Below are 72,089 nucleotides of genomic sequence, written 5' to 3' on the forward strand. Positions count from 1 at the left end.
GTTATTTTCGTGTGTTTCCGGTACTTCCTGTCCGAACCGGAAGTGAACTTGTGTTTGGTCAATTTTCAACTTTTTTGTTTTTTAATATTTTTTCAAGATATTATTATATATAACAGAGGTTATTCTACGAATACTAAATATATAATTTGTTTTGAAATCAGATTCCACATTTTGCAGATTTTCGGTACCCTCATTTTCCCTATTTACCTAGTGTGTAAACAATGGGCAAAGAAAGATAACTCTGACTTGTAAGTGAAAATAGAACTTTCGAGATAAAGGCGGAAATAGTATCGATGACGTAAGAGACATATACACTCTCCATATCAAAATATTTAGACGTTCCATATTCACTCTTCTAAATATAAGAGTACGTTGGTTACCACTTCCAATGCATGTATAGTTTAAGTTGCCAGTGTAGTGTAAGTCTGTATTGACAGTTAATTTATTTACACATGAATATATCTAAAAAAAAAAAAATTAATATATATGCTAGGTACCTAATTCAAGTAAATATATTATAAGCACTGAGTATACATTTATAGTGATGGACAGGAATGCAGTTTTATCTATCTCGTATAGTAAGTTCAGAATACGATAGTTATAAGCCTTCTATAATGCAGACGATTTATTATTCTCTATGATTTGAATGCGAAATTATCCCGATTTCCGAGTTTTATTTTCGATATTAAAAAAAATATTACATACACTCAAAAAGGAATTGAGCGATAGAAAATTGTAATACAGTACTGTTTTAAAGCCTTTATAAATAAATTGATATCTGCCACTTAAAAGAAAGAAAATCAATCTATAGATTAGATTTTGTTATTACATGTAAATTTGATAAAAAGTTAAATTATTTATGACACATGATCTATATTCTATATACCCAAGGAATTATAAAAGATGTGAAAAGACGATTCTTGGGCATGGATTCTTGTGAAATACTCAAAGAGTTAAAAAAAAAAATATGTGAAAACGCGATTCTGTGTGAAATAATGGTACGCTATATGTTTCTTTTGAAAAAAAAAAAACATGAAAAAAAATTGCACAGGTCTGTTGATATGTGGGATAAGTATACCTGAATGAACACAATTTTATGCAATGATATATAATTATGTACATGCAACTGACGTCCGTACTTTTCCTTATAATTCATAAAACATAAAACTATCTAATTCCTTTGAAGACTCCCCCCCCCCCCCTCCCGTCTTGATTAATATTTGGAGACATTCGTGCAGCTAGGCATTTGAATTATATATTCGTTTTAGATTTAAATCTGGAACATATGAATATAATTACCATTTACATTTATACAGAATTTCATATTCTATAATGGTAGATTTGTCATTATGAAATGTTCAATTTACGTCTGAGAGAGAGAGAGAGGGGGGGGGGAGAGAGATTCCCTCTTAATCCCGATCCTCCTATCCATTTACATAGAGCAAAAATTAGTTCTATATCGGTCACACCCATTCTTAATTAAATGTTTTCTGATTTCATAGTCAGTCACGGTCACATCCTGTATATTTTTCAGCTTAAAAAGTATCACACGAAGTGCACCTGTGTTGACCTGTCAATCAAAATCACTTGACGCTGTATGCACTGCAATTATGTAGCCTGAGTTCGAAATGATCTTGAAGTATGATCTTATGTAAATCTGATGCAACAAACTTGTGAAAAAATAGAATAAAATAAAAAATAAAATATCTCGGTATTATGAACTTCGATTGTGGGACGTGGAGACCGGTCCTTTGGATGAGATCGTATAAATCGAGGTCCCTTTTTGCAGAAGGTGCTGGCATAAAAAAGATTCCCCTCTGCTCAATTGCGATAAGTGCCAAAGTATAGGACAAAAACTTGCAGTCTCCACCGGCGAGTGGTGGCGTCTCCATGTGAGTGAAAAATTCTGGAGAGGGACGTTAAACAACATAAGTATAATCAATCAATCGATTGCTGAAGAATTACTGTAATTGAATAATCTGTCTTATAGGTCTGCTGTCAAATCTTGATATTATAACTTTACAAAACTCAGATACTTTAGGTTAATGTGATACTAACTTAATTCATTATATTTTTTTATAACACCATACACAATTATGCCAAAACATACACACAGTGAAGTTTATGATAGTACGGTGTTCGTCTGTTTGTTTGTCTTAGAAATGATTGCAAACAATTTTTTTTTAATTGCTAATGATATATTACGTATATCTCTTATAGGTGCCAAATGCATTATACAAGATTGATAATGAAAATCAAAGTACCTTAAGTACTGAAAGGACTTTTTTTCCAGTTATTTTTTTCTTTCACAGTAAATATGATATGTATGTTTTTTACACAGAAAAAAGCAAATTCTTACAGATTTAGAAGAACGGAAGACTTTTTTGTTGCCATGGCAACAAGAGTCTAGTTATTATTATTATTCTTTTTTTCTACTTTCTTCTCCGGTACTTTTTTGTCCGGGAGTGTTCTCATAGAACCACTCATCCGATTGACATGAAACCTTTTTAGGGTTAATAGGCATGTTGTGTAGGTGTGTGGAACGAAGGTCATTTTGCGCGCACATGCATGCACGTGCGCGCGCGTGCAATGAGTGAAATGACTGATATACTTGATGAAGCCGTAACTTTTATATTTCTTGATCAATTGCTTTGAAACTCAAAATATAAAGATATATTAGTAGTCTAGACAAGACAACATGGTCAAATTAGCGTGAACTCACGCGCATGCATGTGCGCTCTTCTCTGATTGGCTGATACAAAAATCTCAATAATTTCCTTGTTTTTTGACAAAATACTTTGAAATTTAGAATATAAGTATATATTATAAGGTGCTACAACATGTTATATAGGAAATTTCTTGAAAACACGCGCATGCAGGTGTGCTGCAAACTGATTGGTTGAAACTTTAAATGTCTTTAACTCCCTTGGTTTTTAACAAAACAGGATGAAATTTAAGACATGGATAGGCACATAGAGCTCCTACATTATGATACTATCAAAATTGAATGCAAGGCCATGCATGCGCGTATGCTGAATTTTGATTGGCTAATACTTAAAGGGTTACATCTCTCTTATTTTTCAATGAAATTCTTTAATATTTAAAACAAATGTATGTATTGTGAGACACTATAAGATAATTAATGTAAAAAATGTAGCTATTAGATTGGCTCATACCCATATGGCTATATCGGAGTAGTTTTCCAATGAAATACCCTTAAAAATAAAGTGTCCATCTATATTACAAAAGTATTGTCTAATTTATTGAAGCTTGTAGGGAATGGGGCATCACAAGGGATTGGGGAGCCGTTTGGGGAACATCTGTAACGGTTCCCGTTACAATTAGCACTAGTTATATTGTGCATTTAATATCTATCTTTTCGTCTTTTTCTTGAGGTAAAAACAAGTCAACAATCTTATCTGTAATCTCTGAAAAAATAAAGAAAGATGGAAAGTTAAATAGTTTATTCAACTGACCATGATTCAGGTCACAACATACACATATACCTTCGATTATAAGAAATATGCTTGAAGTGCATATATCTCAATTTATTTTTTATGTCTCCTTTTTCATTAAATTCATAGCAGCACTAATTGGTACCAAAATTGATCAATTACTAGTACTTTGAAAAGTAATTTACGAAATTTCATTTACTTTGGGATCTCATAAAAACAATTCTAAACTCGTCTTTTTTTAATCATATTGATTAAATTATTTTTTCTGATTTCTTAGTAAACATGATTATATTTGATTACTTTATCAGGAAGAATGTCACTGTTTATTTGAACATTATTTTATCTATATTTTTGTGCTGTTTTAAATGGACCTGGGCGAAGGTTCTAAATGCTAAGTAAGCCTTTCCCTCATATAACATTAAGTAAACGATTTGATATTCATGGGGGTATTGATTAAAAAGAAATAATACTGAGGGTTACTATAATCAGTGAATAAATTATTTCTATGAGTGACATACATGTATATGTATAATCCATAAATATAGTAAGAACATGCACATTACATGTATTAAAAAAATAATAAAATAATACAGTTGACATGCATCATTACATCACAATTTAGTGAACTGCTTTATGTTTTCAGTAAGTAAGATGATGTAAAGATATTTGTATTTTTCTGAAAGATATTGAATTGCATAATTTGATTTACAACCATTTATAACCATGAAAATATATACAAACACAATAAACACTCAAAGTTAAAAAAATACACGAGTTTATAAAGAAAATGAGAAAAGAAAAGAGTAAATTCAGTTATAGAGAATTTAGGAAGGATAGACAGTTTCGAATTTTTTTTTAAGTTATAAATTAAAGTTGACAACATTTTTACATTGAAACCTGATCAAATATAGATAAAACTGTTCATTACTTGAATTGTGATTCAAACAAACATTGCACACTTTAAAGGACTAGTGTAATTATATCAATGTCATCTCATCAAATGTTTTGATATCCCTACTAGAATTGAAGAGTCGGTGAAAGCAAAAATCAAAATATACAACTCAATAACTTTCAGAAGAATACAAATAAATTTACATCATCTTATTTCAAAACACATAAAGCAGTTCAGTAAATTGGGATGTAATGATGCATGTCAAATGTATTATTTTTAAATACGTGAAATATGGTGATTACGAACAGTATTCAAGCTCATAAGTCCATTCAAACTATACAAATTAGGAGCAGAACATACATGGACCTCCAAAAACATCAGAGGTGGGATCAGATGTCATGGAGGAGTAAGCATCCCGCCATGTGTTCCTTGTCATGATCGGGTAAACGGAAAATTCGTAGATATATCAGTGTGTAAATAATAACTTAACAATAAGAATGAAAAACGTCAGTCAGCATTTGACCTAATGATAGATTGTATTTGCTGATAAGGCCATTGTATCGACCATAGAACTTGAGAAATGATAACTTCAAACGAGACTGTTGAAATCCTTGTTTCATCAACTTTTTGGTTAATAGTCTGCCTCCTTTTAAAAATCCATCGTACGTAGAGCATGCTCCTGCGCATCGAATCAACTGGGAGACATAAACCCCATATGCAGGTGATAAGGGTATACTGCTACATATATTAGGGAAGTAATCTATAACTATATTTATGCATTATACGTGTATGTCACTCATAGAAATATTTTATTCACTAACTATAGTAACCCTCAGTATTATTTCGTTTTAATCAATACCCCCATGAATATTAAATCGCTTGCTTTATGTTACATGAGGGGAAAGGCGTACTTTGCATTTAGAACCTTTACCCAGGTCCATTTAAAAAAAATATCGATAGAAATGTTCAAATCAATCTATTTTCATAAATAGATCAAAAATCCATTCAAGAGGCCCGTTTTACAAAAGAACTTACAACTAAGACCAAAAATTAATTCTGCTTATAACTTTCTAATTTACATTAGGGTTTTAATCTTTTAAAAAGGAATGTAGAAAGATAATTTCATGACAGCAATTTTAAACAGAATCATTAATTTTGCAAAATTTTACGTTTTAGTCGTAAGTTCTTTTGTAAAACGGGCCCCAAGAGCAGAGCAAACATCGTAGGTGGGATCAGTCATGAAGGAGTAAGCAACCCCTGTCAATCGGTCACACCGCTGCTGTGTGCTCACTGACTATAGTAACCCTCAGTATTATTTAGTTTTAATCAATACCCCATGAGTGTCAAATCATATGGGGGGAAAAGCGTACTAAGCATTGCGATTCTTTGCCCAGGTTCTTTTTTTTTTTTTTTTAGAAAAAATGTAGATAAAAAAAATGTTCAAACTATATTTTTTCTCACATACTTCCTGATAAAGTAATTAAATGTAATCATGATTACTAAGAAAACAGAAAAAAATGATTTAATTAATAAGATTCAAAGAAGACGTATTTGAATTTGTATTCATGAGACACCAAAGTAAATAAAATTGAGTAAATTACTTTTCAAAGTACTAGTAACTAACCAATTTTGGTACCAAGATTCAATAAAAGACATTTAGAAATAAACAACGTTATTCAGTGAACACATGGCATTATGAATAGTAATTGCTGTGCTGGCATATTCCACGGTGTGCGCTAGTGCATCATGGAAATTATGCCAGTAGAGCAATTTCTGTTTATAAAGCCATGTTCACTGAATAATCGTTGTTTATAACTTACATGCGCATTTTGTGATGTTGTCAACAATATGAGAGGAAATCCTGGCCTGCATAAGAGCACAGCTGTTGTCTCCAGTGAAGAAAAACATGACAAAATCAGTAGACCTGATTAATCAAATTATCTCCAAATCATCATGTATAATATATATGGTGTTTGCGTCTTTACCACAAGATACAAACGTCTTCAAATTCATGTAAATTTTTGTTTTGATGCAGTTGTGACGTAATAGTTCAAGTATTGAAAGTCCCTGAGAAAAATTATTAATAAAACTATTATGAAAAAATAAAATGCTTTTATATTGATTTTAAATTAAGAATGTTTTTCTTATGTTTCTTAAATTCTTAAAATTCATTTTAAGAGTTGAAATCGTTCTTGAAATAGATACACTATTATAGAAATTTCGCTTTGTCTGAACGTTAAACACCCTAGCGTGAAGAATTATCATTCTTTTTAATTATGTGTGTAAAAATGAACAGATAAATTCAAGATATAGCAGCTCTGTTTAACTTGCTCGCTCCTCCATGGGACCTGATCCCACCTCTAAATTTTGAGGTCCGTGTTTGCTCTGCTCCAAATTTGTATAGTTTCATTGGACTTTAAATGTATGTCAATGAACAATATAATTATTGTCAAGAATGTTCAACTAATTTCATATTTAGTCATTATATATGACCTATGAACACTGTGTTACTTAAGCAGAGTATAAGATAGGTATATTTCAACTAAAGTGGGAATACTTATAGAGCAGGAAATCAATGTACATACTTCAATACTTTTCATTCACTCCAAGGCTTTTCTTTTGATACAATCACTACCAGCTCTCTTCACGAGTGAAAATAGTAGTTTATTCTTATTAGTTGTTTTACAATATAGTACATGGGCAATTGTATACATTAGTGGCGAGCATTACCATGGAATGATATTAAATATACCTAAAGAGGCATTTATTTAGATGTATTAATACTAGTGCATCTGGGTCTACTGAATTCCAAAAGAGCAATTAAATTTAAGTAACGAGTAAAAAAAGAGAAAATAATCTGGGAACATTAAAATATATTGTTTTAAATTGTGCACAGTTAGTTGTAAAAAAAAAAAAAGCAGTCAGACAAAAGGAAGATAGTATGTATATTCAAATATTTTTATTCTACTGATACATTAGTTAGCTGTATTGTTCTATATTTTCGTTTTACAGTCTTCCCCGCCGTACCCTGCCTCACATTTACACTGTCTTCCGGTCTGGTGTTCCTTGCACTGGCATGCGCAGTTGGACTGATCAACCGTTGCACCATTGAAGCAGTATGTGTTACAGCGACTGGTGCAGTCATTTCCTATTGAAGAAATCAGCTGTGATAATTAGCAGAATTCAAAATGGATCTTTTCAATATTATTTTATCATTTTTCCTTATGTTTCATGTCCGGTATATTCATTCTCTGTAGCAGTAGATGCATATTTGATATACGTAACTTTTCCCTAGAAACTTAAAACAATTCATATTAATGAGTCTCCAAAAGCCTCTCTGGCCAAAATGTTTGCTAAAAAAATTCGCAGAGACAATATCCGTATTTTCTGTGTTATAAATTGGCACTACAAGTACTAGAAATGAATTTTCTTTAGCCATGGAATTTTGTCGAAAATAATGCTGAATATTTCACCATATAAATCAAGAAAACATTGCTATAACCGTATGGGCTCACCATAAAATCCACTGGGACAGTCACAGGAGCATATCTTAGTGTTAAATGTTCCACCATTAGCGCACTGTCCTTGACAGGTCTTAGCTTCAAAGGAAAAACATAAAACATACATAGCAATAACCGACCTTTATCATAATATACCTTCATTTAAAGCATTGTAGGATATTTTTCGATTGGTCAACTTGATTTTACAAATGTAATCATATCGACCTACATTGAGATAAAATTTGTGTTTTATATAAAAAAATATATGCCATGTCTGCTTTGCACAGTAGAATTGTTTATTCTACTGTTTTTTAAAAGGATATATGTTTCTACTTACCAGATTTGGGTACAGAGTAAGTATAGTTAATGCCAGTATTTTTCTTCTCACCATATCTGTAGTGCTGAAAATATGATTAAATGTCGTATTTTTGTAATGTGTACTGTAAACCACCGTTAAATTGTGTGCGAGAAATATCTGCGAGTATATTTTTTACCACAAACAAATTTTATAAAGAATATTTCCATAGTCATAAATATTATAGTTGTGTATGGATTTCACAATGAATGTATTGTAAATAATGTCTGGTTTACTTTATGTACATCCCCTTTGCACTGATGAAAACTATTGAGGTTTTACCTTAATGATTACAGGTTCGGTGATGGGTCCTTTGGCATACAACTCTTGACGCCAGAAAACATAATTCCAATATGTACCGGCGAAATTTGTTGGGTTCTTTGTCGTATCCCATATCCATTGTATAAAGCTGGACAGAATTACAAGTCCATCTTTGTTGTAGATTTCTGAGATAAAAGCAGATGAATTCATTTTATGCAATCATGATAATTGTTTTGCAAGATAAGTAACAAATTGCTTGACAATACATGCCCTCAGATGAAGATTCTGAGAATACAGTGCAATAAGTGTCTGTTGGAAACAAATGATTACTAATTGCGTATCTTGTAACTTGACTTATAGGTTAGATCTAAATTCACCTTCATTAAAAAACATCCCTAGAACTATGTGAGTAAAACGAAATAAAAAACTTTAGCATAAACTAAGATGACTAAGTCAAATGTGAATTAATACCAAGAGAGTCTGTAAAAAGTGTTCTGTGGATGTTCTGGTGTATTTTGGAGATTCTGTCTCTATTTATTTAATTATATCAGTTTGCCATGTTACGAAGAATGTAAATACTTGCCTACATAGTTTTCTCTCATTACTGTTTGCCAATCAAACCAGAATCGTATGTTAGTCGCTCCAACGGGTATCTCCGTAATTATCTTCCTTGTACCTGAAAACAATAAGATGATTAATTTACGCAGTAAAGAAGATCACTTTCATTCAAACTGAATGTGAAGAAGTAAAGAGAAGACCACATGTAAAGTCAGTATTTCGTAAATTGTATGGTCGTGATAATGACCTTGTTAGCAAATATAACTGATCACTGGATCGTATTTTTGGCTGACTTGTTCCATACCAAATATTAGGCCTTTATTTTTGTACTATATTTGACTACAAAATGTTTCGACTACTTGATCAATACATAGGGCTTACGGCGGGTGTGACCAGTCAACAGGGAATGATTGCGCCTCCTAGGCACCTGATCCAACCTCTTGAGTTACTAGGATTCTGGGTTTATGCCCTATTCACAGATTTGTATTTTTGTGGTTTTTATGAGATCTATCACTGTTATATCTTCACCCTTTTTCATTCCAACCTGTTAAATTCTTTTTATTCCTTTATTCTTCTTTAAGCTCGCCTCTGTTATGTAGGACTATAATAACAGGGACAAAACAAATAATCATGTTTTAATTATTTTAGTCTATCAGTTATCGTACGTGCCTTGTGCTGTTGTCTCCGTATACACTCCTTTCACTACGTCACAAGTAGAACCATCTCCCTCACAAACACCACAGACGTCATATTTAGCGTTGAGCTCTCCGTTACAACCGAAAAACTAAGACAAAGTACTGTTTATATATAATACCCTTAACACGTGATCAATTTAACATAAGAATGTGAAATTTCGATATAAGCAAGATTATGCTTTATTACTGTTCGGTATAATCGTATATCACTGTATACCCTGCAATAGCCGTCAAGACATCTGTAGCTGTAATCTGACCACTTTTGGTCCGATTCTTCAGTGGGTCCTTCACACGGAGTACCCTGGGGGATTAAGCCAAACCTTGTATAAGCAGGCGTCTTGTACTCCTGCACCGCATCACATGATACCTCACATTTCAAATGTCCTAAAGTGGTGAGATTTTTTGTTAAGAATCGTTAACATGTCAGTAATTTTTTTTCGTGAATTCCTGGATTTAATTCAGTAAAGACGGAAAAAAATATTTACAGGGTACAGCTATAAGGCTGCAGTTTTTCGATCGTTTTATACGTTTGAACAAAGAAAAATTAAAAACGCCCTCACTTTCTCTCTCTTACCATGCCAGTCTAATTTCCTTCCAAACGACGTGTATTCTGTAGAGTCTAATACTTTATTCTTCAATAACCTACTGCAAGTTTCAGACGCCCGCTGATTAATAAGAGTTGCCATGTCTGAACTGTCGTTGGGGCAGGGCTGCATTTAATATATACATCTTGTAAAAGCTACTTCTATTTTATTTTATTAATTCAAGTACAATATTAGCACGTTCTTTACTTTAATTATTAGATCCAATGAAGAGAACACTAAAATTTATCAGTGACTGTAAGCGTGTTCTATTTGGTTTACCTACCTCGGGATTACAAGTCCTGGCTTCATAACCATTGTCATCTCCGCCATCACAACCTGGGTGGTTCAAAGGGCTTTATCGATGTAAAAAAAAGGTGTTGAAAATTATATAATATACATGATTAAAAACAACATTGCATCATGCTTTCAGGAATATTCTCAGTTATAATTATCCACTAGCGTAATTAAAGCTGTTTACATTATCTTAAAATTTCAATATCTTTATTTTTCAGGCTGCAAATATATACATTTTGGTTGCCAAAAAGTTTATTAAACAAATAACCCATAAAGTTGATATATTTCTTTGAACGTAATTATTTTTGACACATTAAATGTATATCTTTCCCAGACAAGAATCTTGCTATGGAGTGAAATGACAGTTGTTTTGAGAAAAATAAGACGGACAAATATCAGTAGCTTAAGTTACTTATATCTTATCAACTTTGAGACTAGACCTTGAATAAAAGTTACTTTACATTAATTACCCTGCACAGGAAAAGAATGTTTCAAATGGAATAGTCATTTCTAAATTGAAAATCAGAGACTCTCAGTACATAATGTAGCTAGGGAAATACTATATCCATATACAGGTGATAATGGTATACTTCTACATAAATAAGGGAAGTTGGCGATAGAAAAGTTACAGTCATCACGTTTATCATAAAGATTAGTTAAGTTGCTATCAATGTCTTTTCTAGAAAAACATCCAAATATGAAACAAATGTGTCTGACTCTTTAGTGTCTTTTATTTCCAGTTCAGGCAGATGTATCGAATTAACAATTATCAATTTATCCATAAAAACCAATATTTTGTCCTTAATCTACGAAAATTTGACCCCACGAAAATATCTGATTTTATAGTTACTGTAATTAGAAAACTAGATATTTAAGCTCAATATTTAAAACCTTGGATTGTTGCAGAATCTCCTCCTGTAGGTTAGTCCTGTGCCACAGGTCCTGGAGCAAGGCTGCCAATCTGCCCACGGTCCCCATCCCCCGGGCCTGACCACGCCTGGTTTCATATTGACCTCTTCAAATGTCTGACATTTTCGATTCATGCAAATCTGGAAAAAATCGATAAGGTATATGGACTTTCAGTGAGTATAAAGAATTTTATAAAAGCATTATTTCTGGGAAGTCCTATAGGACTTACCTTTCCTTCACCGCAATAAATCCCAGGAGGAGCGCTCAGGTATTGGGTAAACATTTGTCCAAAGAAATCGCCTTCGTTATAGTTTACACAGCTGTATATAATCTCGCATGGCTACCAACAATTAAGACATACATATTACAATTTATTATAATTTCATTATTCTATATTCCATAAAAACGTGTTCTTACCGGGAGATATGAGAAATTTCGGAAGTGAAAGTTAGGACCAAAATGAAGCTCGCATATTTCGTCTACACTGTACTTCTGACCTATATTTACCAAAAACAAGCTCACATTAATTGTCAGTGTATCAAATTATATCAGTATTAATGTTTAAGATACAAATCTTTTACAAGTATCTGTACATATGAATATTTTCATCATTGTGCACAAGCAAAAAATTATTGTAAAACTCGAAAAAAAAAATATCTCTTTTTAAGAGAGTATGACTATAAATTACTTTGTAGTTATTATTTTGTAGTTCCCATTCTCTCTGCCCGCCACCAATTCGATTTATCACAATTACTTATTAATAAACAGACATATTAGTAACAAAGCAACAGATAAAGTCATATGTTATTTGTTTTCCTTCCAAGTCGGCCCCATAAACCAAGGTTCAGTGTCGCAATAGGTGCTGGCACGAAAAATATCCCTCACTGTCAATGGTCCTGAGTGCCGAGTATAGATCTAAATTTGCAGACCCCACCGACAAGTGGAGGCGTCTACATATGAGTGGAAAAAAATCACAAGCGTCCCGCTTGTTAAACAACAAACTTCCCAATGGAAGAACATTATTTCTATGACGAGCCAAAGTAGCCAATAACAAATAGAAAATAAAGTTTGAAGTAACATGCTTTGTGTGATTTACATATGTATATAAAGCTTAGTGTGATTTACCTATGAGAACTGGCTCAGCTGGACCGTAGCTGGTGCTACTTGAAACATCTTCTCGAAACAGACACTGCGCATACTTACTCCTGAAATTAGCATATAAATATAGATATATTGTCTAACGTTACTATAATTTCAGACTTGTCTGTAGAACTTTATTTAAACGGAAAGAAAATACTTCAGAACCAAATATTACATATGTGGAAAAAAAAATGCGACCCATTTCCCAAAGTAAAAAGGTTTGACAGTAAATTCAGTTGAAGTAATTTCTGGTTGTATTAAGGTCATTATAACTATGGTTATAATACAGTTAGGATTATATCTAGAAGAAAATCATTATGACCAAGCAAGAATATCGAACCATAGAAGAGCATTTTGTTTATTGTTGAAAGAAGATGGGGAAGAAATGCCCATTGTCTGACAAATAAAAAGTGAAAAATTTCATCTCAATAAAAGCAAAATTTTCTTTTGATATTTCATTTAACACTGACATGAACATAAACTATATGTAAAATCTTCACATAACGAAACAATCTCACGAAGATTGAATTAGATATTCGTCTATGATGTAGCATACATATACCAAAGAGGGCAAAAATGAGTATGCTCTTGTGTATTGAATCAACTGGGAGGCATAAACTCCATGTGCAGGTGATAATGATATATTATTACTAAAATAAAGGAAGTTGACGGTAGAAAACCACTAGGTTACCATTAACGTCTATAGACGTTTTTGCTAGAAGAATTTTCCACAGAAAAGTTTTGTTTGTCATAATTTCACACCTTTCAATGATGAGAACTTTACTGTGAAAAACCAAACTCAAATAATTTTATTCTCATTTTAAAGACGTACTGTAGAAATTTATCAAAATCTCTGATACTGCAAGAACTAAAGCCTGTTCCTTGTCCTCCCATCACGCCTCTGTCACTTCCGGTACAACCCACTTCTTCGTCGTGCCACATTCCTAAACTAAAACAAAATCAAGAAAAGATTTTATTAACGACAATAGGTAATCATCAGATACGGGTGCTCATGTAATTAAAAAAAAAAGAAATTTTCTATTGGATAAGGTCGATCCAAAAACCGGTTAGAGACCACTCTTTTTGTTTGCTTCTCGTTTTAAAAAGATGGTATTTGTCACTTTATGATTATCTTTTTAATATTGTATTGTATTGGATGTATGGATAACTGGTAAAGTAAAAATTAAAGAAACCTACATGGATATTAAAAGATGATATATAATTAATCATCACTATACATAGTAAATTATACATTTAGTAACTGTTTACACTAATTTTAAATTGAAATAATAAATATGAAACTTCGTTGAATTTTGAAAGTCTGGTAATGGACATTTGCTTTGTATGTAACAATTTCGATTTTGTGAAAGAAAACCATAATTGTAAATAATTATGAATTTCAAATATGTGTTTTTAAAACTAAAACTTTATCTGAATTATGTACATGAATGCTCTGAACGTAGAATACAAAATGTATAATAGCCATAATTTATTTGTTACATAATGTATGGTTGTGTATTTATTCGTTAGAATACATTTTCTCAGTGCACCATATAAATACACGTACATTTAATTAATTGTATCAAAAACATTGAAGATTCTGCAGAAGTTGAAATTAATTCCGATATATCAAATGTTAAAATAATAGTTGAAAGTGTCAATAACACATACACAATTAATCCCTCACAAAAATTTACTCTCTCTCTCTCTCGCCAGATGTGAAATTTACTAACCAGGTATCATCCTGACCCTGTCACCACAAAACTACGTAACTAATAATATTTATATATATGAAAATTGTCCAAACTTAAAAATCCTATTTGGGGGTAGAACTTTTGTTTACAACCAAATTTCTCTTTAATACTTTATCCAATAACCATGATTTAACGATGCTACACAAAAAGTGCAAAACGTGGGGGAGGGGGACAACGAGCCTTCCACTGTACATTTTCAATAGTAAAAAAGTTATGTTTGAAAAAAGTGAGGGACAAAGCCCATTGGCACTACATGGTTATACATTCTTACATGTGTCCTAGTTCGTGGACGGTAGATGAATGCGATACTACTTCCTGTTTGTCAACAGCACATCGCCTATAGGGATTGCAAGTGCCGGACTGCCAGGCACCGCCCCCAGCTTGTGTTGGTCTGCGCCTGAAAGATTTTTAAGGAAAAAAGGCCTAAGTGAGATAACTCAATTATTGTAAGAGTAAAGCAGTTAATATTAAAACTAGTGTTGTCCAATCGGACGATTTTAGTAACCGGTTACTCGCTTACTTTTCCGATCGAGTAACCGGTTACTCGGATGTTTTCTTTAGACCTCTTAACGTCCTTGTTCGCGATGTGTAAACTCATTAGTAACTGCAATTTACGCTATATGTAACGTCATCATAATTATTTCAATTTCTATATTTATCTGTAAAATTTCATTTGTAAAAACAGAAATGCATTGCATGTGGATTTTATTTATAATTACAAACACACAAAATTTTCATAATAAATTTGTTCTCAAACACCCGTAATAGTTGGCTGTTTTGCGGGATGTCCTTTATATATCGCTGGTTTCAGAGTTAAATTTCAGTCTGCGGTGGGTTAGCATATTTGTTGTCCCACCTACATATGTCAATTCCATATTACATAAAGAACACCTTACGGATTCAAAATTAGCCATTTTTTAAAAAAAAAAAAAAATACATATTTCCATGCTTTTGATACATGTGGCGGTATCGTCTTTAATGTTATACTGCGAACTAGCTCACGCAGGTTTATTTGAGACAATTAAAATTAACTCAAGTCTTCAAAAACGTGTACATGTATACATCAAAGTAAACTGTGAAAAACTAATCAAAACAAATGGATCATATTGGTAAAACGCTATGTCTCAGTTTAAATAGATTTAACGGTAAAAAAAAAATGTGGGGCATTTATGAACAAAATTACGGTTTTTTTTTTTTTTTTTTTACTGATTTACTATATAAAATTTCCAATTATCCGTGTAGCAGTTCTGCTAACTCATACTCGCATCGTTGGATGATTAACCGGTTAACCGAGTACTCGTTGACAACACTAATTAAAACCTATAAAATTTAAAACAAATCGCCACGAAAAATCTATAGATACTCACCCACTATGAAGATATAGGATGTCGTATTTAATTGGATTGTCATAGACTCCTTCACAAAATGTATGCAGTGCAACGTGAACATAGAACGAGTTGTTGTAAGAAGGCTGTAAATATTTTAAGTATATAAATTACTTCCAAAATTAAATTTCATCAAAATTCATATAAATAATATACAAGTAACTGCGTCAGGACAGTTTACTCTTTTGAAAGTAAAAAGCCATTAAATTATACAATTCCAACTCAAATTACACATTCATTATAACTTGAGTAATAACTAGATTCATTCCTTGTAATTTAATATAAGATCATTAAGTAAAAAAGACAATATTCATTAGAAAATGATATTCAATTATAAAAGACTTTTTAACTGTGGTGTCAAGCGGATTGCTTGACACAGTCTTGAGGTAGGCAACCCGGGTTGTACGATATGAATTACTTTTTGCAACCAATCAAACAGGGCCTTTCCAGAATTAAATTATATCCAAAGTTCTAACCAATGAAAAAAAATTAAATGATTACCGGGTCTGTCTCCCAAAAACTCAGATATTTAATTTGTAGTTTTACGTTGTAACCGAGTTCAGGCCGAGAAAATTCAAACTGCACCTGAATTAAACAAAACACAGTAACAGCTTCATGTGTTTACAGAATGATGAAAAAGAAATGTTATATGTCTCATTTACTACAGCAATGATGCATTTATACCCCATTGTATTTCAAGATCATAAGTTCAATTCTCCTAGCGGTTTCTTTCTGGTGTAGTAGTTCCGTAAAGTCTTTGTCTGTGTACACAGCTAATTCAACAACTACATCCTTCGTGGCTGTTTGTCTTTTAGGTTTGTTCTTTAGCTTTATTATTTGGTCATCCAGTGCAGAAAGACTAAAGTCTATGAGAAAAATAGGTCATGAAAATTTTTGCAGATTTTTTTTTTTTTTTTTTTTTTTTTTTTTGCCTTTAAATGTTATTTAAAAATTAAAGTTGATGTTTGCAAATTGGCAATTGATGATCCGTTTATATAGATGCGTTATTATATAGACCAGTAAGAACTAGAAGACAAATCTCACCTTTATCCTTTAAACTTGCCTCGCCCGTTTTGTTCTGTGGTCTCATTTTACCAATCATAAGAACGGTATCTTCGTCTGAGAAATTGAGTCCTTTATTGTGAACTTTGGGTAGTTCTCTCAACTGGAAATCTCCAGATCGTGTGGTTAGTGATCCTTTCTAAATATCGAAAATGTTTTATAATTTTTTTTTACGTATAAAGTAAAATTGAATTCCTAATATTTGCATTAGTCCTTACATGTCGGCGTTGTAAATCACGTACAAAAGTATTTGCACCGATTATATTAAATGGTAGAACTTTTGTGGATAACAACAGGGGAAACTGAGAGATGGACAGAGAAGAATATGGCATAATATGAAAAAACATAATACTTATACACTATTGCATTTCAAAATTTCATAAAAATAATCAGTTGTACAGTCTTTAGGTAATTATAACTCTATATGAGTTCTATCTTAAATTTATTGTAGGGTCTTAAAACGTTGATTTAATGAAAACTAAATACTGATTTAAAAGTGTTTTTTTCTTTCAAAAAACGAATATTCTTTTTGTATTCTACTAATTACAAAGAGTATTTTTATTTTGTATAAATGGAAAATACGTAAACGAAAGATTAGGCTTTATTATCTTAAAGTGAAATGTGGAGATAACGAACAGTATTCAAGCTCTAAGTCCATTCAAACAATACAAATCGGGAGCAGAGCCAAAAAGGACCTCTAAAACATCAGAGGTGGGATCAGGTGCCATGGAGGAGTAAGCATGCCCTGTCGACCGGTCACACCCACCATGATCGGGCAAACGGAAATTCAGTGCGTAAATAACGGGTTTACAATTGGAAGGAAAAATATCAGTCAGTATTCGACTTATTGATAGATCGTATTTGCCTAGTCAAACAAAAGTCATTGTATCGACCATAGAGCTTGCAAAATGATGACCCTTAAAGCTCTTAAAGAAAAAAAAATTATGAGTAAATCTGTATCTTATAATTTACCAAGCCTTCACAATGTGACAAGGAAACGGTGCCGTTGTGTGAAGTCACATGACCGACCAAGAAGCAATCCGGAATAATTCCCTTCCACTCTTGGTCGCCGTCATCATTCCTGGTTACAATTCTAGCCTCCGGGTGCAACACGGATTCAGGTTTCGATACTTGTAACTGATAATCCTCCCCAAAAGCTGACAAGCTTAGTTCTGTTGGTGACAACCCTCTGGTACTCCTGACATTAGATCTATTAATCAATTAATATACAATTATTTCAAATTTCCTGCAGATCAAAGTGATTACTTTTCCATACAGAAAACGTCATAGAAACACAATCGTATATTGTGAAGTCATTTATTCCCTATCATTACAATATAGAATTCAAATGAATGTAGATTTAAACAAATCGATTTTGTGAAGTGGAGGAGCAACAGAAGTAGCTAATAAAAGTAAATACGGCTTATTCAGAAAATACGTCTACCTAGACTTTTGTAATGACTCTTATTATTTATCTCAGACTTTAAATTAGGTTGTTGAAATCCCTGTAACATCAACTTATTATTGAGAAGAATGTCTCGCTTTAAAATTGATCCTACTCAGAGCAAGCTCTTGTGTAGCGAATAAGTTAGGAGACATAAACACCATAAGCAGGTGATGGTGAAATATTACTACATAAGGAAAAGTTATTAATGAAAAAGCCAAGGTCATCTCGCTTGTCATGCAATTTAGCTGTAATAAATAGTGCTTCAACGAAATGAGATTTAAACGTTCAATGTATGTATTGTTATATAATATCAGATGCCAAATTGTAATGCAATACATTACTTTATTTAAAGGAAATCAATTTCAGAAGCCATTTAGTCCTTTTTGAAAAAAAAAGCAAAAGAAGATGACCTCGAAGGACGACTTAACGGAGCAACAAGTAGCAATTTAATTTTCGTTTTGCATATTGGAAACCTCTAAAACAAATTCATTCTGGAATTGCAGATGGAACCAGAATATACATGTTTACAAATATATATCAAAAGTTAGCTGTGTATTTGTATATAAATAACAAAGAAGTGTTTTAATTTACGAGGTAGAGACTTCGACTTAGACAATGGACGGTCTGCGCGGAAACAGATATTATATAGTAATAGTTCAAAAACTGGTCAAAAGAGTTAGTAAGGACAAAAGTGAAATGGGTTTCATAGGTATGGATCATGTGCAAGCACAGATACGCGGTAAAGAATTTGAAGAAAAAAAAACCTCTGACTTACTAACATGCTACAGGGGTCCAACGGCAACGTGTTGACTCAGGACCCTTGACGTTGTGAGGATGGTTACTCCTCGACTCAGTAATAAATAAATTTAATATATGTTTGCTAACCTTTTCTTGTCCTTGTTAACTTCCTTTAGACTTGAAATGTCAATGACTTCCATTCCCTCTAGAATGACCAATAACACGCAATCAGGCAGCAAGAAAGAATTAAGTAAAATAGATAAATTAATGCATGCGTGAAGCAGGTATCAGTTAATTCTGGCTGTAAACTTTAAGGACAGAATTGCGACCATGCTTACCAATGTCTCTTTCGAACACTGACTTTAGGGCTGATTCAGGTATCTCTTTATTTCCATATATCTGAAAATGTATCTTTCTATGTTGTATTTGTAAGCATATCATTTACGTTATCTTCCTAATCAAAGATAGGAAACACCTACTTCAGAAGGTTTTTATTGTACATTTTCTTTCAGGGGAAATTGATTAGTAAACTTTACAATAAGAGAAGAAGAAAAATAAAAAAGAAAGTGATTGCTATCTAAAGACTTAATATTCATTCAGTTTATTCGTAAGTCATATGTACTACAAAATTTAAAAATAATGCATGGAACGATATAATCATATATTTTTGGTTGTAAATGATGTATAAAATCTCTAAAATATTATTAAGTTACAGATTTTTATGTTCATATTTCTTCTCTTTGCCATCTAATTCTATATCATCTAAAATTACCTGAAATTTTTATTTTGACATTTATATATTTCATTTATTTTTCACTCGCACTTAGATGTCGGGTCACTCCCGATTTACTACGTAAATATTATTGGGTACAATGATAAAGAAATTGCTAATGGAAAGAAGTTTCGAAAATTTAATTCGTATATAAAAAAAGCCCCAAATCTGTTGTTATTTAAGTCATTCATTTTTTCAAGGAACTTTTCGTTTTCTTTTCTTCTTATTATTATGCCTTTAGTTCCTGTTTGTAATTTGTTTTAAAATTGATAAGATTTAGAGAGAGAGAGAGAGAGAGAGAGAGAGAGAGAGAGAGAGATTGAAGCCAGAAAGGCCTTACCTCAGCACCATAACAGTATGTTGCAAAGACGAGGATTGCGCATGCTCCCAAGGAAAATGGCATTTTTCTGTAGATGTAGCACTACCAACTTCCGTCGGATAGTACTAATGCTGCTTTATGCCAAACGATTGGCATATATATATTGTTCTATGCGCCTTCAACCCCTCCCAGTTATGAATATTTAAATTACACTTAATACAAATTTTTGCGTATGCTTAAGTCGATATTTCGGTCTATGGGCTAAATTGCTCTTGTGGCAATGTGAAAAAATATGTGATTGTAGGGTGATTTTGCTATATTTTTTTTTAAATATTTCTGCAAAATAATACAAAATAATGTTTTAAAATATTGGTTTCTTCGCAAAAACTTTTTTATACAGTATTCAAAGGCAAGGAATCGCTACTCCTAAAATAAAGCATACATATATCAAAAGTGGCAACATTTGAATATATGTCTTTGATTACTTATTTCTCTAAGTCAGTCTCATTGACATACTACTGTATCTTTATTCCGGAACATGTCACGGTTTTCTAGACTTAATGCATTATGAACATATCCTTTCTACAGATCATTTTTTTCTATCTTAGCTTATATGGTTGTAATTCCATTATATATACTTACTAGTATATCAAGTAAATCATTAAGGTTCTTAACACTGGAATTCTCTTTATTGGAAAATAACTTGTGTAATTTAAAACATTATAACAGTGTACTTCGGGTTATATTATAAATACAAATTTCTCTAATTTTTTTTAATAATTAGAGTTATGACTTTAGAATGTATCGAGTATAGTATGTTACAAGTAATTTTATAAATTACCAGGTTTAACTTTTTTCAATACAATGAAATGTGAAAATAACAAACAGTAATTATGCTAAAAAGTACAATAAAACTAAACAAATTGTGAGCAGAGCAAACACGGACCACTGAAAACATCAGAGCTGGGATCAAGTGCCATGGAGGAGTAAGCATTCCCAGTCGACTGGTCACACCCACTGTGTGCCCCTTGTCATATTGACAGAGAAATCCATAGAGAAAAGATTACATTTGCAAACATGATCATTGTATCGATCATAGAATTTCCAAAATGTTAACTTTAAACGAGATATCTTGTATCATCCGTGTATCATCAACTTGATTGTCAGTAGCCTTAGAAATTGTTCGTACGTAGAACATGCGCTTGAATATGATTCGCCTGGGAGACATAAACCCCATATGCAGATTATAATTGTATATTTCTACATATTAAGTAAGGGAAGTTCACGATCATAATTTGAAGTCATTACGTTTATTATAAAGTTTAATTGTGAGTTCGCCATCAGTATCTTTCTCTAGAAAAATATTCAAATATAAAACAGATAATATGTCAGACTCGAGTCCTGTTGTGTTTTTATTTTATTTCGAGTTCAATAGGACACTAGAACATGTATATTGAATCAACGTATGATTAATCATCAGTATAAAAATGATCTTGCGCGTTTTAAAAATAAGTCAACATTCTCAGCAAATTCTGTCGTCGACTACAGTTTATGTTGGGAATCTAGCTACATATACATGTACTTCAAGTCGACTGCCGAAAATCGGCATATATTGTAGTTTACAAAAATAAACTGCAAGCGTTGCGCATAGGGGAGGGTACTAGAGAATAGGTGTGACATCGTTTCGTTGCCGTTGCCGGTGATATGCAGGGCGACAATATACTATAAATCACTTTTTATTTGCTAGAACTTTATTTTAGCTTAATACTAGTAGCTAGTTTCTTTATCTTGTATATTTGTAATTAAGGATTGTCCAAACTATATCCAATTTGAAAATTAGCGATTTTTGTATCAAATAATTATTTCACAAACATAAGGCGTCGCAATGTTTTAGTGATCTATGTAGAGTATGATGTACCACTATCTACTTTAAATTGTCTTTCAGAAGATTGATACAGAGTAGAACAAGTCAACAATGGAGACTATGTTAAATTTCTATCACAATCAGTAGTTACCATTCATGGAAAAATGAGTGAATTCCTAAATCAAATGGGAGAGGACAGTTTTAAAACATCTAATTACTGCTTCTTCTATTGCTTCAAGAAATTTTAACACTGTTAATTATTTTCAAGAATCGGTATAGAAAGCAGATTCTGTCCACATGCAATGACACTTGCTTTTCAAAAGATCGATCGTGCTGTACGATTTTTCTTTTTTTTTTTTTCTTTTTTTTTTTTTTTTTGGTTTAAACCCTCCCTACCGAAATAGGAGTTTTTGTGTTTGTACAATTTTCCACTTTTTTTTTTTTTTTTTTTTTTTTTTTTTTTTTTTTTGCTTGTCGAAGTTTTTTTCAGCTAATTTGTCATTATTTTCACTCGTTACCTGTTTTCACAATTGTCAATAATTGTTCTAAATTTTGTATTTACTCCCATCCGGTTAATTCAAAATTAAGAACATGACAATACTACGTTCCTGCAAGTGATAATTCTCATTCTAACTCTGGTGTATTTTAGTTCTTCTCCCCTTTTTCTGTAAAATTCTTAATATTGAAAAAAATTATTCTGGAAAAGTATAAAATTGCCGTTAAGTATTTGAAAAGCATACAGGAAACAAGAATTTACGTGTAGTTCATCAAGTCAGGCACGTACATGTAGTGTCGGGGGGGGGGGGGGGTGGGGTCTGTCCCTCCCCCATTGGAACTTAACCCTCCCTCCCGAAATAGGAGTTTTTGTGTTTGTACAATTTTCCACTTTTTTTTTTTTTTTTTTTTTTTTTTTTTTTGCTTGTCGAAGTTTTTTTCAGCTAATTTGTCATTATTTTCACTCGTTACCTGTTTTCACAATTGTCAATAATTGTTCTAAATTTTGTATTTACTCCCATCCGGTTAATTCAAAATTAAGAACATGACAATACTACGTTCCTGCAAGTGATAATTCTCATTCTAACTCTGGTGTATTTTAGTTCTTCTCCCCTTTTTCTGTAAAATTCTTAATATTGAAAAAAATTATTCTGGAAAAGTATAAAATTGCCGTTAAGTATTTGAAAAGCATACAGGAAACAAGAATTTACGTGTAGTTCATCAAGTCAGGCACGTACATGTAGTGTCGGGGGGGGGTGGGGTCTGTCCCTCCCCCATTGGAACTTAACCCTCCCTCCCGAAATAGGAGTTTTTGTGTTTGTACAATTTTCCACTTTTTTTTTTTTTTTTTTTTTTTTGCTTGTCGAAGTTTTTTTCAGCTAATTTGTCATTATTTTCACTCGTTACCTGTTTTCACAATTGTCAATAATTGTTCTAAATTTTGTATTTACTCCCATCCGGTTAATTCAAAATTAAGAACATGACAATACTACGTTCCTGCAAGTGATAATTCTCATTCTAACTCTGGTGTATTTTATTGAATATAATTACACAAAGCGACCATAACTATAACTGTGTTTGTGGTTAGACTTCATATGTTTTCATTTGTCTTACAGACCGGGGCTCGCTTTAATCCGACTGACATACCGGGTAAAAAGATTTCATACCCCGGTATATTTCAGTTGGATACAAGGGATCTGAAAGTCTGTGATTTTGAATATAAGCATAATTTGCAATATATTTCCCCGTTAAGCAAAATCCACCGGCTGTGTCCATCCTCACGACGTCAGGGGTCACGTGTCCACTCAACGGCCACGAGTGGACTCAGAACCCCTGACGTGATCGAGGATGCAGCTGTGTCTAGAAGAAGATTGATTCAATTCCTATTCATATTAATCATTCAACTGTATATAAAGTAGATGATAAACATTATTTGAATTATAAAATAACGAACACTATATAAATTTCAATGATCGCTGTATAAATTATAAAGAAAATAACAAATCATGAGAAAAAATGTAAATACCAATGGAACACCTTGCACGGTCGGTAATTATAAATCAGATAGAAGTAATTTTCATAATAGATATATTTAATTAAATTTACTGATAATTATTTTTTTTTTTTAAAATCAGCTACGTAAGGGGTTCAAATGCCATTGTGCTAATATGCTGTATTTAAGAAATTAAAAACAAATATATATCAAAATTTTGTATTGTACCTTAATGTAATTATTTTCTAGATAATGATAACTAATTAGGACTATGTAGAAATAAAAAGTTTGTATTTATATAGAAAGAATATATTATTGCAAGTCTTGTTTCTTGTGAAATAGTATGGGATATTCATAATTTTTTCTTTACTTCAGTTTTAAATACATGTACAGAGAAGCCAGAAAAAACATTTTTATATGTATATATATATTTTTGTCAGATTTCGATAAATTGCACCGTTGAATCTCACTCTATATGCATTCTATTACTACAACAGAAAAAATATTTCTATTAATTTGGTGTATACAGTGTAGCTTCCTTAATCCGGACATCAATAATCCAGACGCTTCACCTTTCGGACGAAATTTGTGGGGAACAATTTTTATTAAATGTATCAAGTATGTTTCAGTAATTAGGGTACTTTAATAATCCGGATGAACGAGGCTCGACGGTAAACATAAGTAACGATTCTTATAAAATCTGTGCATTATAACTCATTAAAAATCCTTACAAAGATACATAAATATATATATATATTTCTTTAAATTCATTACAAATATTCTATTCTATATGTATAGGCCGAGTCCGTAATAGGCCGAGATCGAAATAGGCCGAGTAAGTTATAGTCCGACTCTGTTATAGTCCGACATCTCTAGTACCCCTTTTATACAACCATTCCACACGATAAATTAAAGTCCAGGCAGCCTGACATCATAGACAGCTGCTTTTTCAATAAAAATAGAAGTCGTAAATATACTTACCATTGGTCATTTGCAAAATTATTTTGTTAAAAAACATTCTGATTGTACACACAACTACTCTGAAGATGCCTGAGTTACTGATTGACAATATCTATGTAGTTTTTGGAGATCAGGTCTTCCATCAATACGTTGGAATTTCCGTGGGTACCGATTGCGACCCCTTATTAGCAGACCTATTTTTGGATTCATATAAAGCAGAATTTATTCAAAAACTTCTACATGAGAAGAAGAAAACACCTGCTGTGGCCTTCAACTAGAGATTTAGATATATCGACGACGTATTATCAATTAACAATTGTTACTTCCATTCATATGTCGACTCGATGTATCCCAGTGAGCTTGAAATAAAAGATACCAAAGAGTCTGACACATCTGTTTTATATTTGGATATTTTACTAGAAAAAGACTTTAATGGTAACCAAACAACAAAGCTTTATGATAAACGTGATGACTTCATTTTTTCAATTGTCAACTTCCCTTACTTATGCAGCAATACACCCTTATCACCTGCATATGGGGTTTATGCCTCTCAGTTGATTCGATACGGAAGAGCATGCTCTACGTATGAACAATTTTTTAAAACGAGGCAAGCTGTTGACAAACAAGTTGATGAAACAAGGATATCACAGTCTCTTCCTTAGCCATCATTTCGCAAGTTTTATGGTCGATACAATGACCTTGTCAGCAAATACAACCTATCATTGAGTCAAATGCTGACTGACGTTTTTCACATTAATTGTTAGGCCATTACTTACACACTGAATTGTGTACAGATTTTTTCCCGATCATGACAAGGAGCACACGGCGGATGTGATCGGTCGGCAGGGGATGCTCACTCCTCCATGGGACCTAATACCACCTCTGATGTTTTTGGAGGTCCGTATTTGCTCTGCTCCCGATTTGTATTGTTTAAATGGACTTTGGCCTTGAATAATGTTCGTTATCTCCATATTTCATTAAAATCATGGATCCTTGCAGACTGTTGTTAACCTTTACATTATTTCGTTACAACCGTGACCGATATACAAATGAAAAAGTGTGTCTATATTAGACCTTTATGGAAAGGTGAACATGCACACCTAAATCTTCCCATGTTTCTTTAAAATATAATGTATGTACATGTATTTGGAAAATATGTATACGGACACCGGCCGGACACCTTACCAGTGCATAAAGGCTTTTCTGGTCTTTGACCAGTAGAACTAAAAATTTAATCTTTTTTGGAATCCACAGTTTAAAGTAAGGATCCATTCTCGTGATTTCTACTACTCTGACTGTTGTTTATAGTAAAGTAATCATAAAAGTTCGCAACTGTTGCTTGCAGTTTTTAATATGTTGGTTAATACCAACAATAGTTTTAGAAATGACGAAATTGTGATTAAGCGTTAAATTATCATAATGTTAATAAATATTATAATAAAGTGTCAAATAATGTTTTTTTCGTAATTAATGCAAGTTTCCAAATCGAGATACATTATCCAAATTATATGGTACGTAAATGTAGAACAAAACGTTTGTTAAAAGATAAGCATTGCATATATCTGTGAGAGAGAGAGAGAGAGAGAGAGAGATCAGTATATATAATACACTGTATATAAAAAAAATTGTATGAAGCATTATTTATCCCAAAACGGAATTTTTCTCCAATCCATTAAGTCACAAAATTTTTAATGTGTCTTCATGCGGTTACCTTCAGAATCTATCTTTCTGTAGGCTCGATTTTAAACCATAAATAATTAAATGAAGTTGGCCTTGATCTTTGACATTAAAAAAATGTTAGAAGCATGCTTCTCCCTCTGTAGGATGATCTATCTTAAAGTTTATAATATCTCAACTTTTACACATACGTAAGGCATTAAGAGATGATCGAAGCGACAAAGTCTGTGTGGATGTACCATGAATGCTTCATAATTTGGACGTGACATTTACCTTCCCAGAGTATAAAGATGAGATGTTTTTAATACTGCCAACGAAGTTATTCATAGGCCCTAAGACATGAAATTTGGGAAATGATTGGCAGACCTATTCTTTCCGGAAGGCAAAAAATTTGTTAAATCATGAATACTGTGCAAAAGGGCTACATTCTTTAGCAATTGTAAACGTCCAAATGTGAATACGCTGATTGTGAACCAAGCTTCTGTGCCAAAGTGGACGGCGGAGAGGGAGGGCTTTCATTCATTGTTCTTTGCAAAATTCATGATCCATGGATCCAGGCTTCCCAGTAAGGTTTAGAAATATATACATGTATCTTTAACAGTTCTATCATACATACATTATTAAAAAAGAATTCTACGATATTCATATTTACTGGCAATAATAAATAATTTAATAAAAGCATCAAGTAGCAGTAAATAACATAAGAGTGGATATTTTTAAGTGACTTTGGAGTCGGAATCTGAGTCACTGTCTTGATAGCTGTTGACTAGATTAAGACCAGACATGTCGGCTGACGTTGATGGCATCTGTTTGTTGACACTATCCTTGGACTGTTCACACTCTAGATCTTGATTTTCCATAACACTATCACTACTGACTTCCTCTGAAATGGGGGCTAGTCTAATCTGTACGTCACTGTTACCTGCCTCCTCTGTCTCCTGCGATGATCGTGAATGCTCTCTTTTGGACTTGTTTAAGTTATTTTTCTTTCGAATTCCTAGCAATCTCTGACTCTCGGTCAAAGTTCTATAAGTCACAGCTTCACAACTATTAAAGCCTAGGTGTTTGTTGTTGTTGACTGTTGCCAGTTTATGTTTTATAGTTTCTTTTCCATCCTTTGGTTGGTTAGATTTTTGGAAAATTGTCTGTGACTCAATCTCCTTCCTCAACTGTTTCTGCTTCTCATCATAGGCTGAAAAGAGTCAATAATTTGTTTTACAGACAATTGGGAATATTTTGTGTATAATATAGAAAATTTCCCTGATGAGACATACTCTTCTCAAAAAATAAATTATGAAATTCACATCTGCTAAAAATGCAATTTACATTAGAATGCATAATTTTTTAAAAAATCTTTGAAACCATACAGTACTAATTAAAACCCCTTAATTTATTCCCTTTAAATTCACATGAATTTTAATTGTTCAATACAATGATTAATTTCTTATCTTAATTCAACTATGTGGATGTAAAACCTTCTTAAATTTAATTAATTTCACAGACAGACAAACTTATACACATTTAGTTGTTCAAATCACTGTGTATGGTGATAAACAAGCATACTTTCTGTGGATTTGTATTTAAGGAGGGAGGCAATCTTAACATCCTCCTTTGACTCCGGAAGAAGAGTGATATCTAATGAGGACCTCTCCAGCAAATCTTTGTCCTCCATTGCTGTTTTCTTCAGAGCTTTCTTTTCTTCCTGTAACAGTAGTGAAGCAATGTGACTCAAAGTATGCCATGATAAAATTTGTACAAGGTACCAGTGTGTAAGTTAACATCTGAAACTGTATACAGCACATCACAATCACTGCAGTTTCAATTTTTGCAATTTTCAATGCAAAATTAAACTGGGAATTGGATATCAATTCTTAATACTTTAAAACATACAATTTTTTTTTCAATTAATAGAATGAAGGCTGCAAATTTAAAATGGAGCAAATATATGTATGGTATTTAATTTCAGAAACACAAAGCTAATTAATGATAGAATTTAAATCTCTGTACAGTACACAGAAATTTGAAAATTAATACATGTATATCATGAATTACAACATACCCGGAACTGACTTCTGGCCATCTTGTTTAGAATGTAATCATCTCGATATTCACTTCTCCTGTCCTCTAACTGACCGACGGTCATCTGAACATTGGCTGCTTTCTTCACGTCATCACTTGTGTGCTCCAGCTTAAACATGGGATCATTGGCCATCTTCTTTATAATAGCTTTATCTAAAACAATATCTCTAAATCCTTATATATACCACCCAAGTACTTCTGTACATGTTATCATTTTTATTACATGTACCATATTTTTTTCCTCTGTTCCCTTCTCAACCATTAATATCTTATGTACTTTCTTTGCATACATACATGAGTCTCGATCTTGAGAGAGAGAGAGAGAGAGAGAGAGAGAGAGAGCTCAAGTACAGATAAGCTTAGACAACTTCCAGTTCCATATAGTAAATACACATGTATATCATTTACTGTATACTGAATATGGTTATTTTTTTCTTTTTTATAAACTATAAACCAATAACATTTACATGTATCAAGAGGTTTTGCTTATAGGGAAAATATTGTTTTTAAAATTCTTTGAATACAAGATACAAGATACAAGATTTATTAGTCCAATTTGGGCCCCCGGAGGAGCAAAAAAGATTTACAAACATGAAACAAAGAAGGAGGAAGATCCAAATGATAGAACAAACATGATCTTAAATACATGAATATAAAATGATCATAGTGAGCATAATTCCTTGACATATATTACCTGTAAGAAATTTTTGTTAAGGAAAAGAAACCTATCATGTTCATGCAGTCCCACATATTTGTCCAATAATTTTTTTTATTATTTAGAAGTTTGAAAAAAGTTCAAAAGTATCTAACTGATAAAAAAAAAAAACAGATGACAGACAAACTTTGATTGGGAAAGCTATGCCAGGAAAATACTAAATTTGACCACCAACATTCATCAGACCTCAGCCTTATACCTTCTGTAGCAATCTGTTCGTTATCCTTGGGGTCCCATCTCTGTTCTTTCCTCCTGGCCCCACTCACAATCACATAGTCATGGTGCTGAAACAAAAGCACTGCTGCTGTACAAAAATAGGAAAGGGGGAGGGGTTCTAAAGAAGATCAATTAAAGGTTGAAAGTTATCTTGTTCCCATCAATATTTACAAGCACAAAACTGTATGTTTTATAAAAAGTATTAAAAGTCTATGAATGTTTATATGTTTATAAATATCATGTAAGAGAATACTTGCTTGAATTTATTCTATTCATTTATTTTTAACTCAAATTTCTATCTAAGAATGTCAACAACAAAACGACAATAATCAAAACATCCGAATATCTAACAGATAAAAATTCGAAGGACACATTAAAAATAAACCAGTCAAACATACCTGGGGATCTGTTTGGATTTCAAAATAATTATCACACAAATGACACTTCATTCTGAACTGCCATATTGGTGTGGAGTAATAGTTTCCCACTTTCTTCTTCTCTGCATTGTATCGGACTCCCATTCCAATATGACTGTTGCAGCCTCCACACCAGATATTGTAAGGCATTTCAAACCTATATCCAGAGAGAAAAAAATCTAATACTGCATGGCATTTCAAACCTATCCAGAGAGAAAAAAAATCTAATATTGTATGGCATTTCAAACCTATCCAAAGAGAAAAAAATCTAATATTGTATGGCATTTCAAACCTATCCAGAGAGGAAAAAAATCTAATACTGTACGGCATTTCAAATCTATGGTCCATAATTTAGCATATTTTTTTTTACTATAAGCAGATAAGCATGTGACAGAAGTTAAACTCACGTATGTTGATAAGTACATCTAAGATATCATGCACTATAAGAGCATGTAGATAAACAAAAATTTCATAAACATTTAACATTAAAAGACCTTCAATGACTGTCACAAGAACAAACAAGTGAAACCTGCTATCATGACCACTTGGCATTAAAGGCTGTTTAAAATTCTATTCATTACAAATTTGTTTCTGTAAATCATTTTTAGCCCATGCACAGGTAAAGTATTTGTCCTTGTTTGTAATGAGGTTACCAAATTGCATTTTGATTCACCATGTTCACTTTATTTCCACTATTCTCATAAAATCTGATGATTTTTGATTTTGTAAATTTTAACAAATTTGCAATTACTTTATTGGCTGAGAAGAAGTTATATACATGTATGTCTGTATGTCAAGTTTTTATTTTATTTTTTTTTTTATATATCTCTCTCAACGCACAGTTAAAACCATATCACTTAATAATATGCCCCCACTGTTTTGTCACTGCCATAGTATAGCAAGAAATCAAGATATGTCAAATAAAAATACTTGAATTATTACATGTTAGTAGTCATGAAGGAGACTGCAATTACAAATCAACACATCAAACCCTCATTTAACTTCACATTGAATCTACATTTTTTTTTTTCATTTGTGGTATAAAACAATAATTTTATGCAGCATAACAATTTCCCGGATGATCAAACTGTACCCACCTAATAACCAGTATGCCCTGTGCAATCTTCTTGGCTCGGTCTCGTAGTGGGTGCTGGCCGACATACTTGTTGACGGAGCCTTTACTTGGGTCCCAGTCTGGGGGATAATATTTGTTCTGTGACTTTCTCTCAGCCTGTGATAAAATGGCATGAATACTTCTGAATATCAATCTCAACATGCTCAAAAGCCAAGGATGAGCTGAGGTAAATTTGATGGCTTTAATATTTGTATGTTTAAAGAAGCCCCAGTTACATATTTCACCCATCTTTTCATGCCCAAACTCATATTTAAGTCATTATATATCAAGAAATGACGATTAGATCTGTAATGGTTTAATGGACTGTGGATATCGGCCTCGGTTAGCTCAGTTGGTAGAGCACCTGACTAGTGATGCAGGGATCCTGGGTTTGATTCCTGGTCCAGCCATACATCTTATGCTTTCCTGTTACAGATTTGGTGCCGTGACCAGGATTCAAAGTGAAACCTGGGTTGTTGTGGCCACAACGTGAAGTACTAACCTGTTAGGCCAGAGTTTTTTTATTTTCTGTTTAACAGGAATTTTTAAGAAAAAGTCGGGTCGAAGGGGCAAAATAAAATAAAAATAAAAAGTTCAAAATTTGTCGAGTCGAGATCATAAAAAAAAATAAAACCCAAAAATAGTATGAATTTTTTTTTAATATAAAATGTTGAAAAATGAAAGAAAACACCATAAAATTTTGTTTATCATTTATTTGGATTTCAAATATGGAAAAATAGATACAACTAACTATATGCATGTCATTGTGTCATCCTACTGTGGTTAATTACACTTGTAAATTCTAGTATGAAAGCAAAACAATAAAATCTTATAGTTTGAATTATTATACAGCAAAGTAATATTGGATACATGGATAACAGAAAAATCCACACTGCTTAAAAATTTATAGATGTATTCTGGTGGTCATCTCCTACTGTATAACATTTATAAAAGTAATAATAAGAAATTTTTAAACTACATATATTATGATTAAACAAAAGTCTTGAGAAAGAGATGGGGTTGATAGCTAACTTGACAATGTGTTCCTAATATAGGGCTAACACATTCTTGAGGTTCGGAATGGAATTTGTCAGCAGAAATTATTTGATGAACAACAGCAAAGTCATCTTGGAAGTCTCCTGAACTCTTCACAAATGGTTGGGTCTCCACCAAGAAATCAAACTGCACAAAAATTGCATTGTTCCTTTAAGATACTTTATTAATAAAATCAAATACAAGTAGTAAATCTTAGAAAGTAGAAGATAAAAAACAGTATTTACATGAGATTCTTTTCTAAATGAAGATACAGAACATTTTTAAGAGAGTTTTAGATAATAACACATTTCTTATATAATAAATATAATAATTTTGTTCTTTGTTCAATTTGCATTTAAAATATTCAATTGGACAATTTGTCGACTTAATTCGTTCTATCTCTACCTTTCCACAGGATAATGTGTGCAACTCCAATTAGCTGTCACTTGTCAGTGTTAGTTATATTCTTTTCCAACTCTCGTAATTTTGTTGGAATCCTGGTCTCATTTAATTCAACCAAGCAGACATGGACTTATATCTAAAATATTTTAATCGTCATTTTAAGTCCCTGATATAGTTAAACACCATTCATCGTAAAATTATACTTTACCGCGAATTTTACCTCAATTTGTTATGTGATCGAATTACATATACAATATAAACATCTTTATAAGAAGAAAGAAAACATATTAAAAAATGTTAACCATCAAACATAATCGAACAACTGTAACAGAAAATTTATTAAGACGTCTCAAAACTTACCCCAAATTCTTTGGACACAAGTTCCACAGTTCAGTGTGCATCTGGTGTTTTTAGGTTGTTGTTGCCTTCACTCCGATTTCAGGATCTTTTTTGTCTTAATCATCAATGGATTTAATATTACTATCCCGTCATTTTTATCTATAAATGTCTCGAAATGACATATGTTTGTTGATAGAACCCGTGAAATTGCGATGAACTAGTTCTTTAAACTGGTTACGATATCGTAATCAGCAAGACGCTCGTAATAGAGTTTGATTAACACAAGCTATGTCAAACGTTTACATGATTTATTAAAAATATGGTGTACAACAAACCCGATTTTATTTCAAACCATTAAAAAATGACACAGTCGGCGGGCATTTTAAAAATAAAAGTGAGATTGACCTCTTTTATTTTTTTTCCGTATTTTGAAAAAATTGGGTCGGCGCTTCCCGTTAAACAGAAAATAAAAAAACTCTGGCCTTACAGATCTATATCAACTTGTAGTTTTGAAGTGTATCTGTAACATTATTTAAAGAGTGTTTCCTCCTTCTAAAACTACACTTAACTGTTCACTTGAGTCCATGCTCAATTGATGATCAGACATTTTTAACAGCTCATTTAACATTTACAGCCAGGCAGCTGTAAACAGGTCTGGCACAATCTCTTGATTTAGCTATATAGCTTGATTTAGCTATATAGCTTTATTAAGCTATTCAGAATAGCTTGATTTAGCTATTTTATCACACTTTTTTTCTTAAATGTGTTATTTTCTCAGCCTGCACAAAAAGTCGCACCTTGGTGCAGTGATAATATTCAACCTTCAAGTTGGACTCTTGCGAAAATAATGCATGTAAAAATCACTCATCAAATTGTATCTCCTTAAGAGACTTTGTAATCAAAATTTTAAAAGTTTTGGGGCTATATGAAGCAATTGATACAGTTACTTCTTCAATGAAATTATATTAAAAGGAGGCCAATTATAGTTTACACGATAATTGATTGGTAATAATTCAGTACAATGAGAAGCAATCATACTTATCCATGCCTCAATGCACACAAGGTAGTGTACGGTTACTCAACCAATGGAAATTCATCTTTTGCTTAAAAGTATTCAAATGCTGCAATGTTACCAGTCAGGGGTGAGACTGAAATCCGTCATTTTTGAAAAATGATGGATAATCGTCATATTTACTAAGTACGTATTTTCGTCATTTTTGTCAATATGACTTACTATCGTCATATTTTCTTTTTCAACTTAATTCTTCTATCCTGGTTACATAAAAGCGAAATTTGAATTCACCGCTGAAAGAAGAGTGTTTACGCAAGTTTCATTTCATCCAGGTCACTAATTACTGCCGACCACGTGCGTTAGAACATCAACATGGAAGGTGAAAGTTATTATTTAGCGGTAAAATGTCGAATTTTGGTAGAACTAATTTGCCATTTTTACATGGCTTTTAGCTCTATAAAAACATATAGTACACCGTCTGGAAGAATACGTACTTGTAGAGAAAAGTCTCGACAAAAAGTTAAAGCCATAAAAAAGTAGTGCGCCCCGTAAAACAAGCGAGATATTTCAGTGCGCCCAGACCCTCCATTTTGAAAAAAGACGGAACATCGTCATTTTCGTCTTCTTTCCTATTTAATGCAAATAAATTGACAAATAACTCTTCCACTCTTATTTTTGCTTGGGAAATTTATACTGTCAACATAACCAGTATTGTAGTCAACTGTATTAGAGAAATGAAGTTCATTTACGATGTTTTTTGTCCCTTTTTCGGTTGGTGGATCTAACATTTTTCAAAGAGAGGTAACTCGGTATTCTAGAAACACTCTAAATTTTTATGACTGTTTTTCGTCATTTCCTTAAAAATGACGAGTTTAAGTCATAATAAAAATTTTATTTTATGGCTTAAAATCGTCATTTTAAAAATGACGGATTTCAGTCTCACCCCTGACTGGTTACTGTTAGAACTATCCTTGATTTCAGTTGTTGTTTTGATAACCCATAGCACATAATTATATGAATAGTCAAATAGTTATACTTGCGACTTTTTGTCTATCTCTTACAAAAAACATTTTCCCGGAAAACTGCACATAAATAGCTTTATCAAGGTATTTTGAATAGCTTAATAAAGCTATATAGCTACTTCGAGCTATATAGCTAAATCAAGAGATTGTGCTGGACCTGGTAAATGTGATTGAGAGCTAAAAGTAGTCTAAAAATGATGTATTTGTGACTTTCAAACAAGAATTATGCGAATCTTCTATATCAGTGACATAGAGGAAAAAAAACCAAACAACTGTCACATTACCACATACCATATCATGTGCTTCAGCTCTCAGAGTATGTCAACTCTGTGGATTCTGCCAGTCGATGTGCCAGTCCTTCTTAATGATCGGTGTAAAAATAGTCTTATATTGACATAAGCTACGAATTCAAATATTTTACTCAACCCAGAATGATGAAAAATACAATTAACTTGCACTTAAGTTATAGCTCAAAATTTATGTATTTCAATAAAATTTTACAGAGTTTTAAAGAAAACGTTTTTTTTTTTTTACGGCACACAGAAGGTTAAGCGTTTTATTGATCGAGACTTCAGTGTAGATGGGATCGGGTTTTACCCATACCATTTACACCTGAGAAAATGGCGGCGTTGCAAAACGCTAAGGTTTTGTTGTTGTTATTTTTACCTGTGATAGGTAATTACATTCAGATTTATATTTATGTTGTGTTTTAGACTAAATCAAAAATATTTAATTATTTATGCGTTTTAAAAAGTGTCAATTTACCACTGTTCGTTTAATTCTTGAAATGCGTAACATCAGAGTGAGTCACCCGGAAATGAATTTTCGAAAAGGTGTTATTTTTTCAAAATTATCTTTAAGTAGATAAGTTTTTAAGGATGGCTTTTCTTTAACTTAAATTTGCAGATTTCGATCTGTTTGGTAATAAAGTAAGCTACATACATACATCAAAACATGAATTTCTAATCAATTAGCTAAGCTAGGTGATGTATATATCTGTAGAACAGGTTGGGACCAATTGCTCAAATAGGTTACAAAATCCTGTTTATGATAGCATTTACAGTGCAATAAATGTCAGAAGAACATTTTGGTTAGCTTTATATAATATGTTTTACGGTGTGACCTTTTGGGGTGAGGGGAGCTGTATACTATCAAAAACCTTTACATTGCTTACACTTTTAACTCTGTTCCGCCTCTTCAAACCTCAAATGAACAAGACAATCTAGACTCACTGTGACATCATATGACATCAAAGAAGTTTTGAATCCTGTCAGGCTGCATGCATGTGTGGAATATTAAAATGTTCTTAATTAATATTAGGGATACAGAAAGTTTGTTAAGAAAATTCTCTTGGTTTTTAGTATGTATTTTCATGCAGATTTACAATTCTGAAAGCTAACTAATTTTCAATAAAGTTCTTGCTTTTTAATTTTTTTCATGCAGATTTATAAAACTCAACGTTAAGGAATTTTCTTCAATTTTTGCAGGGTACATATAAGTCCATTTTGGATATGGTAATGCCAAGAAGGCTATGTCCCATTTTGGCAATTGGTATTAACCTGTAGGAAATAAATTATCTCTCATGTAGCAAATAATGATAATTTGAAAAGGAATTTATTTCTTAACACAGTTTGGGGAAGATGCAACATTCCAGACTACTTTCATGGAGACTGGTACAGTAGAGAATCTGGAACAGACATTAGAACATTAGTTAATGCTGACAAATGGGACAGTAATCAGGATGATACAGAGCTGAATTGTGAGGATATGTTCATCCACCCTAATCCAGGCCTTCAGCAGGATGGCAACAATGTTACAATGTTAATGGTCAAAAGGTAAATCCAGGGACGGAAATTATTTGGACTGCATTACCAGGGCAAAATTAAAGTGTTGAAATAATTTATTTTTGCACACTATGTTTAATACGTACTTAACATTGAAATTATTTATTTTTACACACTATGTTACATACTTAACATTGAAACGATTTATTTTTGCACTGTGTTAAATAATTCAGATGTCATGGTAATTCAATTTAGCCAGTTTAGGTTTATTTTTCTCCTAAAAGCTTCAGACCTATTATTTATTGCAGTATTTATTTTGTCTCAGTAATCTGGTAAATATAAGTGAATATGACCACTGGTGCTAGGAGCACACAGTATTTATATAGTCAGCCAAGGGTATGTGTGTAGGAAATGAAAAAAATGGAACTAGTGTATTGCCTTATGTAACCAGATAGGTCAATAGAAAAAGTGTCTGTTTTTAAAATCATGAAAATGTGTCATCAGACCATAACTATTTCAAACACATCTAAAATTCTTCATATATATTTATAACATGTAGATGAATAAACATGCAAAAAAAAAAAAATAATAAACCCACCACCTTATTATTAAGACATATATGTTTAAATATCTGCAGAAAAGACCTGACTGAAGTGAAAAGCATTACTTAACCCATGTTAAATGAGACTTCATTTCTTCAAAGATTTCTTTGTGACAGTTTCTGAACTTTTGTAACAGAGGTTTTCAGATTGATGAGGCAAAGTGTGTGTTTTTCTGTGATGAATGAATATGAATTCCTTGTCCTGTCATTTATTTCTACAGTCATAAATTGAAACATGAGATTTAACCTTGCTCAGAATGTATATAGAAAAAAATGTAAAATTGTGCATGAACCACAAATTACTATTTTTTTTCTTTCCTGTAGTGGTGGAAGTCTCACAAACAAATGTTACATGTGTGTAGACGTTTTATGGAGAACAATCAACATTCTACAATATAGGCAAGGTAAATGGACCAAAGTACTAATATTCATTTTGAAAGTGTAATATAAACATGGTAGTGAAAGATAACATGACTAGTATTAAAATTCAAATGACTTATGAAAGAATCATATGGGGGAAAAATGAAATCAACCTGTATCATCCAAATATAAAAATCCCATAAATTTAAATCACTGATTCATTATTAAAATTTATGGTATTTCTTGTAAAGAGTTGAAGACCATGGTATACGACCCCCTTTTTTTACTGCATTTTTAACTTTTTTTCAAAGAAAGGAAACTAAGAACATAACGTTTTAATGAAAAAGAGATGAACATATTATAGAATGGATGAATAATAAATACATGAAGCCTAAAGGGACAGAAAATGATGAATTCAGAATGGATAACTTATTGTCTTGAAATTGTGAGTGAAATCAAAGCCATCTATATATTACCTGTAATTGACTTGTTAGATATAATAAGCTCACTTTTTTTGTTCTGTTTTCCAGAGGACTGTATAACAACCCAGTCAGGAAGTCAGATTTCCCTCAATGCCTCCTGTAAATCTATGAATCCTTGGTATGGTCTCCCCAGCACTGATGTTACCTTCACTATGTTCAGTAAGTCAAATAACATTACTTTATAAGGTTCATCAAATGAATCATATAAAATTTTGCTTTTAATTAATGCTAATGAGTTTTCAAAGAAATCTGTTTTATAAGTTAAGGTGCACAAATTTCAGCATACCTTGAGTTGAGGGGGCAAAATTTGAGAAAATGGCCTTTTAGCTTGTGATTGATAATTTTATAAAGAAATAAAGTTATTTTGATCAGAAAAGTTAATTTTATCATATTATGAGTCAGTCAAATATTTATCCATGAATTCTTTCAGGACAAGCTCCTCAGAAGATAAACTGTGTGACAACGTTTGAGGGCGTGTACCAGTTCTCTTACGAGGTGGATCAGGGAGGTGGAGGTATCTGTAACCATCCAGACAGTCAAATCAAAGCTTGTCAAGAACCCGGATCTCAATACGTAGACAATGAGGTCTTCCTTATGACCTATCGCAAATGTCATGATGTATCAACATCAAAAAACGAACGTAAGTAATGTTTGATCTTTTGGATTTCACCTCTTAGTGTAGAGCAGTTGGATCAAGGGACATAATTCTTTTGAATTCATATTGTGCATTTTAGTAAAATTAAGCATAACTGGATGTTCTTACAGTAGAATAAGTTTTGAATGACTTGGTATTGATGTCATGTTGTAGAGGTGAGGTACCAGTGTATGGGTTCGTGGTTCGCTGTGCGTAGTGGAATCGGCTACACATTCGCTGCCATTGCTGACACTGTAGAGCAGGATACCAGAGAAAAATTCAAGTGCTTGGTAAAATTTTTTTTATTTCTGGACAGAATAAAAATAAATTTTTCATTTTTAAGATTTATTGCATGCATGGACTTGCTATGTTCATTTTACAGTAGATGGAAATACTTTTGAGATTTATTTAATCAATGGAAATTTTGTTCATAGATGACCTTGAAAAACCAGAAGGATGCCAAAAATCAGATTCGATGGGTGATGTCTCGTTTTCCTGACTGCACAAGCTTGAGTGGGATTTACAAAGGACCACTTAAATTAGTTTTAACAAGAAGTGAGTAAATTTAATAAACTGAAATCACTTACCTGCAAGTTTACAAATAAGAGAATTAGATCTTTTCTTTAATGTCCAATTTTTTTTCCCCCAACATCCCAGGGATAGACATTAACTTTCAAATTCACTTGCCCTTCGGGCAAGTGATCTCAAACTTTGACTTATCCAAATGCAAAACTTGGTTGCCCAAAATTAGGAATTTTAAAGAAGAAAATTATTTATTACTGTAAATGTTATGATGAGAAAATTTGTAAACAAATGCAATACTGTCAATTTGACAATTTAAGTTACCTGAAATAAAATTGATGCTGCGTTTGTACTTGAATTAATACAAATTCAGTGTATTTACCTGAAAGAAAACAGGATAACGAACCCGATTTTTAAATGAGACGTATATGTCACTGATATAATCGAGAAAGGCTTCCAAGGAATTCTGAATGCAAAAACAATGTCAGTCGGGTACCTGGTGGAAATCAAGTGTTCAATTTATTGTTTTATTTATAATTAATGTAAACTAAATAAAATATATATTTCTTTGAAGAAAAATTCACTTGCCGGATCAGACACACAAGTTGACAATTTCACTTGCTCCAACTTAGAATTTACTTGTCCCGGGCAATCAGACAACCATTAATGTCGATCCCTGCATCCTTTTCAGTATTCTAGTATAAAATTGTGATCACCCTTGACTAATTTAAAATAAAAACTTGAATTTTAATGCATATACATGCATGAAAAGTTCTATATTAGAAATTTTTTTTTGACAGTTGCTCCACCCACCCAGTACATGATCCCTCGCTGTAACTTGCCGAGAGACATTGCTGGAACCTGGTTCACACAGGGACCTGAATTCAAATCTGACGTAAATGTCAACGAAACTCACATCCATTTCCACACTGGACTAAACGAGTTTGAGTTTCAGGATGCCTTCTATTCATGCCAGCAAACCTTAGGAACACGATATTTGATGACCAAGGTGTTGGTGGGGAAATGGTGAGTTTGAGACAAAATTCACTCTCTGGTGTTAAATAACTTATCAATGCATTGGTGCAATTCATAAAGAATATCTGTTAGATTTGGGATTTATTTATGCTTGACATTAACCAATCCTACAGAGTCATTATAAAACATTGTTTGAATTTTCTACACACAAATCTTTAAAATATTTAAACATCTTCACCTTTAAAATGAACAAAAACAGAGATCTTTATTAATTTTAGAGTTTTCCATGCTCTCATTTGTAGCATTGTAATGAAAGCTTTTTTGTCATTTTTCAGTGAAGTAGATTTTGTGTGTATGGACATTGTACCCCGACATCACAGCATCGTCAGATACAGAATAGGTAAGCTTGACTTTTGTTGGAGAATTTTTTTTTTTCAAAGTTCCAAAGCTAATTAATAATAATAATTTTAATTTTGAAAAACTTTTGTCAAGTTTGTGGTCACTCATAATTTGAAGAAGAAAAGAATAGAGTATCCAAATATATTAAAATGAAATTATTTGAGACAGTATAAAGAATATCAGTAAGGCTTCAGGGGTGGGGGAAATCTCACTGAATGTACAAATATGTGCCAAGTCTTTCAAATTGCTCTCTGAGATTGTATCAGAATTACTGATGATAATTATTTTCTGAATGTTAGGGAAGCCTGCACGACGTTTGTCCGAGACTGAACTGCAGGACTCTAACTATCTGGAGATGGTGTTCAGGGATGCCTGCAGCTGGATGTCCTTCACTTTCAATCGTGAAATCATAGACTGGAAATATGAAGTGCTTATTCGTAAGTTTATGAAATTAATTTGCATGATTGACAAATTGAAAAATGTTAAGGTCAGAATAAGCATAGTTCTTCACAGTGAGAGATCAGAAGAGTAGTGCTTTTGGAAATCTAGGGTTAAGCTGATTCTAATGTAACTAAAGTTTTAGATATCCTTTTCATTGAAAAAAAACACCCTAAAACCATAATTCTATGCTCTAAAGTCATATGTAATTTTTGCCACTAATAATTTAATAATATAAAGAAATGTACAGAGTGAATAGGATCTCCATATGGAATATTAAGATACAAAAGAATGAACTCTGAATGAAATTCTCCAATACTTTACAGAGAACCCTCCCACTCCTTACCCCTGCCCTGTCGGAGGTCGCTACAATTTTATCCAGAATGCCGACAAAGAGAATGAAAAATACCAGACAAGGATTCGTGGAGTTACGCAGAAACCTCGTGTACAGGTGGACTGCCGTATTGTTGTGTCAGAGATAAAGTCCTGCAGTAACGACTTGACCAAAATTTTTGTTGATGCTGAATACTGCGAGACAGTGGACTACAGAGGACGGCCTATTGGAGAGTATGGTGAGTGGTTGGGTTAATTAAGACTAAAATTAGTGCACTTTGTAAATTGGAAAATGCACTAATGTGAATATATGTTGGAATTTGAAAACAGGGATATTTTCAGTATGGATAGGAATTGTTCAGCAGATGGTATACAGTACAAAAATTAGTAACCTAATAAAATTTTAATAATAAATGAACTTAATGGCATACATGTATATCACTCCTGAAAAGTTTGAAAGGAAATCCAAAAAATATTCATTTAAAAAATCAACAAGAGGAGAATAAAGAATCTATAAGAGCACACTCTTCCACTAATGTCATTATCTAAATACCCCTTTCCCCCCCAAAAATTAGTCAATGCTACAAAATCTAGTCCATATTTTTGGCCTAAATTTAGTGGAATTGATGTACGATCTTCATTATGACAAACGAACTAGTGATATTAACACATAATCTTTATGCATCTCATGGGAACTGGAAATATTATTTCAAATTGAAAACACAGCAATGATATACATAATGTGTTCCTGTATTCTATGTAGATGTGTCGGATCACGAGTTGACCTGTGTAGGATTCTGGATGGAGGATTACAAGTCATACTTGGTCACGTGGGATGAAGAAGACGCCATTTCTAACTTCAGATGCTGGGTAAATCGCACACTTTATCATTTACAGTATTTTACAGTCTGAAACTTTCTATCCAGGTTATTTAATTTTTTAAGTGACTTACTCTCAGTATTTATTCGCTTTGTTTACTTCTTAATTACAGGTGTATGAGCGTGCCAGCTGGACCACACTTCACATGTCACGAGCTCAGAATGCCCGATGTAATAAGAAGCAAGAAGCCACTGACTATCAGATGGCCGGTACAGGATTAATGCTGGAAATGATCGAAAATGAAAGACTCTGTAAGTTACAACTTATTTGAGTTCTCACTTTTATTTTCATATTATTGTGAATATGTGAACATTCTCATTCATTTAAGGGGGCTGACTGGGGTTTTCATTGCGCAATACTTCGCGCAGCATAGTAAAATAAAGCATATTTACTCTTTTAAAGCAACTATTTTTACTTAATTTATAAAAATTAATAAATTTAGTCAATCTAAGGTTAAAAAATCTAATTACGTTTTTAAATAACTGATTTTTTAAACGATTTTTCAAATGATGGGTAGATAGACATCGTAATAGCGTGTTTTTGACGCTATGAATAACCGAAGTTCTATAAGTGGGGTCATTAATTATATCATAAAATAAAAAGTATAAAATAGATGCTCTTGAAATTTTAAACATAGGAAATTGAGAATCTCGCAATCATTTTTATTATTTCTTACGTAAATCTGTGGTATCTATCATGTTTTGTTGTACTCCATAAAAACAGGAAAATATCATTATTTTTGACATTTTGAGATGCCCCCTCTGGAAACCAGACGGTAGAATTTTGTGTTTCTTGCATAAAATGTACAGTATAGTATTCCCCATCAAATAGTTTAATTTGAGCAAAAAGTCTATAGTAGCATTTGTATAATTTGCTCCGAAGTGCGAAAAATGGTATTTTCCTATATAATCCTTTAGTAAATGTACCTGTATTTTGAGATGGTCCCTAAAAAATAACCAGACGGTAGATGTTCACTAAACTTGGCATATATACTGAAGTAAGTGTAAGGTACATATGGTATGAAATTAAAGAGTTTCTCTATAGTAGTTTTCACACAGTAAAACCCCAGTCGGCTCCCTTAATGAGTGAAAAAAAGAAAATATTACAATATTAAGAAATTGGTATTTTTTAAAAAATTTTCGTTTCAATTAAGAGTTTAAATTTTCTATCCTTCTTTATGTTTGTATTTCAATTCCCCACCAATAAAAAGCATCAAATTTATCAAGGCATCAGATGCAAATTGAATGGGGAAAAAAATTTTACTTTGAGGACACATGTATGTATATATCACTTAGGGCAGTTATGTTAGTTTAAAATGTGCTTAATAAATAAAATTAATTCATTATAATGCATATCGGTAACGATCCTCTAATAAAACTAATGTTCAAATAACTGTATCTTACTTCCATTCTCAATGACCGTGTAGTGTAGGACAGTGCCGTAAGAATTCCATCGGCATCGAAAACAAGTTTTTTGACTTGCCTAGATGGCCGAGTGGTCTAGCACGCTGTTCCTGTACTGCTAGGAGACAGATTCTGTAGGTCAAGAGTTCAACCCCAGGTTGGGGCGGAAGCGGGTATCCATGTAAAAGTGAATTTCTTTGTGCTTTATATATATATATATATATATATATATATATATATATATATATATATATATATTTGGGAATATTGTAAGAATACAAAGAAACCATATATCCTCTTTAGTTGAATTACAGTATTTTAAAACATTGATGATTGATTCTTCTTTTTATTTTTCAGTTGATAATTGTCCTCAACGTTTTGACTCAGGTGTAAATCCATACAAATTACCAAACACCATCTGGGTACTGAACTCAGCCACCAGTGTGAAACCACTCCCCTGGATCCTCTCCTTTACTCTCTCATTGATTTGTGTACTGCTATCTAGATAGTACTCTTTGATATTGTGTACTTTGCATGACTGTGTGTGATTTCTGAACTTCTATGATGTTTTAATCAAGTGTATGTATGATATATTGTGTATATGAATGAATGAGTGGTTAAGAATGGTTACAAGAAGTGAATTTAATGTGTATATTCTAGCAATTTATGCATAACGTTATATTGGTACATTTATGTCATATACCCATATGTTTATACAACATTTTATGTATTTTTTGTCATACAACTTAGAAAGCATTTTCGATTTTGAGCAGACTCTTTATACAAATTTCAAACAGTGCATTGCATTCCAGTGTCATATCAGTCTCTTTTTGATTTCTGAGAGAATAGAGTCATTAAACTGCTGTAGTATTATAATCCATGAGTAAAATTTTATGAAAATAAGGAAACACCATTATCATTCATTGTTCAACTGGACTTTGGCTAAATTTTGTTAATACCACTTTATTGCACACAATTTATCATGTTTATGTTTATTATGGATTTTCACAATAATTTTTAAAGCAGACATTCCAATATATCAATTGATATACTTGTGCTACACTTTTTTTTTTTAAAATTGTATTTCTACAAATCTAGATCATCATGAATACATTGAAACATCAGTTATTTACATGTCATTATCAGAATATTTTACATGTTTGTGAACATATTTGTGTAACTGTAGTGATAATTATTAACATATCATTAATTAAAGCACTGTATTTTATGTGCCATTCCATGATGGGGTTGTGTTTCATTGTACTATATTTAGCATAGTGATATCTTTTATATTTTATTCTGTATATATGTAAATAATTTCTATTGGAACATCTGTATACTTCATGCATTCCAGACTAAATTTACTTTGTTATCAAAGAATCAGATGGCAAGATATTTTATACAATTTACAAATAAAAAAAATAAATGGTTTAATTGTTTTCTTTATGGATCAGTTTTAAATAGATATATGAGGGCTGTCCATGAAGTTCGTGGTCAATGACGTTTTTGTCAGACTGAATGGTCCTAGATATACTTATTGTCTACCAAAATATTTGTTATGAAAATCTAAGAATAATTTGGTTTTGGTAATTTGAACGTAATATTTTTGTAAAAATCGCAGTCTTTAAAGGTTGCAGGAAGTGCCCAGTGTGGAAATGTCATAAAATTTGAAATAAATGTTTTTGATTGAAATAATTATTTTCTTCATAAAACAAGTCAACTTAATAAAAATTAAATGGTCTTAAATAAAGCGGTTGTCGTCATTTTCTTTTTCTAATAACTTTTAGTATAATCGTTTATTGCATTGGACAGAGAAAATATAAAGAAAGAAAAGCGACTTCGGCCATCCTAACGCAACAGCATCCAATCGTAATATGGTTGAAATGACGACAGAGACAAAGTGATTATTCAAACAACTGGAAATTATTGGAATATATGTAGTTCATTGATTCAAAATTGATAAACGAGTTTTGAACGGTAAGTACTGTTTGAGAGACGCTACAAGAAGTGGAAAACTACTGATATTTGATGAAAATAGGCTGTTGGACGTTGTCCAAGCCTGAAAATCCTTTTTTTGTTGGGGGGGGGGGGGGGGGTAGGAGACTACACTTAAGTCAATTTTCTTCGGAAAGACACGAGGAGTTGATTCAAGTAATTCCAAAACTGCTTTAAAATCGCTGATGATCAATCGAATGGATCAACAAAATTTTACATACTCTTATCTATTTTGACTTATGCCTTAAATTTCTTTCAGTAATATATATTAGTACTTTTTGAATATTAAGACAAACACGAAGTTATGATTTGTGTTACCGACGTCGTTATATGACATTTCTTTTCAGCACTCATTTTCTTTTTATGAATTGCAATATCTGAAATTTTTTCTCTCTATCGTTCCCATGTATCTGATTGGCTCAAACTAGATCACATGATCAAGTATATTAAACATCTTGTAAACGGGATGTTTCAATTTTAAGCGTCTAAAAAAAGCTTATAAACCCGGTGTTTCTACTTCTGTGAAGTGATAATGTTACAAAAGTTCTTATAAACTGGATGTTTCTAAAAACGGATAATTCAGCTGCTATATATTTGTAATTGTGACGTCATAATACGTATGGCATGACAATGCCTTATAATTATGAGAAACTACATCCATGACATCGTCGGATTCCCACGGGTGATCTCGTCTTTTACTCATTGCTGAGTAAAAGACGAGATCACTCATGGGTATCCGACGATGGAGAAACTACATACATGTATGTATTGAGTATTAGAAACATGTGACCCGTTTTACAAAAGAACTAACGACTAAGACCAAACACTTAGGTTGATTGCAAAATCTTGCAAAATTAATAATTCTGTTAAAAATTTGCTTGCATAAAATATTTTTTAACATTTCTTTTTCAAAAGATTAAAACCATTTTCAAATTAATGTAAAAAAGAAAGTTATTTGTAGAATTACATTTTGTTTTCCTAGTATGTTCTTTTGTAAAATAGGCCCATGGATTTTTAATTATCTCATCAAAAGCTAGGCTATATTTGTGTATTATTTTCCGTCTTTGTTTTCAGTGTTGTCCTTTACCCACTGGCACTTGTCTCTGCAATATTTTTTTAACCAATAGTATAATTATACTATCGGTTAAAAAATTATTACAGAAACAAGACAATAAAGTGCCTGTGCCTCAGCCGTATATAAAAGTACACATTTTATAAATACAGAATAACAAAGAGGTCTTTCGAATTTTCTGTTTCCGAGAGCTACAGTACTAGTTCTAAAGGCAAGCTATAAAATATTCTAGAGCATTATAAAATTAGAAAACCTGCACCGATGTTCGGTGGAGAGGACCCTGCAATTCTTTATGAAAATTCTCTGGAAGATTATTGAAGCTATATATGGCGTATTCATAATTTTCACCGATTTTGAACTTGAATAACCTCGTGTTTCCATAGTTAAATTGATTTTAAACTGTGTTATTTAAATGCGGAGTCGGTAAATTAACTGATTAATCGGTTATTGTTTTAAATTCCTAATATCTTTGAAACGTGAATGATTTAAATTGTGTAATTTACAGGAAAGTCCTATCTTTATATAAAGTAATAAAATAAATAGAAAGATCTTTTTAATTTTAGTTAGTCTGAACTTTTAAAAAATACGCCATATATATGACTTTAATGTCATTTAACATTGTTCTATAGCCTAGAAATAAATAAACCCTTTGTTAATAGTATAAGTTATTTAAATTTGCATGTTTAGTGTATTTTGCATGTTTGTATTCCTGCAAGTATTTGGAAATACTGCATTGCTCTCTCTCTCTCTCTCTCTCTCTCCTTGTATCCGGAAAATGATTGACTTGTAGTTTATTCATGTTATTGATTATCTATGTATGGTCCCCGTCCTTTGAACGCTTTTGGTAATGATAATCGTCAATGGATAAATCAGGTAGTCTGCATGACATCGCCCATGAATTCCGATAAACACTACTTCTTGGGCGTGGACAGGTGAAAAATCAAAATGTATATTCTTCGCTGATTTCTGACGGGTGTTTACTTGGATAATTTAAAAGAAATGGCGCTCGAAGAGCGTCAGAAACTGTTCGTCATAATAACACTGATTCTGACAGTAGTGGGTCTTGGATTAATGGTGGGGTCTTTTGCCACAGACAACTGGATCAAAGCCACGGGAAATAAAAACACTACATCAAACTACAACGCTTCCAATGTGCCGAGTATGAGTGGTACTTTTGGTCTATTTCGTGGTAGTCGAACTATTAACTATGGAAATGGACCGAGGAAACATAACATAACGGGTATCTCATTCTGATTTACTTTATTTTATTTGTTCTTTTAAAATATTGATTTTTAAGAAGATGTAAACAGGAGCCGGGGAAGGGGGGGGGGTATTTAAACTGTCAGTTGATCATTTATTATGCCCCCGCTATTGAAGATTCGAGGGTATGTAGTTTTTGCCATGTCCGTCCGTCTGTCTGTTTGTCTGCAAAAACTTTAACTTTGACCATAACTTTTGATTGGTTGGCGCTCTGACTTTCATATTTCATTTGTGTATTCAAGATCTTTCTTTTGGTACCAACATATTTTACGTATTGACCTTGACCTTCGAGTTTGATCCCTTTTGCAAAAATTTACAAAACTTGAACTTTTAATTGGACTTGCCTGAGTTTTAGCAGAGACTATTATGAGAATCTGATTTGCATGTGTGTGTTTGGGGGGGGGGGGGGGGGGTTGAGGGCTTGCACTGTTTGAATATTAAATTATGGAAATCTTTTGAGGAGAAAGGATAGGGTTTTTAGTTTTACTTTAAATTCAAGGTCATTCAGGTTTCCAAACAGGGCCAGGGAGGTGTACCACCTCCCCTAATTATTTATAAATGGATACCATATTGCAGGGTTTTGGTGCATCCTAAAAGTCTTTTTTTTTCAAATATTCAGTCAAGAAAATCTAGTAGTATTACTTGAAACAGATGTAAGAGTTTGTTTTGTTTAAAAAATTATATTTTTAAAAAAGGAGGAGGGGGTGATAGCACTTAAGACACATCCCTTTCTAATAAATATGTCCTTTTGAGTGGTGTCTAGACATTCTATAGTAAGCTTACAAAGAGTTTAATATAATACATTTCCTCAGATGAACATGTAAGACATTTTTAATGAATACAATCTACATATACTATACATGGTAATTTAATATCCTGTAAGCTGGTAAGTTGTGAATGGCATACAGGACTAATGTCTCATCGACAGTTTTTTGTGAGAACAACCCGAAATGTAGGGCAGTATTTGGTATGTCTGTTGAAAGAGTATTCTAGTACATGTATACAATTGTCCATCAGTATAAAATATGTATTGCATTATATGGAATTTGTCTTTTTAAACCCACAAGCACTCAGCAGTTAAGTATTTACTACAATTTGATGCATAACCATTGGAAACTTTTACAAGTGTAGAAATGATGAAGAAAGCATAATGGTTTAAGTGCTGGCTGGTACACATTGTATCAGTACCACCCTTGTACGGATATGAGGAAGTAATTCAAACCCCACTAATACAGGATTATAACTTTGTATAGGGCTTTGAATCATTTAATCGTGGTGTTTGTTTCTTATCGTTGAAGTTTACAATGACCGGAGTAATGGACATTCCTGCGACTCCAGGAACAGGAAGTGTGCGCACCTGTCAAGACTTGTTTTATCATTTAATCACCTGTAGTGACTACATGCAGTACTATATATACCAGATTAAACCATGTACCCATATCACCTGGTCTACTTTCTGCAATGTTATATTTTATGTTCTGTTCAAACAAGATTTCAAAGATTATACTGATTTACTTGTGTGACGGATGTTTCATTAAATCAAAGATTTGAATACTTTCAGTGTTACACAATATATTTTCCATGAATTATGTGGACAATTTTCTAAAAAATTAATAGCCTTTGAAATTTTAAATTCAAAGACTCATGCATACAGGTCATTTGAAAGTTTGTTCAATTTTTTCATAATAAAGTTTTATGGTACAATATATAGTTTTATGGTCCACTTCTGGGACTTCTGACATGTGCAGTAAATTAAAAGTCAAGTTTTCTACTTAAATATGTTAAATTACTGTAGGTTGTCCAGTCATGAGATAGGTCCTCTTTACCTACATGTATAGCTTAATCATATCAATTAAGGTCCATAAGGCAATGAAAAAAATCCTTATCACTGAAAGTATTAGTTTTTTTTATTGTAAATGATCTTGTATATAGACACAAAATAATTTCTGAGAGACAGATTTGAATAGTAACTAATACTTTCTTTTCATTTTGTCTGGCCTGGTCACCATAAATAAGTATATGTAAGTACATGTATTAATATTTCTAATCACTGAAAAAAAAAAAACTTTAAGTGTCTCTGTCTCATAAGAATATTGGTGCTGTACAGTTGGCTGTAGTCAACATCTCTGCCTACTCCTACAAGCAAGAGCCTTGATTAACGTCCCTACACTCCTTCAACGGCACTAAGTCAAAAGTATATCTCGCCATGAACCTCTAGCAAGCTGGAGTATATCTCTGCCCATCTTTATTAGTTAACACATTTCACATAATAACTTAATTGTCATGAGTACCTATTAAATTCAATCTGCAGACTCCTTATTTACTGTTTATTGAATGTTTGCTTGATATTTTTCTGCTCAATATCAAACCATATTAACATGATAAACTACCTCAACGTACATACATGTATATACTATTAATGTAATCTCTAGCTTGGTATATCTGGCTCTTACTTCACCGACAGTCTTGTTGGGAAAGAGTATGCTGTGACCTTGATTTAAGTTTTTACTTAGAAGGTCAAGGTCAAAATAAAACTGTAAAATCATTGTCAGGGAACATTTTGTCTTGCATTTTTCTATCTCTTTAGCCTAATCTTGCTACATACAGTCCATTACCTGTAAGTGTTTTTGATATAGGAATTATAGTGCCCTTCTTAGAATAAGATTTTTGGGCTTTATTTAAAAATGGAAATTATCTATTTTCATTACAGTTGTCTGTGATAGTGAGTACTGCATTCTTTACAATGCAAAAGAAGGAGAAAAAGGATCACGAGAAAAGCTTAAAGAGATGGTCAATCTCTACACACGTAATCAAACAGGTACACATAATATCTTATATAATGCTGTAAAACAATGTGATGCTTTGTAAGTAATCAGAAAATTTCAATCAATCATTCTTTATTTTACTAATAATTATGTATCAGGTGTAATTAAATTTTTTCCCTGCTTTAATGGTATTGCAGCAGGAGATACGGAGATGTACCAGTATGGGTTATTTCCCTTCAGCCTGTGGGTTGTGGTCTTAGTCATGTCAGCTCTTGGAATGATCTGGGGTTTGGTGTACATTGGATTTGCTACATTCAACATTTGCGGGAAACCCATTGAGACCATCACTGGGCCATTTGGTCTATTTATATGGAAAGGACTAGCATGTTAGTAATTTTCCTCCATTTTTATTTTCATGAATCAAAGTGATTGAATCCCCCCCCCCCCCCCCCCCCCCCCCCCCGGTAACTTCTGTAAAAGTACAAATTTTTTCATAATCTATACATGTAACCCACCCCCACAGTATTAAATTTGTCTTAGAAAAGTTTGGGAATGAATAAAAATTGTTTTTTTTGAATTGTGAATGTTCTATTTTGTAGTGTTGTTTTCCCTGCTGGCTGTTGTGGTGTACTTGGTCCTATACTTCCAGCACTACAAAAAGAGTGTGTTACCAAGGGACGACCAACAACAGGGCTTCGTCAGTCACGCTGACCTAGATTTCTCCTTCTACATGCTGATGGTGTCTGTCATTCTCTTCTTTCTAAACTTGATATTTTTGTGCTTATCTGGACTCAAATTCTCATGTGGATTCACCAGAGAGGCAGAGAAAGTGATGGACAATGGCATTATTCTGTATTGATTTTGACAGTGTTCTGCATATCGCTAATGATTGTATAGATCGATGTATTATTCGCAAATCAAATTCCAAGCATTTTTCTAAAGTAATTATAATTTATTAATCTGAAAAATTCAGCAATGGCAACTGACAGGTCTGGAGAACCCCCACAGTGTGTGTTTGTGGTGGGTGGGGTTGGGAGGATATCCCTCTATATGTTCAGTACAAGATATACTATAGAAAACAGAGGTAAATGTAATTTATGGTTGTGCCCCACTTTTTTTGCTTGTCAAAGGAATTTCTGTTGGGTTGTGACCCCTCTTCTCCCTCCCCCAACTGAAATTGCTTCCTGTAGGCCTAGATGACACATGCCCTTTTATTCATTGCATATTTACTTGTAACAACTGATTGATTTTTGTACTGTCTGTGTCGGTAAATGTATTTACAGGTTCTTGCCAGGCTGCAATTTTGCAGTGTACCCCATTTGAAATTCTATCATGGAAATACTGTTACAGATTGTTAAACTCATGTCATTTTCATAGTGCATGTATCCATATAAGAAAAAAAGTTAAGTAACGATGCCCCCTGTTTAATGGGATACATTCAAGGTGCTTTATTGTGTCATACTCTTGCCCTGTTTTTGAAATTGTCATGTGTATGATGCTTAATGATCATTTGCAAAATATAATGAGCTACCTGAGCAATATGAAGCAGAAAAGAATGAAAAAAAAAAATTCATAATTTTGTAATTACATATTGTTGATCATTATAGTAGGTCTAAAAATTTTTGATATGGTTAATGAAGGTTGTTGAATTCTTTTTCGTGAGTTACATGTATAATGTATTATCCTAGATGGAAAGGAAATTTCAAGAAATTGCAAGGCTTAACATGATAAAATTGTGAAGAAAAAAAAAATTACCATTAAAGAACTTTGCAGGTACATTGTAGAGAACAAACATTGTGATTACAGTGTATTTTTTTATACTCCTTTTCCCAATTACATTGATTGCAATATTGTTTCAATGCATCAAATGTAGAAATATTAATTTTAAACTTGAAACGATGAGTTAGTATTGACCTTTGGTACATATCACGTTTTCAGACTGTATTCAGTATATTGTATTGCCAGAACATAGCTTTAATTAATCTCTACAACTTTTTATTGTAGATTAGTCACAGGCAGGTGCTGTAGGTGCTTATTGATTTTGTTCTTTGTAGAAAAATCAATGTTTAATTAAGTTTTTTGCTTTGTTGTCCTCTGATTTATGAAATAATTATGTTATTTTCATGAATTTTGCCCATTTTTTGTATTCATGATTTTTATTTTTGATTGATGATGAATTTTTAATGACATATTTAAGGACTGTTAGAATTTAGTTGTTTGGAAAATAGTTCTTATGATTTATCATTTTTATCCATTTTTAACTAGTCAACTAATTAGTACCAAAAATGATTTACATTTTTATTATATATAGAATATTAGTTATTATTATTAATGCTGTTAAATCAGAGGAATGATTGAAATCCATGGGGGAGGGCCATTGAAATGTTTCAAGACATATTTACATGTATTTTATATAATATCCATTGCTTGGAGTAAGTTGGGTTATTGATTATATTAATTAAAATCAATTCATCATAACATTGTCTCAAAACTTTTTTTCGTTCATAAAAAATAAAATTGTTGTGTTAATTCAAAATCAAACACTTAATATTTTTGATTAACCGTTTATGATTGTTATTTTTACAGTAAAAGATACAATATCTATATAACTTTGAGAGTTTGTTTTTTAATGCTGTCAGCTACATCACAAATCTTTACAATGAACCACTTTTTAGGTTACCTGAGTCATAAATGCTTTCCACGCCATTTCATCGCCGTGAGTTGTGCATTATTTATAAATTCTTAACCTTCAATTTCAGCTTTTCTGAACTAATTTCAACCAATATTGGTATATATATGACATTTAGGAATGATGGAGACAAAAAAAACAAAAAAAAAACAACAACAACAAAAACAGTAAATTTCATTGTCTCCGCACCTCCGAGTTTAGGCTTAGGGCTGTTCGATTTCAGAATGATGGTTTATTCAGACATGGATAACTCTAGATGGATGTAAATGTACAGTCTGTGGGCAGTTTATTTCACCAAAACCGCTTGAGAGAGACAAAATGAGTTAGGGGACGATCATTTGATTCTGAAGGGATGGGGGGTAGAGGCTGGCTGATTTTGGAAATAAATAACCTGTCCTTGAAAAAATATGTCCTTCACCGACACGAAAATAAATACCGGGAATCTGACTCGAAAAAATTTGCCAGCCCCCCCCCTCCCCCCGAATTAAATGGCATTCCCCTTACAATTCTGGAGGTAGTGAAATTACCGCTTATACATGTTGAAGTAGGCAAATTCTCCCATGGGAGAGATTTGCAATAACATTTTATCAACCCATTCTCTTTCAAACACTAGTATATATTTCATGTCATTGCCAATGCTCCAACGGGACAGTATTTTGGCGTACTTTCAACCATTCGCAATTAATAAATACATTCTAATTGGTCATCTATTAGTTCGTTACATCTTGTTCTCCTTTACACTGTTTTAAGGGCAATATTTGAAACTACTGGCATTTAATTTAAAAGGATTTTGTCGCAATTTCGAACTTGAGGCAAAAGATGCCAAAATTAAACAAAATAGCCCGGATCTTTTGAACCTTGGCGCGGACATTTAAGTTTTACTGCCGATTAATATTCTTTGACGTACAATTTATAAATCCATTCTTTAAAATCGGTCACATGATCAACATAAGATTCACGCAAAGAAAACAAATAAATCAACTTTGAAAGTTGGAAAAATAGGCAGTTTTTGAAACACCATACTACCTGCAACCGCTTTTATTTTTTATTGAAAACTTTTTATACAAATTGCGGAAGATATTGGAAGGATAGATTTTCGAGATCTGGTAGGTTCTGCTATTCAGGCGAGGGGTGCTATTTACATGTAATTGCATATGAAAATACAAAGAATTCTTCAAATGAAATATTTCCCGATATGATCATATATAGAAGGGATTTGTTTTTTGGATAATGAATTTGGATCTAATAATTTTTTTACCTTAAGTGAAAATGCTTAAATTCTTTAAAAATCTTCTCTTCCTCTGAAAATTAACCAGATAAACTAGGTGTAGGGTTGTGATTAACAAGGATGCCTCTCCCAAAATTGTGAAATTTGTGGCCTGAGGATCAGGGGTTCTGTTAGGGAAGGGAGGAGGGCTCTATTGATTATATAGTGTAAATGCATTGTTTCTTTGAAAATCTTCTTCTCTGCTCCTGAGTATTAGGCAAACAAAATAAGTGCATGGTTATGATGAGCAATTTTTTAAGAGCGCCTCTTCCAAAATGTTAACTTCATGCCCTCTGGGTCAGGGGTTCTGTCAAGCCCTCTGGGTCAGGGGTTCTGGTGTAAAGGTGGTGCTCTTTTGAACATTCAGTGAAAATGAATAAATCCTTTAGAAATTTTTCTTTTCTGCTCCTTTGTTATTTAGCAAACAAACAAGGGATCATGGCTCCTCCAAAATTGTGAAATACAGCCCCGAGACAGGGGTTCTGGTTTTGGGGTGGGGCTCTATTGATATTATAATGAAAATGCATTAATTATATGAAAATCTTCTTCTGTACTAATGGGTACTATACAAAAAAGTGATTGATTATGATAAGCAAGGGTGCCTCTTACAAATTTGTGAAATTCATGGCCCCTGGATCTGGGATTCTGGTTTTAGGGAGAAGCTCTTTGTGAAATTCCTGGCCCCTGGGTCTGGGATTCTGGTTTTAGGGAGAAGCTCTTTGTGAAATTCCTGGCCCCTGGGTCTGGGATTCTGGTTTTAGGGAGAAGCTCTTTGTGAAATTCCTGGCCCCTAGCTGAGTCTGGGATTCTGGTTTTAGGGAGAAGCTCTTTGTGAAATTCAGAGACACAGTCATTTCCTCTTAAATGTCTCACAACACAATCCTCAAATATCTTTTTGTAATTTATCAAAAGTATTTATTTTCATCTCTAAACTGGTCTCTAAATGTCAGCAAAACTGTGAAATTAAGTGATAATTATTTCATATAGGATTATATTTAATAGATAGAATGTTCTATCGATAATGTCCCACGGACCCGGTTTGAGGGCCTGTAACGAGACACAGTATGAGGTTATATCACCTATTCAAATAAATGTAGGTGTTATCACCCATTCAAAAAGATTATATCACTTAATCAAATGTAATAGGTGATATACCTATTGGAATAGGTGACATCACCTATTCTATTGAAATGGATCATACGCGGATCTAGAGGGGGTCGGGGTGTGTGTGTGTGTCTGACCCCCCCCCTGGAATTTGCAGAGTTATTAAATTTATATACTAAACCAAGTAAAAGGTGACCTTGGACCCCCCCCCCCTAGAAAACGCAGACCCCCCCCTCGAAAACGCAGACCACGAAAGAGGTTTTTCACGTTTGGGCGGCGAGTTTTTTTTTTTTTTTTTTTTTTTTTTTTTTTTTTTGCTTGTCAACAAACAACAAATTTCTGGCTTGGATTTTTTTTGACTGGGGTGGACCCCCACCCCACCCCCGGAAAAAAAAATCTTGGATCCGCGCGTGTGGATGGTATTACCTTTCCGAATTGGTGACCTCACCTATATTGAAATATAAATAATCTATTAGGTGATAAGTGATGTCACCTATTCGAGTTGAATATAGGTGATATAACCTATTTAAATAGGTGATATCACCTAGATTAGTGATATCACCTACATGTATTCATTTTGAATTGTGATATCACTTGATGGAATGAGTGGTATCAGCTATTTTCATTTCTTATTTCATTAAGTAATAAATGGTGCCTTCTTCAAGACAGTCTAGATTCAATGCATTTAGTAAATGGCGAAATCTTATATGTTATGTTATATACGCACAAAAGAGGTCCGTTGAACAACCCGATTTTACGTATAAAAAACTAGATTTCGATTGAGCCTAAGATACTTCGGGCTGTCTCCTTTCCCCCGTGTTATGGTTTGAGACAACTTAATATGAAATGGGTCCCTGTAATATTATATATAATTTACTTGCAGTCAGTTTTGCTAAATTTATTGCTTTTTTCTCTGTTATTATTATTAATGTTTAAGAGACTGAATATAACTTTCTGAATCATGTTTATATAGAGTAAATGCATGCAGTCTAAGCATAGTCTTGGGAGCAGTTGTTATTTCATACATAGTTTGAATAGGTGATATATTAAGTACCTATTCAAAATGAGAAAAAAATGATACCATCTATTCGAATAAGTGATATCACCAATTCGAATAGGTGAAACCGCCTATTCAAATACCGGTAGGTGATATCACTTATTCAAATAAGCGATATCACCAATTCAAATCAAATAGGTAATATTATAGGCCCGTAGAACGCTCCCCCTTTTTTTGAGTATAGTATTTTGGTTTAGTAAATTTTCATTTAGATGCTGGTTGCCCCACCCACCCACTTTTTGTTGCTGTATTTTTATTATTATTATTAATATTATTTTTGGTTTTGTTTTTGCTCGTCAGATTTTGCCAGGAGGTTGCCCCCCCCCCCCCCACTTTTGAAATCGTTGCTACGGGCCTGATATCATCTATTCGAATAGGTAATATCTCCGATTTGAATACATGATATCGCCAATTCAAAAGCTTTAATAGGTGATATCACCAATATTCGAATAAGTGATTTTACTTAAGGAGGCTGGGGGGTCAACAAATTAACCACAAATTAACCACCAGATTTAACTTAATTATTTAGATATGATATCTTAAGCTGTCAACTATCATTTGGCAAAGAAAAATTTCAAAAATTTTAGTTTTAAAATTTGATCATTTTCTATATCTTCATATGGAGCTCTTCTTCTAAAGGAGATCAATATAGTCTAAAAATGGCCACAACCCCCAGCCTCCTCTTAAGTTATATAGCTTATTCTAACACAGGCACCTAGTTGTTTCTGTAATAATCTTTTCCCCCAAATTATTATAATAATAGTACTTATTTCTGTATTTTTTTTACTCCATAGTATAATAATAACAAATTATATAGCTTAAAAAGCACCACAGAAACAAGTGCCTTTGTATTCTAACTAGGATTAAAAATATATTTGAAATACTATTCACTGAAATCTTGAAATCTTGAAATCTTGATCAAATACCTGGAAAGGTATCAAATACCTGGAAAGGTACATAATTTTTTCGTGATGAAACTTTTTAAAAAAGAGTAAAAAAAGAAGTCCTTTAATGATAAATTCTTGAGGAAAATGATATATAATATTGAGGAACATATAGTCAGACCTCCGAAACATTCATGAACGAATGAACATTATGTATCGTAACTTTTCGGATATTTTCTAAAAACTAAGTTTTAAAGCGAAGATATTCGATGAGTTCCGAACTGTACATCTTCTGGGGATTTCATGTAAGAAACTGCTTTCATTTTCAGAATATCGAAAATGTTTAAAAAGATATATATCTATTCATAATTATATATTTTATCAGAGGAACACATGACTTCATCATATTTTGTTTAATTTTAGCCCAAATAAAGTAATTTTTGTGTATTTAATACTGTTCAAATCGGGATTTCATGTAAGAAACTACTTTCGTTTCAATTTCAGAATATCGAAAATGTTTAAAAAGATATATATCTATTCATAATTATATATTTTATCAGAAGAACACATGACTTCAGCATGTTTTGTTTAATTTTAGCCTAAACAAAGTAATTTTTTGTGTATTTAATACTGTTCAAATGTACATTACATCATTACAGATCCTGTGTGAAGATGGCTTCCTCGGAAAAAGCAATGACAGACTTGAATGGTGTGTTTACATTTATTGCATGAATCACAATTACGTGTCGTTAGCTATAAATACATTGTTATGTTTACAATATCATGATATAAAATACATGTAGGTACATGTACAGGTGTTGGACTATCAAGATATACTCTCATTCCTCCCGCCAATAATCTCTTATGTCTTTACAAAAGTATGATGTTGAAAAATAAGAGTGCAACAGCATGATCAGCATGCTCATTGCACTACAACATAAGATTCATGCCACTTGTCTGATAAAGGGTTACTCATTTCAGGATGTAACAGTAAACAAACATATTTTTTGTTTGGCCTAATGAGTTCAGTTGACTTAAACCATTCTATGACAGATTCTACATATCCATGTTTTTTTGCAAGAATTGCAAATTGACTAATTGTACTGATGGAGAAAAGACAGCTAGAACTAGTCAGTGTCTATAATCAGTGGAAATTATCCCCCAAAAAGGTCAATTATTTTCTCAGGACTAGTAGATCTTTGGCAGGACTGACAACTTTTACCAGCAGTCAGCCCTGCATGTCTAGCTAATTAAGCACTGTCTGTTGGTATTTTATTTGTGTCCTTTCTTTATATACAGTTGACTTTGGCAATGAAACAGATGAGGTAGCAGAGGTGATACTATCAAAGTCTGAGATGCAGAAGAAAAAAACCCTAAAAGACATAAAGTTCTCAGATTACAAGGGGTCCATAGAAAAGATCCATACAGAAACGTAAGGCTGTGTACATTATAGACATTCATGATGTTTCAGTCAATTTTAGTTCTTTAAATGAGGCACCGTTTTGGCATTTACTGTCATAAAGTGATATCACCTATTCAAATAGATGATATCATTTATTCATTTGGTGATATCACCTATTCAGCTTCTGAATTGGTAATATCACCTATTCGAATAGATGATATCACCTATTTGATTTGAATCGGTGATATCACCTATTGGAATAGGTGATATCACTTATTTGAATATGTGATATCACCTATTCTTTTTGAATAGGTGATATCCTTTTTCGAATAGGTGATATCACCTATTCAAATCAAATAGGTGATATAACCAATTCAAATACTGTAGATTCCTTAATTTATGCTAGTACTTAATATCTCGAAATGGCCCAAGGGCGTCAAATCGCAGGGTTCGACACTCTTTAAAATTTGGACTCGGCATTTGGGCAACCTTGGTACTGATTTCAGGTTGCCCGAATGAATTTCAGGTCGCTCAAACAAAATATCAAATGAAACAAAAATGTGCAATTGTTTAAAATTTGTTAAGATAACAGAAGTTGTGCTTTTGTATTATAAAATGTAAACCAGGCATTTTTGGAATGCCAAAAGCTGTCTTCTAGTATTTTATCAAACAAAGAAAACAGCCAACAAATATTAATAAGCAGAATCAGAATCCTAGTTCGGCTTTAAAAAATTATGTTTGTTTCATGTAATATTCCCAATAAATCAAGGGCAGGGTTCGACATTCACGCTCGTCACTTCGTCATTTCCATCTCAGAATGATTTTGGACGACCTGATTTTCAGTCTGGCTCGCCCAAATGACGACCTGGGAAGAGTTGGGAATATTCAATAATGTTGTTTAATATTTTAAAATAAACTTTATAAGGCCTTGAAAACATTGTTTCTTGCAAACTGACCGACTCATTCAAATAGCAGCCGCGTGGATTTTTCTTTCTGCCAAATCTGTGTTTGATCAATCAGCTGATGTAATTTTTACCAGAAGTGATAAATTAAGTTTTATTTGAGATATAAAATATGTCAACCTAGTCAACAATCACCATAAAGAGTAATGATCATTATTGTAACATCTAGCATTTCCTCCACAACTTTCTGATGTTCGTTTTCTGCTGCTAGACAGCCATGTTGGGTATCCACTGTAAACATCACACCTGGTTAATTCAGTCCAGGGATGTTTGACCCCCTTATTTAGGCCTTTATGGTATGTGAAAATGAATGGAATGTTTTAAACTAGAAAATTTATTTTGTGTCAATATGTGAGGTGAGATTGTACATTAGCACAAAAAAAATCTCCAACCTACCAAACCCTTCAGGGTTCGACACTCTTTAAAATTTGGAAATTTTAAAATATTAAACAACATTGTTGAATATTCCCAACTCTTCCCAGGTCGTCATTTGGGCGAGCCAGACTGAAAATCAGGTCGTCCAAAATCATTCTGAGATGGAAATGACGAAGTGACGAGCGTGAATGTCGAATCCTGAAATCGCGAGAAAAATAATTAGCGAATGGGTGATTTATCTAGAGATTTTACATACATTAAAGCACCATAAAAATAAAAGTGAGTAATTTAATTTCGCGAATGGTGCTTCTCTCGTAATTACGCGATAATTAATTCCTCTTGCATATTTAGGAATCTACAGTAGGTGATATCACCTATTTGAATATTCATTTTGAATAGGTGATATCACTTATTTAAATAGGTGCAAATTATTGAAGAAATAACAACTGCTCCCAGGACTTTTTGATTACTTTCACTTTCGTTTTATAACTTCTGAGGTACATGAGTGTTCTTGTGGAGACAATGTATACAGCTTCACAGTTGGTTTTAAGCACCGTAGTAGAATTATTAATAGAACTTAATTGTCTATCAATAAATATAGCAAAACTAATACTGCAAGTAAAATTTATATAACTTTATAGGGATCTATAACATAAGGTATTTAAAATGTCTCAGAGTAAAATGTAAGGGAAAACTGGACAGCCCGAATTTGTTTGGGGTCAATGGAAATATAGAAAGTCTTGAGGAAGGGAGCATTCATTATTTATGTTGTAAGAAATGCAAATAGGTGATATCACCTATTCGAATTGGTGATATCACTCAATCAAATTGAATAGGTGATATCACTTATTTGAATAAGTGATATCACCTATTTATTTCCAATAGGTGATATCACCAATTCGAAAAAGTGATATCACCAATTCGAATAAGTGATATCATCTATTCGAATAGGTGATATCACTAAATGGCAATACAGTAAAACTCACTTAGTACGAACACGGATATAGTGAATTCACGGATATTGCGAATTTTTCTTGGATCCCCAGCTATATAAATTTAACAAATTTCTTATACTGATATTACGAATTACGGATATAGGGAAGTAATTTCACAGCTCCCAGTGACTTGTTATAACCGCGTTTTACTGTAAATACCATAACGTCGCCTCATATCTTTACACCCCTATTTTTAGATGAATTCAGAAAATGATTAAAAAAATCCTAGATTCTCATTTAACTTTTAATGAAAAATTGTGTTGTTTCATTGTACAGATATTTTTGTTGACCTCATAAATTCTTGCAGATTTATCTCTTATGACAGAATAAAAGTCGATCATCATAGAGTTTCATTTAAATGTACATATCTTTGACAATACACCTTCACCAATATCTGTCACAACCAGTTGTTCACTAAGCATCATCTTGTCAGCTGTCAAAATCATGCTGACATTTGCAGGAGTTGAATGATAATTTAGTTCTGACCCAAATCAGAATTGTAAAAATTTCTGGATTTTATTGTGTGTAGAAACAGAAAATTTAAAAAAAAAATGAGGCGAGGGTTAAAATTGGAATTGACAGGGATGAGAATCTAGAATTTTTTTTTTTATTATGGCCTTAACCTCTCTAGTAAAGGTGTATGGTCATTTAAATATAGGGATATTTTGTATGTAGCCCCTCTCTCCCTCTTGGGTCATATATAATACATGGCTTATACACAAAACACATGTATACACAGAGTATATTTTCTAAACATATATATCTACATAATAAAATGTACTATTTTTTAACATCCTCATAAAATTAGATGTACCAATATTACTGGCAATATTACTAATATTTTCCAGTCATTATTTTTTAAATTGTTTTTTAAAATTACTGGTGTATTTTCAGATATGTGGGCATAAGAGTTACAATCAAGGATGAATTGTATGGATATGATATTCCAATACCTGAAGGACAGAAAATTTATGCAGACAAAACAGTTGTACAAGTAAGAGCACAACCATATACATTAACTGACATTTTGAATGATCCATGATAAAACAAGAGAGATCTTAATCTGAAGGTTTTCAAATGTTGTAATGCTTATTTTTTAATTTTTAAAAAATTTTCTTGATTAGCCAAAGAAAGATGAAATTCAAGTCAAGATTTTCAAGGAAACCAAGTTCAGTCTCAAGAAGGCCATGATGAGTTAAAGGAATTCAGACTGTAATGTGTGACATAGACCAGACTTTTGTGTGTGGTGTAAGAAGTAGTTTGTAGGTGGTGGAAATTATCTTCATGTATCTGTAAATAATTTAAGCAATATATTTCTTTTCTAAATCTCGATTTTTCTGTTTGTTCTTGAGAGGATTGTCTTTAGAACATGAATTTATCCACAGTACTCTGTAATTTATTGAAAAGAAGCAACTCATAGACTTTATTTAATTAAGACTAATTAATATAGGTTATAATTAATTTGATTAGAATTCAATCAATATACCAGTGCAGATACATCATCAAGTATGGTTTCAAAGTTGTGATTCGCATTAAATGTTTTTGAAGAAAACAAACATCTTAAATCTATGGAATTTTGAATAAGATAAAAGTATTTTCAAGGAATTTACATGCATTTGTCAAGTGTCTGTAAAAGGCTTCTGGTAAGAATATTGAATTAACATTCCACCCGGTGTATACTCTGGTTAGTATTTTGTTCATTTTTGTATATAAAGGTGTATTTTAACAGAAAAGATGCTTCTGTTTGTTCTAATTCTAGTAAAATCACAAAATAAATGCTCTGAGATAAAGTTCAGATTTAAAAAATTATTTTCTGCTCAAATACATGTATTAATATTTGTAAAATAATTTGTACAATTTCTAATTTTCAGTATTGAGCCTGTGCTTATAGCAATCAGCTTTTGCAAGTTCATTTAGTTGTTCATTTATTATTTTTTTTCCAAATAATACTTCATCAAATATCCTTAATGTTTATATAATAAACAGTGATAGATTGTGCAATTTCTTTTACTCGAGTCAGCTTTTTATTTTTTTTTTTTAAACTTTTTTATCTATTAATGTAATTTTTCTTATTGCAAACATGTAGTATTAAAAATGTAGCATTATAGAGGTTTTGGAAACCAAAGTGTACATGTACTAGTACAAGGGGAAATATGTGCATTTCGTCATCACTTTTGCTAATGATGAAATTCTACACATATCTACGTATGTGTAGATTGCTGATTACCTGTAAGAGCAAACATGTAGTGTATATTTACTTATTTGCTGTTCATTTCAATCAAAGTTTGTGTTTTTCTAAAACCCAAAGATTTAGTGCAAGTACTGATACAAGGAACTACAAGTTTTTATGATAAAAATTATTTTAATGCACGGTAAATACACTGATCTTGACTTTCAAAACATCAATTTAGAATTAAGGGTATAAGTATTCTTTTTGAAATTTATTTTTGTAAATATTTGCATATAAACAATTAAATTACTCATGAACATTATAAATCTAAAAGGATAAACTTATCCCCCCCCCCCCCCCAAAAAAAAATTGAAATCATCTGAAGTAAAAACTTGTATTTAAAGCATTTATAAAAAGATGTACAAGTTATGTTGTTAAATGAGAAAATATGTAAATGCGGACTTGTATTTTCTAACTTGTACTGTACACGTACATATACACGTTGGTCTGCAAAACCTCTCTATTAATTGTGACAAGCTGATAATTGGGGAGTGAGAATTCTTACAATCCAGTGCAACTTTTCTTTGATGAAATTTAACTTTGATGCTTGTATTTTGATTCATTTTTATATTATATTTTATATATATTTGCTGTGACAAATCTCTTTGTTAATATTTGTTTATACTTTCTAACTTTTCCTGATGTTTACATCAATTTTACCTTGAAACCTTTTTAGAAATAAAAGTTTGCACAGAAAAGAAAGGACATTTACTTGTTTTCTCATTAAGCCTTATTGACAGTTTTTAACATGTGAAAGTTAAAAAAAAAAGAAATGTTTAAGAGAAGTATATGCCCTTTATTGCAACTTTAAATTTAGAATGTCTGTAATGATATTGAAAACTGCTGGTCATCTACTAGTCAGGGGAGTTTATCTCTATCAGACCTCAGTATCATTAGGGGTTATTTTTTTTTTCTGAAAGAGTACCAGTGTACCAAATTTAATGTCTATAAAGCAAATGGTTCTCAAAATAGTGAAGTGACAATAATTTATATTCTTATGTCTAGTTTCTATGTTGTTTGACCTTGTGACTGCAAAATCTACAATGGGTCATTTACTCCCTTGGGGAAACCAGTGTACCAAGTTTGATGTCTGTCAAGCATAGAGTTCTCAAAACATTGAGTAGACATCTTCCTATGTAAAAAGTAGTATGACCCTTGACATTGTGACCTTAAAATCTACAGTGGTCAACTACTCCTTATGGGAAACCAGTGTACCTATTTCAATACCTTTCAAGCAAAGGGTTCTTAAGGTATTGAGTGGTCAATATATTCAGTTTGACCCATGACCTTGTGACCTCAAATCAACAGGAGTCATCTGCATGAACTTCTTTTAAAGGAAACCAGCATACCAAGTCTGATGTCAGAAAAAGGATGCTCAAGTTATTGAGTGGTCGATATTGAGCTGTCAATACATTACTATGACCTTTCACCTTTTGATCTCAAAATCAATAAGGGTTATATACTCCTTAAGGGGAACCAATGAACCAAGTTTCATATATATCAAGGAAAGAGTTCTCGAGATAATATATTTCAGGAGTAGTTTGCCCCCCTGACTTTTGACCTTGTGACGTTAGGGGTCATCTACTCTTCAGGAGGTATCAGTGTTCCAAGCTTGATATCTGTCAAGCAAAGGGTTTCCAAGATACTGAGCGGATAACATTTGGTCTACCGGCCGACATACCGATCCATACATCTCTGGAACAGGTAAAGCCAATCTCCCTTGCAGAGTTGTCGTTCGTTCCTCTCTCACTCTCAGCCACCTTAAAATTTGTCCAGTGGTTCTGGAGAAGAATTAAGTTGAAAATGAGAAAAAAAGATTGACAGCCAGACAGACAACCTTTGGTTCAGTTGAGCTGAAAAAAGACAGTACTGTAAAAAGATTCAATAAAAAAAAATAAGAAGCGTAAAAAGGGGAGGAAAAAAGGAGGGAGAGGTGAAAAGAAATTTAAGAAAGCCCCCCCCCCCCCGGCCTTTCCACGCAATGCATTTGGGATTTCAATATTTATTTTTTTGATTTCGATATTATTTACATGTTTGTTCAAACCTTTAAATTGAAATATCATCCAGCAAATGCTAAATTTACTTTATTTTGTCTTCTAAAAAGTAATCGTAAGTGATGCATTGTGATTCAGAGAACCGAGTTGAAGATTGCTCGAAAGCACATAATTGAATATAAAAAATACTAGTGCAAGCGTGTACTCCATAAAATTGAGTGACATATGTCAAACATGTTACATGGAGGTACAATAAAATTCAATTTACACAAGCGCAAAATTGTGGACATTTTACATGTATAGTCTTTCCCTCTGTCTGTCTGTCAGTCTGTCCCACTTGGTTTTCCGCACTTTTTTCCTAAACGCTTGCAGATATTGAGCTGATTTTTGGTATGTGAGTGTATCTTGAAGAGTTACAGATCAAGTTTGCATTTCGTTCCGCTTCATTGATTTTTGACGGAATTACGGCCTTTTCAATTTTTACGGGTTTTCCGCAATTTTCTTCTAAACGCTTGTAGATAGTGAGCTGATTTTTGGCATGTGGCTTTACCTTGATTAGTTATAGATCAAGTTTGCATTTCGTCCTGCTTCATTAATTTTTGACAGAATTATGGCATTTTCAATTCTTAACGGGAACCAGATTACACTTGCCGGTAGGGGACTAGTATTGCTAATGCAATACTCTCAGAATGCTTGTTAAAATGTTAAAATGACTATTTAAATAATCATATCACCAAATTTTAAATTGTTAATAAAAAATTGTGGGAAGACAGTACTCAAAAAATGTAATTAATATATATATTAATTACATTTTTTTGAGTACTGTCTTCCCACAATTTTTTATTAACAATATAAAATTTGGTGATATGATTATTTAAATATATAGAAACAATAGGCCGACTTTGCCGCCGTACATGTACAGGCTAAATCCAATTTTTGTAGAAGAACATTCATGAGAGAATTGATTTATTTAATTACAGCTTCTGAGATTTATACCAACCATGCAATAAATATACTTTTCTATAGACATTCAGAGAAAAGTCTCTTGTTTGAGTACATAAATTTTCATTGACGAGTTTCTTTGGTCTACACTTTGAGACTGACACTGTATAAAGCCAGTGATGTCCTGTTACAGTATGCACACAATTTCACTAAAAGAAAAGGGAGTTCACATTTAATGTTGGAATTGGAGTCTAGACTGATCTTCAGGCAATTGGCATCGCTGTTTCACAGTGGAGGCAACCAGAAAAAAAATATTTGACAAGGAAAGGGAAAATATGTCTGAAATAAAACTGACCCACCACCCCCCCCCAAAAAAAAAATAAAAAAAGTAAAGTAAAATGAAATAAAATAAAATAAATAGATAAATACACAAAAATAGATAAAATAAATAAAGAAAGAAAGTTAAAAACAAAAATCCTGAAAATGTCCGAAATCGAGATACCTTTTCTCTCTCATTGGCGTCATTGCAACAGAATTTATTTTAGCACAATAATTTTAAAATGCATGAGGGTGACCATATAGTGCATCAAACAGTGGGGTAAGCAGTCTTTGAATGACAATTTCCACATTAAAAATGCTGCTTAAAAACTATTTGGAGAAGTGGGGAAGTGGAACAATCCCTAACTCCCGGTCGCTCATTATTATAATTCAATTGACTATATTTACTGACAAGAGGAAATTTTGGCCTTTTGATGCAATATACATTAAATTATTTCGTAAATATTTTTTGACAGGTATTGTCATTCATTATATATAAGCTTCAATGTTATTACCTAATTTCTGACGAAATACTGTTATTTCTTCTATAAAAAAATGAGGTCATCGGACTAGGAGCTCATTCATGCAGACACATCCTTACACAGTATGGTGGGAATAGCAACATGGATTTGTTTGGCTGGAGGTGCACTCCTTTGCATTGTCCTGTGCTGCCATCTTTTTCGAAAACGGTAAAATTACTTCTATAGTTGATAAGAAAATGCTAGTTTGTTCACACAGTCGGTCTGACTTTCCTTGTTTACTATGATATTACACAGTTACATGGTTCACTAGCACTTACTAGAATGATGTTCATTTTGAAATTTATTATTTCTCAAAACGAATTGTAATTGTAATTTTTAATAGTATATGTACATGTAATCACAATGAAAAGCATTCTTCTACCATTTGGACAAAAAATCAAGGCATTTAAAATCTTGTTTTTATAAATAACTACATACGGGAGACAGATTGGGTTAAAACGCAATTAAATTCGAGAATTCGTCGTCACGCCTTTTACATGAAAATTTGTTTTAACAAATTTTGAATTTTACATTGTAAAACACGCTTATGACGAAGTGCCAGGGGCGGAGGATTTTGCTTCGTTATAAGCGCAAATTGTTGTATCCGTTAACTTTACATATTTTTAAGTCATGGGGAATGAAAACCACTTCGCTGTAAGTGTGTTCGCTATAAGCGTGTTTTACGTTAAAAATTCTCACAAGTGACAATTATAAAATAAAAAGTTAATAATTTTCTTCAAGAGTCAACATACATGTAATTATTTTCGGAAAAGGATATCTGGTTGGGTCTACTGCGGAAATTTATGAAAGATTTTTAAAGGGACATAGACATTCAAGTTTACATCCTTCAATTAACTTTCGTTAGAATTTCATGACTTGCATGTTGCAATACATGTAATTAAGGGTATTTCAGACCGATATATTATAAAATTCTTTTATCTGAAAATTATCATAATTACGAATAATTTTTGCATGTTTGATTGACATGAATCCTTGCATTTTCACTAATATTTATCCTCAATATTTATGTTACAAGATGTATAAATAATTCAATTCTGGTTATAACGCGGTATTTGATGGATAAAAAATTTACTTTCTATCGTATAAATTGGGTTGCCTACGTCACAGTGACTTGCGTCAAAAACGTATCGATCCACCTGATGTTACATTTAAATTTTGTACAATTTGAAGTCATTTTCAAGGGCAATCATCTTTTTTCTTACATTAAGTGAATGAAAATTAAATTATAAGGAATGAAATTAATAGCTACCCAATTTATACGGTATAAAGTGGGTTAGAACAGTGGCGCTTTTTTATAAACCGCTTCGCGGTTTATAAAGCGTAAACTGCCCCAACCTACTAACTTTATACCGTATAAACTGGGTAGCTATTAAATCCATTCCTTAAATAAAAACTAAACAGAGAAATTCGAAATTGAAAACAAAACGCAATCCTTTGTAGATTACATGTGTTCATGGAACTTTTCCTTTCTTCAAATATCATAATTATGCAATCAAAGATATAAATGATACAAACTTTGGCTAAAAGCTGGATTTTCCCCAGGAAAAAGCTGCCGACTGTTCCTCCAAATGTTGTGGTGGTTCATCACTTCTTTGGAAGAGGATTAATGGTTCCCAGCAAGTCGCCATTCCCAATGAAACTTGAGACTTTTCTACGCATGACCAAAACACCATATATGGTGGGTGCTCTCTCTTTCTCTTGAAAAATTTGTTTTTAGTATAATATAGTGATAGGTATATAGCCAGTAGTTAAAAAGGTAGGGGTGTGTGTGTGTGTTTTTTTTTTCGGGGGGGGGGGGGGGGGTTAGCCAAGTCTCCCAGTCTCGGTGACAAAATCTTGAAAAAAAGGCCTTTTGTCACTTACACCTTAGAAGTATCTTCAGGATTTATTATATATCAGTACTTATTACTCGCAATGTGAAACTGGATACAATGTACATGCATGCATATGATCTCGAAGATGAACGGTATTATATTAAAAAAATTTAGAAAATAATTTTAGAAAAAAAAGATGAGAATAACGACAATCTATTATATATAAGTAAAATGAATAAGTTTAGAAGAATAAAGTTTCATTTTTCATCTGAAGTTTCTCAGTAATGCCCTAAAGTGATCACAAACTGTATAGATTGATAAGGATGATGGTTAAAAGAACGAATTTTGAAAATCATAGAAAGTCTATAGTTTCTTAATATTTTAGAGATTTGATACAATTAGGCATCATTTATAACCAAAATAAGTCCAAAAATATATAAAGTTCCATGCATCCATTATTTGGTTTGTACACTGTATCCTATGTCCTTAGAATCCATCTTAGATTTCATTAATATGGCCATACTTTTTACAAGTGCGTTAGAATATAATTTCGAACACATTTTTAGAATGACCACAGCGGAAGAATGTCAAAGAAAGGAAAAACGCCATGGATCGAATTTAATGACACAGAAGTTGCGGATTCCCAATTCTGTATAGATTTCCTGAAAAAGAAAAACGGCATCGACTTGAATACAGCTCTAAGTACCCAACAGAAAAGTGTAGCCAGGGCATTCTTGAAACTGATTGAAGAAAACTTTTACTGGTATGAAAGCCTAAGTACATGTATAATAGTGATTATATCCCCATTTCAAACTGTCCACATTGATAAGCATACTTTCCCTTCTTTATAAAGTGGGTTTGGGCCGTGGATATCGGCTTGTATAGCTCAGTTGGTAGAACGCCTGTTTAGTGATGCAGGGGTCCCAGGTTTGATTCCCTTCCAGCCATAAACATTTTCTTTTTGTCTCCAAGAGCATGCTCCATGAACAATTTCTTGACAAGAAATAACAAGTTGATGAAACAAGGATATCAACAGTATCGTTTGAAGTCAACATTTCGCAAGTTTTATAGTCGATACAACGGCATTGTCAACAAATATAACCTATCATTAAGTCAAATGCTGACTGACGTTTTTCATACTAATTATTAGGATATTATTTACATACTGAATTGTCCACGGATTTTTCGGTTTTTCCCGATCATGACAAGGAGCACACGGCGGGTGTGACCGGTCGGCAGGGGATGTTTACTCCTTCATGGCACCTGATCCCAACTCTGATGTTTTTGGAGGTCTGTGTTTGCTCTACTCCTGATTTGTTTAAATGGTCTTTGAGATTGAATACTGTTCGTTATCTCCATATTTCACTGTACATAATTTGGTGCCGTTGACTTCCTCTGGACTTGCAGATGAAAGCCCCTCCAGGGGCAAATAAGAACTTTGGTTGTGTCTTCGTGAGCAAAGACAATTTCAGGAGGGTGGAATTTAACGGTTTGCGCTCTAGATATCGGCCTGCGTGGCTCAGTAGATAAAGCACCTGACCAAAGATGCAAGGGTCCCGGGTTCAATTCCCGGTCCAGCCATACATTTTCTCCTTTCCTGTTACAGAAATATCTAGTTGGTCAGGTGTTGCCAGTTTTGCGACTTTAAAACACAGAATCTGATTAGTCAAGTGTTGCCAATGTCCTTTGTTTCACTGGAAATACATGCCTTGTCAAGCCGTTATCTGGTCTTGCCAAGCTGCGACTTTGAAATTTAGGGTCCTGTTAAGGCCAGGATATAATATCACAAAAATTTGGAAAATTTTAATTTACATGTTCTTTTGAAATGATAGAAATCATTAAAATGTTTGGTTGAAAAACTTCAATAAGCTAGTTTAATACGACATAACAAAGTTTTAAAATTAACTTTATTCTCATCAAAAGTTTTACAAGTAGATCTTCTAAACCACCTTTGTCTCCATATACTTTAGATAATCCTATGTACTCCTTTCACTGTAACCATCACAGCTATTTGCTGATATCTGTTTTGCACTTCAGGACGCTATGTATTGAACTGTTTTGTAACAAAGACAACATACCAGTGTTAAAAAGTTTAGCTCCACTGAAAGGAGTCGGATTCTGGCTGTATTACTGGTTTGTCAGACGTGCCATTAGAAGCGCCACCTGGGGACATGGTATTGGACGCCATAGTTTGGAGGAAGTCTGGGGCATAGGTCAAGCTGATATCGAGGCTCTGTCTAACTATCTGGGTAGGTGACGAAAACTTATATCAAGGGTGTTACTAATATTTACTTTTTAAAGAATTTTGCTAACCGTCTGCTCGGAAAAAAAATCATTTTTGTGTATATTGATTACATGTATATACAATAAATTCTTATCGCTGATTAGATATCAAAAAAAAAAAAAAAAAAAAAAAAAAAAAAAAAAAAAAACTATCTCGCAAAAATAAGGTTGTCGTTAAAAATTTGGTGACCTAACGTATTTGTGTAGGTGATAACTGGTTCAATATGATTTGAAGTTTTGAAAGATTTTTTTTATCATACAGATAGATATACATGTACATCTGAATGTCTAATAATTTTTTTTGCTACACGTTTCTTTAGGTGATAAGAAGTATTTCATGGGAGATGACCCCAGTGAAATAGACTGCTCTT

General features: G+C 32.7%; 6 protein-coding genes and 1 long non-coding RNA gene across 7 annotated transcripts in view; 4 read left to right on the plus strand and 3 right to left on the minus strand.

The window, feature by feature from the left end:
* Positions 1-7,305: 7,305 nt before the first annotated feature.
* LOC133188295 (A disintegrin and metalloproteinase with thrombospondin motifs 4-like) lies at positions 7,306-19,229 on the minus strand. Its single transcript, XM_061323665.1, has 21 exons — positions 19,177-19,229; positions 17,817-18,054; positions 16,827-16,983; positions 16,467-16,648; positions 16,284-16,367; positions 15,765-15,868; positions 14,669-14,794; positions 13,476-13,592; positions 12,629-12,708; positions 11,921-12,000; positions 11,733-11,843; positions 11,486-11,643; positions 10,584-10,653; positions 10,291-10,426; positions 9,934-10,100; positions 9,691-9,805; positions 9,047-9,139; positions 8,485-8,648; positions 8,185-8,248; positions 7,863-7,946; positions 7,306-7,495 (listed from the first exon to the last, which is right to left on the minus strand). Exons 1-21 carry the CDS (start codon positions 19,227-19,229, stop codon positions 7,341-7,343), a joined length of 2,538 nt encoding a protein of 845 aa, XP_061179649.1. The 3' UTR covers positions 7,306-7,340.
* Positions 19,230-27,239: 8,010 nt separating this feature from the next.
* Positions 27,240-35,315, minus strand: LOC133189092 (coiled-coil domain-containing protein 130 homolog). The gene is made up of 7 exons (XM_061324522.1): positions 35,250-35,315; positions 31,132-31,265; positions 30,017-30,191; positions 29,602-29,686; positions 28,668-28,840; positions 28,172-28,310; positions 27,240-27,800 (listed from the first exon to the last, which is right to left on the minus strand). Exons 1-7 carry the CDS (start codon positions 35,250-35,252, stop codon positions 27,325-27,327), a joined length of 1,185 nt encoding a protein of 394 aa, XP_061180506.1. The 5' UTR covers positions 35,253-35,315; the 3' UTR covers positions 27,240-27,324.
* On the minus strand, positions 31,917-33,084 carry LOC133189091 (uncharacterized). The gene is made up of 3 exons (XR_009721404.1): positions 32,946-33,084; positions 32,589-32,721; positions 31,917-32,330 (listed from the first exon to the last, which is right to left on the minus strand). It is a non-coding gene; the product is annotated as an uncharacterized LOC133189091 (long non-coding RNA).
* Positions 35,316-35,547: 232 nt separating the features above from the next.
* LOC133188629 (uncharacterized) lies at positions 35,548-45,202 on the plus strand. The gene is made up of 14 exons (XM_061324128.1): positions 35,548-35,633; positions 36,589-36,793; positions 37,668-37,747; positions 38,234-38,344; positions 38,616-38,825; positions 38,994-39,109; positions 39,254-39,374; positions 40,142-40,367; positions 40,652-40,716; positions 41,015-41,152; positions 41,480-41,725; positions 42,250-42,356; positions 42,478-42,616; positions 44,126-45,202. Exons 1-14 carry the CDS (start codon positions 35,579-35,581, stop codon positions 44,275-44,277), a joined length of 1,971 nt encoding a protein of 656 aa, XP_061180112.1. The 5' UTR covers positions 35,548-35,578; the 3' UTR covers positions 44,278-45,202.
* A 2,512-nt stretch (positions 45,203-47,714) lies between these two features.
* Positions 47,715-53,231, plus strand: LOC133189093 (uncharacterized). The gene is made up of 4 exons (XM_061324523.1): positions 47,715-48,075; positions 50,806-50,913; positions 51,058-51,246; positions 51,460-53,231. The coding sequence occupies exons 1-4, from the start codon at positions 47,835-47,837 to the stop codon at positions 51,717-51,719; spliced, it is 798 nt and encodes a 265-aa protein (XP_061180507.1). The 5' UTR covers positions 47,715-47,834; the 3' UTR covers positions 51,720-53,231.
* A 4,906-nt stretch (positions 53,232-58,137) lies between these two features.
* LOC133189095 (uncharacterized) lies at positions 58,138-63,164 on the plus strand. The gene is made up of 5 exons (XM_061324524.1): positions 58,138-58,166; positions 58,521-58,570; positions 59,161-59,293; positions 62,490-62,589; positions 62,720-63,164. Exons 2-5 carry the CDS (start codon positions 58,534-58,536, stop codon positions 62,792-62,794), a joined length of 345 nt encoding a protein of 114 aa, XP_061180508.1. The 5' UTR covers positions 58,138-58,166; positions 58,521-58,533; the 3' UTR covers positions 62,795-63,164.
* A 5,961-nt stretch (positions 63,165-69,125) lies between these two features.
* Positions 69,126-72,089, plus strand: part of LOC133188297 (failed axon connections homolog) — a 3,351-nt gene continuing 387 nt past the window's right edge. The window contains exons 1-4 of the mRNA XM_061323666.1: positions 69,126-69,299; positions 70,002-70,198; positions 71,473-71,684; positions 72,039-72,089. The exon at positions 72,039-72,089 is cut by the window's right edge and continues 66 nt beyond it. Of these exons, the coding sequence (XP_061179650.1) occupies positions 69,126-69,299; positions 70,002-70,198; positions 71,473-71,684; positions 72,039-72,089 (634 nt within the window). The remainder of the gene's footprint in view (positions 69,300-70,001; positions 70,199-71,472; positions 71,685-72,038) is intronic.

The sequence above is a fragment of the Saccostrea echinata genome, unplaced genomic scaffold, assembly GCF_033153115.1.
Source record: "Saccostrea echinata isolate AGI-Se365-2 ecotype Australia unplaced genomic scaffold, CSIRO_AGI_Sech_v1 ptg000016l, whole genome shotgun sequence".
Taxonomy (NCBI): domain Eukaryota; kingdom Metazoa; phylum Mollusca; class Bivalvia; order Ostreida; family Ostreidae; genus Saccostrea; species Saccostrea echinata.

Bases quoted from the DNA above. Each gene is read 5' to 3' on its own strand.
- LOC133189095 (XM_061324524.1), top strand. From the start codon at position 58,534: ATGGCTTCCTCGGAAAAAGCAATGACAGACTTGAATG. The intron at 58,571-59,160 runs GTGTGTTTACAT...CTTTATATACAG, and splicing joins AGCAATGACAGACTTGAATG to TTGACTTTGGCAATGAAACA. The intron at 59,294-62,489 runs GTAAGGCTGTGT...GTGTATTTTCAG, and splicing joins GAAAAGATCCATACAGAAAC to ATATGTGGGCATAAGAGTTA.
- LOC133189093 (XM_061324523.1), top strand. From the start codon at position 47,835: ATGGCGCTCGAAGAGCGTCAGAAACTGTTCGTCATAATAACACTGATT. The intron at 50,914-51,057 runs GTACACATAATA...ATGGTATTGCAG, and splicing joins CTACACACGTAATCAAACAG to CAGGAGATACGGAGATGTAC. The intron at 51,247-51,459 runs GTTAGTAATTTT...TCTATTTTGTAG, and splicing joins TATATGGAAAGGACTAGCAT to TGTTGTTTTCCCTGCTGGCT.
- LOC133188295 (XM_061323665.1), bottom strand. From the start codon at position 19,229: ATGGAAGTCATTGACATTTCAAGTCTAAAGGAAGTTAACAAGGACAAG. The intron at 11,644-11,732 runs GTAAGTCCTATA...GATTTTTTCCAG, and splicing joins TTTATTGCGGTGAAGGAAAG to ATTTGCATGAATCGAAAATG. The intron at 8,249-8,484 runs GTAAAACCTCAA...TCATATTTTCAG, and splicing joins CCGAACCTGTAATCATTAAG to CACTACAGATATGGTGAGAA.
- LOC133189092 (XM_061324522.1), bottom strand. The intron at 29,687-30,016 runs GTATGTTTGACT...CTTTTGTTTCAG, and splicing joins AAATCCAAACAGATCCCCAG to CACCATGACTATGTGATTGT. The intron at 27,801-28,171 runs GTATGCTTGTTT...GACTCTTTTCAG, and splicing joins TAAATACAAATCCACAGAAA to CCTATGATGAGAAGCAGAAA.
- LOC133188629 (XM_061324128.1), top strand. From the start codon at position 35,579: ATGGCGGCGTTGCAAAACGCTAAGGTTTTGTTGTTGTTATTTTTACCT. The intron at 41,153-41,479 runs GTAAGTTTATGA...AATACTTTACAG, and splicing joins GAAATATGAAGTGCTTATTC to AGAACCCTCCCACTCCTTAC. The intron at 42,617-44,125 runs GTAAGTTACAAC...TTTATTTTTCAG, and splicing joins GATCGAAAATGAAAGACTCT to TTGATAATTGTCCTCAACGT.